Source organism: Rana temporaria, chromosome 9, assembly GCF_905171775.1.
Source record: "Rana temporaria chromosome 9, aRanTem1.1, whole genome shotgun sequence".
Classification (NCBI taxonomy): Eukaryota; Metazoa; Chordata; class Amphibia; order Anura; family Ranidae; genus Rana; species Rana temporaria.
In genome coordinates, this window is record NC_053497.1 from 61,679,291 (window position 1) to 61,751,379 (window position 72,089).

At 41.7% G+C, this 72,089-nt stretch overlaps 2 protein-coding genes across 2 annotated transcripts; one reads left to right on the forward strand and one right to left on the reverse strand.

Annotated features, from left to right (window-relative positions):
* Positions 1-16,584: 16,584 nt before the first annotated feature.
* On the reverse strand, positions 16,585-30,845 carry LOC120914447 (growth hormone secretagogue receptor type 1-like). The gene is made up of 2 exons (XM_040325139.1): positions 29,979-30,845; positions 16,585-17,198 (listed from the first exon to the last, which is right to left on the reverse strand). Exons 1-2 carry the CDS (start codon positions 30,820-30,822, stop codon positions 16,885-16,887), a joined length of 1,158 nt encoding a protein of 385 aa, XP_040181073.1. The 5' UTR covers positions 30,823-30,845; the 3' UTR covers positions 16,585-16,884.
* A 6,059-nt stretch (positions 30,846-36,904) lies between these two features.
* LOC120913596 (transcription initiation factor TFIID subunit 9-like) lies at positions 36,905-53,616 on the forward strand. Its single transcript, XM_040323662.1, has 7 exons — positions 36,905-37,067; positions 42,582-42,663; positions 43,719-43,855; positions 45,932-46,066; positions 46,309-46,390; positions 50,496-50,606; positions 53,443-53,616. The coding sequence occupies exons 1-7, from the start codon at positions 37,017-37,019 to the stop codon at positions 53,604-53,606; spliced, it is 762 nt and encodes a 253-aa protein (XP_040179596.1). The 5' UTR covers positions 36,905-37,016; the 3' UTR covers positions 53,607-53,616.
* Positions 53,617-72,089: the final 18,473 nt, after the last annotated feature.

Sequence of the window (72,089 nt, forward strand, 5' to 3'; positions counted from 1 at the left end):
GTTCTGGATGTGAGACGAGACCTTCTTGTCTCACACCCAGAACAAAATAGCATTGGGTTGAGCGGCACAGTCATTCTAAGGCAAGTTTTGTATTATATCAATGAGCTTCCTCTGTTTGGCTTGGAGGGCTGGCCAAGTCAGTGAGTCACAATCTCCGACTTGACCAGTCAAAAGAAACTTTGTATTGCTAGAATACAAAGCTGCCCATGAATGGCTGAGTACCACTCAGACCAAAGCTACTTTGTTCCCGGTGTGAGACTGGAAGGTCTCATCTCACACCCGGAAAGCAGTGCTTAGGCTTATATACAGTTTATACTTTGTGCCCAGTGGGCAAACAAGTCGGTGAAGGAAATTCTTTGTTTGGGCCAGCTTGGCCCAATCAAACTGAAGTGAAAGTAAACCTGGACATCAGTTTTAAATATATTTGCTGTTCGTATCTAAAGCAAGGTTGAGCAGCAAATGTTTTAAGAGATGGACAAGTGCCAGGAGTCTTCTAATTAAAAAACAAAAAATTGATACTGCTCCATCCTAAAATGTTGTAGTCTTCTACTGTTTTTGTGAAAGTACATATTCTATAGAATCTTAAAGCGGGGCTCCACCCTAAAGTGGAACTTCCGCTCATCAAAACCCTCCCCTCCCCCTCCGGTGTCACATTTGGCACCTTTCAGGGGGAGGGGGGTGCAGATACCTGTCTAAGACAGGTATTTGCACCCACTTCCGGGAGTCCTCTCTGCGGGTTTTTAACTGTGGGCAGCTGAAGCTGCTGTCTGTTCACTTCCTGGATTTACACAGACACACAGAGGCACACCTCCAGCTCTGCAGCTCTCATTGGCCCTCTTATAACCCCCCCCCCCTCCTGGCAAACTCTTGACAGTGAGAAGGGAAGCTGTGCATGATGTCATGAGCTTAGGCTTTTTTACCAGACAAGAAACAGAAAGTGGGCTTTATAAGGTATTTACTGGCAGAAAAAAAATGTTTTACTATCCAAAGTTAAAACAACAAGGGCAGAAGATTTAATGAATGGAAAGATGAAAAAAATACTGAAGTTCCACTTTAAAGTGCTTTTAGATTAGGTCGTATAACACCCCCATTAACGTATTAAATAGCTGTTACACTTGCCTATATGTGTCTCTTCAGAGCCTGTTGGAAGTCTGGTGCATTCTGGGGTTTGCCAGTAGAATATTATAAGTGATAAGCATGTTAACCAGGATCTGAATTGTTTACATCCTTATGGATAGAAATGCTCACAGGGTATTGCAGACATTTTAAAAGGAGCTTATTGAAGAATCTATACATGCGACAAACTGAAAGTGCAAGGTAGTATTACATGTGTATAAAGGCTTTAGGCTTTAATATGTTTTGTGTAGGTAATAGGTCTGTTTAGTACCTTCTGTTGTCGTTGCATCACTGCTAATTGAAGAGTCGAAACTGTGTTAGAATAATAGCATACAACAGACCTTTGATTACAAGGGCCATTCACAGCTGCAAGAAACTGAGCACCAGACATACTCTGTAACCTTCTGTGCTCTAGACTTTTATGTATTGAGATTTAAAAACCCTTTTGTGACCTTTCTAAATGCAACTTTTCTAGTTACTACAGGACTCTTCTTTACCCCAGGTTCACACTGGGCTGCCGGAACGAAGCTGTTGCAAGTTTAGCTGGATTCGCACAATTTCGTTCCCGCTTGTCCGTCCCATTTTTGGCCACAATTCCAGGGACATCTGTGCAGGTTTCTATGTAAATCGCAGCTCGAAATCTCAAAAAGTAGTACAGAAACTATTTTTTTAAATCTGTGCAGCGGCGCACCGATTAGGACGGTGCAAGTGCCGCCGATTTGACATGTCAAAACGCACGAGAGTGAACCAGGGCTAAAGGTAAGGAAACCGGCACATTGGCTCAGAGAATTGGATAATAACATGGGGGAAAAAAACCTAGCCATTCACCCTAACCACAAAGAACTACAACTACCTTTGTTTAAGGTAAAACAAGCCGTTTACATGGTTTACCAACAAGAAAATAGTATATCCCTTTAACAAAGTTCTTTAACTGAACATGGGGATCGCCACTTTTTGAAATGGCTTGTTTTTTTACTAAAGCTTTGGACCTTTAGAATGGTTTGATACAGTCCTAAACATAGTTAATCCTGAGATCTGTGTAAAGCAACCCCAAGCAAAGTTGTTTCTATCAACTAAAGGTGACCTGAACTGAAATTAAAGGCCGATCTTGCAGAGAATTTTCACTGTTGCTAACCTGGAACCGGCTAATCAGGGCAGTGAGAACCGCAGTTCCAAAAATGTTGAAACACTTGGATTGGAAAGGTTGGCATTGGCAAGCGTAAGTGTTTCCTTCAATGAATACAGTAGGTTCCAGTAAACAAGGCTGTTATGGTTTGATGTCACTTATATTTGGTCTTGATGACTTCTATATTCTTGTCACATTTTTTAAGAATAAGTGCACTTTCAGACACACCGCACTTAATCTGTTGGTCTCCTAACAGATTCCACCTCCCTCTCCAGAGATGCACACATACCTCGATCAGAAATCTGTGGCCTCAGGGAAATGTTTACATCCCACGTTGCAAGTCCTCTCTTCTGACCTGTGAGGTCTCATAGACTGACCTGTGAGTCCAATAGACTTCTATAGGGCTTTACTGTACAAGTGTAAAATCCAAAGTCCTCTGAAAATACAAATCAAGGGTCTGTCGTATGCACCTGTCAAAAGTGCTTACTATACCTTCCCTTGCTGCCCTCTTCCCCCATTTATATACGCTGTACTAAAGCTTCCATGAATGGAGGACAGGCAGGTGAAAAAAAAGTCTGCCTCCTCATTCATAGGTTTTTTATTAGTGGAAGCTATAGTACAGCTTCTCTGAATGGAGGACATGGCCAAAAAGCACAGGCGTTATTGGTACTATTGGTAACAAGTATATCTGTTAGGTCCCTCGGTTCATATAACCACCCCAGAAATATTACTGCGGTAGAGAGTAGGGGGGGGGGGGGGGCAGTGGATAGCAACTAAACCCACAGTTGGCAGCACAAGGAACACTTTGCATTGATTGTAAGATGATTGCATTGATTTTTTATTTATTTGTATTAAACTAGGCTTTGACAAGTTTTTGGCGATTTCACGTATCAAATAACTTAACAAGCCTCATATGCATTCAGGTACATTTTCTGCAGTTGTGAGAGTAAGGCCGTCCATAGAACCATGGATTGCAGAAAAAAAAATGTGCATGATTCCCCCATCAACACAGTGTTGATATGGCTATCCCCCCCTGCTAAGCAATTGTCTTCTCCCGGCGGGGGAGGAGGGGGTGGGCGGCGTAAACCGCCCCCCACCGGGAGAAGACTGATTAACGCTAGCGGCAATAGCAGCAAAACTGCAGGCTGGTTGTACCCAAGTTGATTGACTGATCAACTAGGTACATTCAGCCTGCCTAGTAATGGTTCAAATCTTGGCTGGTTCCTGCTGAACTGGTTGAGAGCGGAACCATCTATGACCAGCCTAACTACAAATTCCTTGTTTTAATATACTCTGACATTATTTGATTTTTGCATTTATTTGTTTAGGACAGGGTTGGACAACAGGCAAGGAACCAGGGAATATATCCTGTTTGATAAAAAAATGTGCATCTGCTACAAAACTTTTAAACTTTATTTAGATTTGTACTTGGTAGAACTTATTTTTTTCTTATGTTTTGATGAGCGTATAAAAGAATTGGAACACCTGTTCGGTTTTTTTTTGCTCTCGATTTCCCTTTGGAAAATGCGTCCTTTCTTTTTGTGCTGACACCATTGTCTCTGTAATTGAAAAGGATGGGAAATCCAAAACTTTACAGTTGCCTGCAGAGCAAAAGTAGAAAAGAAATCTTACAATGGGCACACCTGTTTTGGTGACAACTGTCCAAGCAGAAAAGAATTCCCCCTCACTTTCCGAATCTGGGACAGGAAGTGAAGGGAAAGCTTCCCTAGGGGACATAGAGCAACCCTTCTCTATTGAAAACAAAGTGTTGGCTATACACAAACTTTAATCTGAAGAATGGTTATCTATACATTAACCTTGTGGCCCAGAGTTTAATTGCAGTCTGTCGTATCCTGTGAAAATTGCAGATTATCTGAAATAAGTCAAAACGGTGCTACCTGTACCTTTTTAATATGAGCCAAGAATGCTCTGCAAGGCAGACTTTAATGGCGCAAATTTCTAGTGGAATTATGTTAGTAGAGCCTGCAGACCAACACTGCTTTAGATGGTTGGTATGCCAAAGATTCTAGAGCATATCTAAACCCAAAAAAAGAAAATGTAATATTGCTGTTTGCCAGTCCTTAGATTTAGTGGCTGTTTTTTTTGTTGTATTTATATTTTATTTTTTCCACCTGGTAATCTTGCAGTTAAAACACCTAGGCCCTTTTTACACTGGGGCAGTATGTGCGGTGGCGGTATAGCAGCGCTATTTTCTAGCGCCGCTAAACCGTTGGAATGGCGGCGGTATTCGGCCGCTAGCTGTGCGGTCTTAACCCCCGCTAGCGGCCGAAAAAGGGTTAATATTGCCGGCGGTATTACCGCGGTGTCCCATTGTTTTCAATGGGAAGGTGCGGTAAACACACCACTCCTCTCACCGCTCCAAAGATGCTGCTTGCAGGAGGTTTTTCCTCCTGCCAGCGTATCTCCTCAGTGTGAAAGCCCTCGGGCTTTCACATTGAGAATGCTGGGGCAGGAGTATTTCAGGCGTTATTTATGCGCTATTTTTAGTGCTAAAACGCCTGAAATATGCCTCAGTGTGAAAGGGACCTTCCTGTTGTCTTCAAATATGTCTGCCTTTGTTCATCTCCACTGCATACGTGATTGGGAGATTAGTAATTTACAGAAGAGATGCATTCATTTTTTTTATGTGTCAGTTCAACTCGCAGGAAATGACAAGGATACTGCATTTTTGGCAAGATTAACAGGTACTTGCTGAAAAAGTTCTCTTAAAAACTATTGCAGCCACCATATCTAGGGACTAGTAAACTGCAATATGTGTTTTTGTTCGTGGGTTTAGTTATCCTTTTTTATCTTCATGTTTGCTCCATTGTTATCTTAAATGTTGTCCCAGTTATGTACTGCATTGGCTGCACCGATTAAAACTACCTGCCAGTTTATGTACTTTTCATTTAAGCATTAGGCCGGGTTCACACCTATGCGCATTTCCCCGCATTCAATTCGCATAGCAGGAGAATGTGACTGGCTCTCTATGGAGCCGGTTCACATCTCTCTGCAGCAGGTCCGGTGTGTCGCAAAAACGCGTGCCTTTTTTGGTGCGTTTCAGGTTCTATTTTAGCCCAAAATTAGGGCTGAAATCAGACCTGAACCGGTGAACCAGAACGCACTGAACCCCTGTTGTGAGTCGAATGTAGGTCGGTGTGAACCTGGCCTCAATTGTTTCATTTTTATAGCCGAGTGTCCTTTTCCTACAGAATAATGCTTGTACCACTGCAGTATAATTTGACTTTTAAGATCCTTCTCTATACCTGGACTTTGTATCTGTTTTTATTGTTTTGACCTGCTTTGCATTTCATTCATGTGCTAGAAAATGTCTGTCTGTGCTTCTCAAGAATATATTGCAGCACTTTCTGAAAAAGCACAGATGTATCTTCTTGGAGGAAAAAAAAAAGTGCATTTATTATAAATGTTACACTATTTGGCTCAAACTGAGCAAATGTTTTTATACTGTCTGTAATCTAAAAAAAAAAAAAAAAATTAAACCGCACGTTTTTTTTTAAGAGTTGCCCATATTATGTATTATCTACTAACCTAAATATTTTTACATATAAGATGTTTTTGTAAGAAATTATCATGCTGAAAATATATAAATATATATATAAATATACATTCCATCACTTTATATTTGAGATTTTTTTAATCTCTCACAGTGTATTTTTTTTTATTTAGAATACTTTATATTGGTTTTAAAACACAGAATATGACTGTGTTAGCATAAGTTGCATAATGTTAAAATTATGTTTCAAGAAATTATAACTGAGGTCAGACGCCTCACTTTTATAACATATTAAAAATAATTGCAGTTCTACAATGAAATTAATTGTAGATAAATATTGTGTAGTGTTAAGAACTGAATGCTAGTTATATTTGTCTGGGACAGTCTTGTTGACCGATCAACGATTTTGCAGTTGTGCAAAAACACGCTAAAGAAAAATCGGTATTTATGTGCATTGGTTGAAACATATTAAATGGTTTATGTGTTTGTTTCATGTCAATCTATGAATATTCCTGCATATCATTTCATGGATGAAAATTTTATAGAGACGTGTATCGCCACTTTCTTTTACAGTAGATATATGGTGCAATCTAAAAAAAAAAAAAGAAAAAACGTTTTCTCCACAAATATGCTCTTTGTATGGTATGTTTTATTTATTTTTGATTTTTAACATCATAAAGTGTAACATTTGAATGTACTGTCACCTGTAGCATAAACAAATACTGTCTCAAAGTGAAAACCATTTTCAATCTTATATAAGCATTTACTAACTCTACTGTGATGTTCCATCTTGTAAGGAACGGGTTCAATGCATTTTGTATGTGTCTGTGTGTGTGTGTCAGTCTATGCATACGTTTTTGTACACACATCAATCTCTTTAGTCTACAGGCATGTTTACAACTATTCCATTTTTGTTTTTACATTTTATATTTAAATTTGCTATATTTCCATTGCCAAAGGTGTGTTTTTTTTTTTCTTCAGAAAACCCACATTTTGACAACCCACCTGAAGCATTATTTTTTTTTTTTGTTTGTTTTATATATGTTCATAAATTACATTTCAGTTTTTAGTATGCATTTTTAAACAAATCAATATTATTCAAAAAAAAAAAAAGCTGTTACTGATTACATTAGCACACTGCCATTCATTTATACTGGATATCAGTGGCCACATTTGTTAAGTGATGGACTGGGATACATCGTTTCTGTATTTTACAAAGAGAATTCTGCAAAAGAAATAAAATCTTTTAGTAAATAAACAGTCCCGTTTTGATCTTAATAAATCTGGTTTAGTTTTTTTCATTTACCGGTTATTATACATTCCAAATTTATGTACTTTAGTGGTGTTCTTGTTAGATATATGTTGCTTTGTATTTTTCATTGTAATATTGGGTATCTTCGACAATATAAAGATACCTTGCATATGTATTACTAAATTGTTACTATAAAATAGATAATATATTTAATGTCTAATAAAAAGTATAAAATCTGTTATACAAAATGTCTGCCTATTTTAATTGTGTAATTTGTATTGAGGTTTTTGTTTGTTTTTTTTATCCTTAAAATACAATATTTTTATTATTTTTTTAACAAAAGCCTATTTAAGCCCAAGAATATAGATGCGGTGGCTGCATTAGGCTGGCTTCACATCACTCTGGGACATTGGATTAGGGCAGCCCATTCATTTTTTTTTTTTTAGGCTGCCAATGTAACCGAGCAGATGAAAAATTTACCTGCAGTTTTTTTTTTTTTTTTTTTTTTTTGTAGACCACCAAACCCCAATGGTGCATTTGTGTTGCTGGCTGCTAAAATGTGTGCAGTGAGAAGCCATTTGAAATGAATAAGAACTTGTTGCTGCACTGCATAGGTGTGAAGGCTGTCCTTTTTTTTTTTTTTTCTTTTTTTTTTTTTCATCATGCTTTTTTTTCTACCTGGAGTTTGTGCCAGTGACACATTTGTGTTCCTAAAGCTCAGTCACTGTACTGTTTGGAATAGCATCTTTGACCTAAAACAATGGGTTAGGAATACAAAGCACCTCTCTACATAATGTATTGTTTTTATTATTAAATAGAAGTTTATTGATATAACAGATGAACATAAACAGTACAATACATACATTGTTTGCACAAAGTAAAAGTACACCTTCAAGGCAAGGAAATCTAGCCACGCACATTGTCTGCACCACATGGTAATGTACTTCACTAGGTACCAGTGGCATAACAACCGGGGGGGCCACCGGTGTGTCTGCCTCGGGCGCTGAGCTGTGAAGGCTGCATGTTAGCAGCTCCTATCTGTCCCAGCCGGCTGCATTTTAGCAGTGTCAGAGCGCTGGGAGATCTCCTTCCCAGGTTCCTCCTCTGCTTTGGCGTGTCTTCTCATGGGACAGGAGGAGGAGCCTGGGAAGGAGATTACCCGGCGCTCTGACACGGCTAACATGCAGCCGGCTGGGACAGATAGGAGCTGCTAAAGTGTCAGCAATCAATCACTGAGGACCCGGTAACAGATAACCGGTAAGTCAGTGCTGGGGGAAGGAATCTGAGGATTTGTGCAATAAGAGGAAGGATTTATGCTGAGAGGGATTAAGATTTTTTTTTTTTTTTTTTTAATGGGAAAATCTGGAGGCGAGTGCCTTTGTATTGGGGTGGGGGTTGTGCTTGTACGGGGAAATTGACAGGGAGGGATTAAATAAGAGGTTTGTGCTGAGGGTGGCTTGGTTGGGGGAATAAGAGAATTTGGGCAAGAAGAGGGGTTTAATACTGAAAGGGGGAGGCGGAAAAAAAAATCCTGCCCCAGGCGCCAATAACTCTGGTTACGCCACTGCTAGGTACCCCGAAAAGGGTACCACATAGACACTTAGGAGAAAATAAAAGTAAAAAGGATTTGCAACCTGAGCAAATAAAAAATGGTAACGGTGAACCCTCCACTAAACAAAAGACCTCTATAGGGGGTGATCACCCCCGGGCGCCATACTCCCTCAAATCTCTACTTCTTCCCCCTACAAAAGCAGACGGTCCATAATCGGATCAACCAGAGCCAGACCAGGAACATTCAGCCATCGTGCCCAAATTTTTTCACACTCCCTGTGTTGATATATGTATTTCTCTAATCTGATAGTGTCACCCATGTGATTCCGCCATTCCGTAGCCTGGAAGAGAGCCCTTGCTATCCCCAGTCTAGAGGGATCCTCCTCTGGGACATTGTCAACAATTCCCAGCAGGCATAGTTTAGGGTGGGCAGTAAGCTGTACCTGAAGGTGTTCTGTAGTTTAGTAGGAACTGTTAACAATTTAACTGATTACTAGCAGAAGCAGAAAGCACATGAAGTTATTGCTTCACAAGATTTGTGGTAGTTTAAAAAAATGTATAAAAAAATTGCAGCACTGAACGGATATGAGAAAATTGCAATTGTTTATTTGTATACTGTATCAGAATAAGATGAGACCGGACTACATTAAACCTACATATTTGTTCTCCATAACAAAGAGGGATGGGCTTCTGTGGTCCTTGGAGATACTGTAACTAGAAATAATGTAATAAGACAGGGCTCGACAAATACAGGTCGCCATGGCGACTAGAAATGGGGTCCTGGCGACTTGGCTTGGAAGGGGGGCCAAAAAAAAAGTTTTTTTTTTTTTTTTGTGAGCTGGTGTCATCTGGTGGTGAGCCGTTGGGTATTACAAGTTATTACCACCAGATGTGTAAGCTGGCGCCATCTGGTGGTGGCCGTTGGTATTACAAGTTAAGCATTACAAATTAAACAGCAATTCTAATGTAATTTTTCACTATTTTCACTGCCATCTTCTTCCCTCTAATTATAACCCCCAAACATTATATATATTTTTTATGCTAACACCCTAGAGAATAAAATGGCAATCATTACAATACTTTCTGTCACACCGTATTTGCGCAGCGGTCTTACAAGCGCACATTTTTGGGGAAAAATTACACTTTTTTTTAATTAAAAAATAAGACGACAGTAAAGTTATCCCCATTTTTTTTAATATTATGAAAGATAATGTTACGCCGAGTAAATTGATACCTAACATGTCATGCTTCAAAATTGCGTCCGCTCGTGTAATGCTAACAAACTTTTACCCTTTAAAATCTCCATAGGCGACATTTAAAAAATTCTATAGGTTGCATGTTTTGAGTTACAGAGGAGGTCTAGAGGGCTAGAATTATTGCTCTCGCTCTACCAATTGCGGCGATACCTCACATGTGTGGTTTGAACACCGTTTACATATGCGGGCACTGCTCACGTATGTGTTCGCTTCTGCGCGCAAGCTCGTCGGGACGGGGCGCGTTTTCTGGCTCCTAACTTTTTTAGCTGGCTCCTAGATTCCAAGCAAATTTGTCAACCCCTGTAATAAGAATGCAGCACAGGATGGTATGAACTGGCAAAATTTCTGGTAATGTTAACAGGTATTTTTTTGAATAATCAATGCAATTAATAGACTAATATATATTTTAGAACTCAGTTTTTCTGCCTGTGGAGATGTTTTTCTCTAAATACAAATTTTAAATGTAGAGATTTTTTTTTTTGTACTGAATACAAATGACGTAATTTTTGTACTCTCATTGTGATAATTGCACAGTCACAGTTGACCTCAGTAACTTTGCTATGCTTTCTACCTTAACCCTTGACTTAGTGAAAGTTGTAAATTTCCTTGCATTGCCTTATGATTTAATAATGCTGAGGTTTTTTTTCACTCATATCAAGTTTTTCCGAATTGTGGTGGTACCTCTTCCAACAGGAATAGGAAACGCATGGCAAAAACTAAAGCCTAGTACACACTGCTAGTTTTTTTTTTTTTTTTTTTTGTGTCCATGGAATGGCAAGAAACTACGGTACCTAAAAATCTCCATTGGCGATGCTTTTAAAAATAAAATACGGTTACCAGGTTAGTTAAAGAGGAGGTCTAGTGCTAGAATTCTTGCTCTCGCTCTGACGATCGCAGCGATGCCTCATGTGTGATTTGAACACATTGACATACGCGGGCACAATTTATGTGTGCGTTTTCTTTGCTGGTCACTTTAATTCCGGTCACAAGGAATGTAAACATCCCTTGTGACAGTAAAAAGTGGTGACAGGTACTCTTTATGGAGGGTGTAACGGGAGTCACTTTTGGGCACAGATTGAGCCAGGAAATAATGGACATATGTTAGATTGCTTTAACATGGGTCTGTAATCCACAATATATTCAAAAATGTCTAAGAACTATGTACAGGTTGTTGATTCTGAACCCAACAGGTCAATTGAAAGAGTGACTCTTGGGAACATAGACTGTTAGGGGGTTAATGTCTGCTACTGTGATGTAAATGAACCTTAGTATGGCTCCTAAGAACCTTTCATTGGTTTATGCTAATTGACACTGTATTGTGTGAAAGTTCTATTGATGATAGATGTGTGTTGTGAGTTAGCACGGTCTAAAGGTCAGATGTCTGACTTGTCGGCTGTAGTTGGCTCATGTAGATTATGTCTACTAAAGGAATGTGTATTGAGGGGGGCTCGTTAGGAACCATTGTATGATGCTGTGGGTGGAGTGTGTCATTGTCCATTTGATTACTGCAGTATTCTTTTTGTGTGTATATAAGAGCCTGCCTTCTTAATAAAGATTGTCTATTCGTTTGAACGAGAGAACAGAGCTGTGTGTCTCGTTTCTGGGGGGAAATCCGTATGGGTTATGGTCGCCGGATTGTGGAGTGTCGATAAGCTGTCTTGGGTTCGGAAGGGAATATCTTAAACTGCGTTAACCCCTGTCCCATTTGGGGTTCGGTTACAGAGGGGATTGAATGTTTAACCACTTCCAAACCGCCGTACGTCTTTATACGGCCTAACTTTAAAGATTGATATCTCGGTAACGGCAGCAGCTGCTGCCACAACCGAGGTATCCATCTTTAGTGTCAGCGGTTCTGTTAACGATAACGGCAGTCTCCGTGGCGGATTCGCTGCGAGATCGCCGTTATCGGCGGCGGGAGAGGGCCCCCCCTCCCGCCGCTCTCCCGCGCCCTCCGCCACTTACCGGAGCCGTCGGTAGCGGCGGAGGAGATCGGGACCGTTCGGCTGCTGACTGGGGACGAGACTGAAGGAAAAATCTCCTTCGTCCGTCCCCATAGCTCTGCTGGGCGGAAGTGACGTCAAAACGTCAGTCCCGCCCAGCCTCTTAAAGAAACATTTTTTTGAAAAAATTACAGTTCCAAATTTTTTTTTTTTTTTTTTTTTGCATTTTAGTCTAAATATGAGATGTGACGTCTTTTTGACCCCAGATCTCATATTTAAGAGGACCTGTCATGCTTTGTTCTATTACAAGGTATGTTTACATTCCTTGTAATAGGAATAAAAGTGATGATTTTTTTTTTTTTATCCAGTGTAAAAAATAATAAAATAAATAAAAATAAATAAGAAAAAAAAAAATGTTAAAGCGCCCTGTCCCGACAAGCTCGTGCGCAGAAGCGAACGCATACGCGAGTTGCGCCCGCATATGAAAATGGTGTTCAAGCGACACAAGTGAGGTATCGCCGCGATCGTTAGAGCGAGAGCAATAATTATAGCCCTAGACCTACTCTAACTCAAAAAATGCAACCTATAGAATTTTTTAAACGTCGCCTATCGAGATTTTTAAGGGTAAAAGTTTGACGCCATGCCACGAGCGGGCGCAATTTGTAAGCGTGACATGTTGGGTACCATTTTACTCGGCGTAACTATATCTTTCACAATATATAAAAAAATTGGGCCAAATTTATTGCTGTCTTATTTTTTAATTAAAAAAAAGTGATTTTTTTCCAAAAAAAGTGCGCTTGTAGGACCGCTGCGCAAATATGGTGTGACAAAAAGTATTGCAATGATCGCCATTTTATTCTCTAGGGTGTTAGAAAAAAAAATATATATATATAATGTTTGTGGGTTTTAAGTAATTTTCTAGCAAAAAAAACTGTTTTAGTCTTGTAAACACCAAATCTGAAAAACACCCAAAGTAGAGAAGTGGTTAAAAGACCCCAAATCCCTCCTTTGCACTTCAAAGTATTCACATCACCAAAAACTGCAATTTTGAACACATTTTTTTTTTAAATCGCCGTCATTTGCAGCCAAGTAAACCGGAAGTGATGTTGTGATGTCGCTACCATGTTTTTACATAGGAGACTGGAACAAAGGCATTTCCTGATTTGTTTCAGTCTCTCTAGCCGGTGGACAAGCCGGATCATGGCTCGGGTCTCCTTCAGGATAACAGCCGCTCTAAAAAATTGTAGCGGTGTGATGTCTGTAGCATCTGGCATCATCCTAGTATAACTCCTTAAAGCCAAAGCCGGAAATGTGCATACAGTCAGTGCTAAGGGGTTAAATAAAATGCTTTGTTTTAGAAGGTAAGGGTTCACATATACTTTAAAAACACAATTTCTGTCCTTATTAATTTATTATCCTGTTGACCCTAAAAAGTGGGGCATCTCTGCAGTGGATTCAGTCATTTCATGTCTTAACAAGACTTTGGCTGTCCCTGTAGAGTACATCCCAGTGTTTAAAGGCTTTATGAATATTAGGCTTAGCCACTTCCCGTCCATGGTATGTCATATGACCTCCTGGACTTTGAGTGGAGATATCTGAATGAATTTGCAGCTACAGGCATCATTCAGATATTAAGTCTGCTGCACGTCTCAACAATAAATAACTAAATAAACAGTTATTAAAAAACTAGTTAAACAGTCCTTCAAGTGGCCAGCACAAAAAATGGATGAACACCAATATAAAGAAAATAGGAAAAAAGGTGCAGCGCTTAGATATAATTCACAGGGCAATGAACTCAAGATGTATCGCATATCTTTGGTGAGAAAAACTTGATCAGGGAAGAGGAAGAGCCACCACCATCACCCAAACACACTGCCTCTTATCCTCCGCTGTGGACCCTTATTACAGGGGTCAGATCAGCCAGAAAAATAAACGGTATCCTTGATTACAGCACACCAGGTAACATCAAGGCAGGTATAACAGATACAGGTAACCAGATCTCTGGTTCCCAATGCTCATAAGTGTTGCAACATCAGCGTACATCCTCAGATAACATAAAAGAACAGGCCTCATGGTGCAGTAATCTTAACATCAATTTATTGTAGATAATAACAAGAATTGCACTCACATGATAGGTTAAAAAACACTTGCGTTATTGTCTCATTACATGAGAACCTCCAACAAGATGGAGCTCGTGTAGGCCAGGACTCGGAGGTGTGAATATATCTCTCCCTGACTACTCTCCTCTGACATGTTTCGCCCCACCCATATGGGAAGGTAACTGAGATAACAGGCTTTTTATACATCATCTGCCACATAAATGGAGAATGGGAATAATGAATAATGTGGCTAGTCCTTATTTCAGTTTTGATTGCAGTGCATTTTTTGTTTAAGGGCTGAGTTTCTTCTTGAACTGGTTCTTTAAAGCAGAGGTTCACACAAAAAGTGAACCTCCGCTTTTTGGACTCCTCCCCCACTCCGGTGACACATTTGGCACCTTTCAGGGGGGAGGGGGTGCAGATACCTGTCTGAGACAGGTATTTGCACCACTTCGGGTCTGATCCGTGGGGGTTATCCAGCCTGTGACGTCACTCCCCCCGCTGTCTTCTGGCAAACACTGTTCCCAGGAGAGAGCGGGGACCAGTGACAGTGCGCCGCAATCCTCGCGCATGTGCAGTAGGGAATCGGGCAGTGAAGCCGCAAGGCTTCACTTCCTGATTCCCTCACTGAGGATGGCGGCGGAAGCAGCCGAGGACAGAGCGATTGCCTCGGCTGCTAACATCGCGGGCGCGCTGGACAGGTAAGTGTCCATTTTTTAAAAGTCAGCAGCTGCCGTATTTGTAGCTGCTGACTTTAAAAAAAAAAAATAGATATAATGCGGCAATAGATATAATGTCTCTCCTGGGCAAAACCCCATATGGGTTCGGCTTTCCCTTAAGAAGCCCCCATAGGGCGTGCGCAGGCGCCTGCTGCGTGGCGGGGACCCGATGAGCATGGCGGGTGTGGTCACGTGCACGAGAGCCAGCACGGGGATTAGTGTGTGTAAACGCACAAATCCCTGTTCTGTCAGGGGAGAAGAAACATATTGTTTGTTCCTACTAAGTAGAAACAACGATATGTCTCCTCCCCCAGTCAGTCCTATCCCCATACAGTTATAACACAGGGAACACACATTTAACCCCTTGATCGCCCCTAGTGTTAACCCCTCCCCTACCCGTGACATTACACAGTATTCCAAAAATGTGTCAAACGTGTCGGTTCTGTCCGTTGCAATGTCGCAGTCCCGATAAAAGTCGCAGATCACTGCCATAAAAATGCCATCAATCTTTCCCATAGTTTTTAGACGCCATAACATTTGCGCAAACCAATCAATATACGCTTATTGCTTTTTTTACCAAGAATATGTAGAAGAATATATATTGGCCTAAACTGATAAAGAACTTTTCTTTTTTTTTTTGGGGGGGGGGGGGGGGGTATTTATTATAGCAAAAGGGGAAGGAAAGAAAAATGCTTGATTCTCCTATCAACACAGTCAGTGTTGGAGGGTGAATGCTTCCCGCTGCGCTATTGTATTCTGCCAGCGGGAGGCGCAAGGAACATTCCCCGCCAGTAGAATACAATGGTTACTGCTAGTGACTATAGCCACTGGCATTAACCATATGTAGAATGTTCCCAAAGGCTGGTTGTACCCAAGTTGATCAACTTGGCTAAAATCAACCTGTCCATACATGGTTCAAATATCAGCCGGTCCCTGCTGAACCAGTTGAGATTCGAACTGTCTTGTCGGCTACAGGACAGCTGGATTCCCACCCTTGTATTGTGGTGTTCTGTTTCTGTTGTAAAGGTTTTGCTTCAGGTTATGTCCTACGGTTCTCGTTTAGTACTGACATATTTAGGAGGTACTTCCTCTTAAAGTATTTTTTAGTGATGCATTTTCTGTTCCTTTTGAAGAAGGTACATGTCTCTCATGTGCCTTTCTGGATAACTCCTGCAAATCACTGGTAAGTTTAACTCTGGATTTTTTTTCACCATCCCAAGTCTGTATACTTAAAGGGGTTGTAAAGACAAAAATATTTTCCTCCTAAATTAAAGTCTGACAGTAGCTGATAAAGTAAAAAGTAATGTTTTGCATTATAACTAGTTTGATACCTGTTGAAATCGAGCTGTTTTATTCACCTCAGTCACTCCTGAATCATTATTCTCACTGACTTCCTGGTTTGCGGTGCGCATTCATTCTTGCTACATCACGGCCTAATGGGAACTACAGTTACCATTAGGCTTGGCCTCCATACCTGTGAGGGATAAGAGAGCATCTTCAGGCAGGGCTGTAGTCATAGGGAGGGGGTGAGCACATTCTGCTTTCCACCATGCAAAACGGCTCAGATGCTGGTGGAAAGCAAGAAGAGGAGAGATCGGAAATGTATTTTTCAAACCTGGATTACTGTATTTTGGAGGTCAAAAGGAAAAACGAGGTAAGTGATATTTAAATGCTCTAGCTTACAGCAATCAATTGATCTAATAAAAAAAGAACCTTTAGTGTTCCTTTAATAGGGATATTTTCCCTTACTTCCCCTGTCCATGAGACAGGAAGATAGAGGAAATCTCCCTAGCAGTAAAACCAGACAAACTTGTATCCTTTGTTCACACCCACCAAAAATTCTAAATATATTTTGATTAAAATTTCACTTTAGAAAGAAGGGTTTTACATTTATGCCATAAAAAAAGCAGAAAAAAGTTTAGGTTATTCATTTAATCAAAAATACCAAAAGTTTTAATCAACCTTCTTGAAGTAGAAGCTTTTTTTTCTAATATATTCAGCCGCTTTATGGCACTATTGCACATGATTACACTAGACTGGATTCCTGATGTTGGCACATCACATCATCAGAGGACTATGTATGGCACAATATGTGTCAGCAAGGCTGCTTCTAATCTCAATAAGGAGGCACAGTTGGGAGAAGTGACCCTTTAATTGGATATGCCCGAAAAAGAACCTTTATGCAGGATCACCAGGTATTTTTTTTTAATGAAAACTGCAGCTTTCAAAAGATTGAAAATAACTCTTATTACAGATTACTGTATATGAGTTCTTTGTGACGAGCAGTAATATATTTATGTATATGTTTTTATTAGACATTGAGGAAATTACTTGAAAGAAGTGATCTCTGTCCCATAGATGCCTGTTCACTCCTTGTGCTGTTCCTAAGCTGTGAATGTTGTCTTGGTTTCAAGATCTTGCTCATGGCAGCCCTGTATTTCTGTGACATAATGTTGTACAACATTGGATTAATGGAGGCGCTCAGGTAGAAAAGAACCATAGATATGAGGTTAAAGTACTGTGTAAAATGATAAAATACAAACTCTCCCATTCCTGTCCAAGCAAACAAGAGACGACCAATGTGGTAAGGAAGCCAGCACAGCACAAAGGAGACAACGACGAAAGCTGTAAGAAACCAAAATAAAACTTTATTGGTTGGTTCTCTGGTCCCCAAAAATCAAGAATGCCCAAATAGCGGACATTACTCTTTGTTTTGGGGGGATTTTTTGCATAACATTACAAAACACTAAATTAATGAAATGTCTCTAGTTGGTTCAAATTTAGGTAAAATAACCAAAGATGTTCTTGAGAACGGAAGAGACCTGAAAAAAATTGGTATGACTAAAATGGGTCTTTTTCGAGTTTCTAAGACAATTTTAATATGCTGTTAATTTAGATCAGCCTTTCTCAACCTTTTTATCCCAGAGGAACCCCTAAAATAATTTTCAGGTCTTGTGGAACCCTTACCAAAACCAGTTCAGCGGAGTCAATAGGAAAAATATATCTTAACTGGTGGTCAGTTGGAAAAAAATCCACCCTTACAGGCAGTTAAAAAGATCATTGGTGTTGTGCCACTGATTTTACCAAGTGACATTGGCCCTGGGAGTATGCATGCACTACCAAAAGGTAGGTCAATTGGCCACAACTCAAAGAACCCCTAGCAATCTCTGGAGGAACCCTGGTTGAGAATGGCTGGTTTAAAGTATATCTAAAAACACATATTTTAGTAGTAACAGTGTAGAATAGGGTTGTCCCGATACCACTTTTTTAGGACCGAGTACAAGTAACGATACTTTTTTTTCATGTACTCGCCGATTACGAATACTTTTTTTAAATGCAACCATGTGTCCCCAAATGCAGCCTTGTGTCCCCAAATGCAGCCTTGTCCCCAAAGAGAAAGCCAAATTTAGACAAATAACCCAAACCACAAGCAATTTTGGGGCATCTTGAACAATGCCTCCCACTTCTTACCTGCCTTAGGGGTGAGCAGTGTCTAGGCCTATGTGACAGCAAGAGGGGGTCCCAGCTCTCACCTGGCCTAGTATATACTGGTGCGCTGCATTATGGCTGCAGTACCAAGATATTGCTGCTTTTGAAAATTACTCCTTAATGCTTGTTTTATTATTTGGGATACCCTGAAGCAAAAAATGTAAACCTGTACTCCAGGAAATTCCTGAGGCTTTACATTTTTCTCACAGCTCTAAAATTAGCAAGCTCAAAGCTGAAATGGGGGCTAAATATTGCTTGAATACAAGAAGCATGTATATTCTTACTTATAAATAACACATGGTCACTGCTGCTCACTCCCTTTACTCAGGGAGAATGGTCTTGTATCCCCCTAGGTCCCCCACTCACAGCTTTGCTCAGGGTATGTACAACATATCCTTGATGCCACTTCTACACAAAGTGGACACAAAGTGGATTTTATGTCCTTTGATATCACCTATTGATATAAATATCTCCTTATTAAAGCCTTTTGCATATTAATAGACAGGTTTTAACAAAAAGCAATCGGAGCACATTCTGCTATGAAAGCCTTTTGATTATCTGGCTACGGTGTGTTCTCTAAATTTATGGTTTTGTCCAACAGTAACTTCCCTAGAAATTGTTAGGGTTAACTTCCCAATTAATTGCTATCACACTGTAGAGCAGGGTTTTTCAACCAGGGTGCTGCGGGCACATCCTGGTCCGAGCACTACTCTGTGTTAACGACTGTGCAGTGCATCTGTGCAAGGAAAAAGAGCACAGCCCGCGCGGCTCTCTCCTCCTCCCTGCAGCTAAGTGTACTATTGCAAAGCAGAAAGCTGTGTGGGAGCTGCCCGCGTCCTACATCCCTCATCAGTTGTTTAGGACATGTCAGGCGGCAATACAGCTTTCTGCTTTGCCAGCATAAGTACACATGGCTGCAGAGAGGAGGAGAGAGCTGTGCTCTCTCTCTCTCCTTGCAGAGCGGCACTGCACAGGTGTTAACACACAAAGTCAAAAAGTTGGGGGATGCAGAATGGGAGGAAAAAAAGCAGCAGCTGATCATATTTTACTCGGAGCAGAGCAGTAGGTAGTCATCCATTGGGAAATAAAGGAATAGGAAACAGAGAGAACTGATTGTGAAACAGGGAGGGGGGGACATTGCACAGGAGTTAAAGGGGTTGTGAGGCTCCATGCACACTGGACTAAAAAAACGTTGATTCTACAGGCGTTTGAAGTTTTTTTCTCCTGCCTCTAGAAGCACTTCTATTGTGCTCTATGTGTCTTTGCACATTATTGACTGCTACAGGAGTTTTCTGTCAGGGACGTTCGAAGGCAGGAAAAAAAAACCTTCTCTATCGCGTTTCCTGGAGGAGTTTAGGAGCTGTAAAAACGTCAGTCTCTCCTAAACTCCTCTTATCTCTTCTGAACTTCAAGTGCCAACATTTTTTTAGGTGTGTTGTGGGAGTAAAAACTTTTGCAGAGGGGAGTGTAGTGCAAAAAACGCCTATAAACTAAACTCTCATAGACTCGCCTAAACTTTGTACAATATGCTTTCATTTTGCGTCTTTTATGCCACGTTTTTCAAGCTAAAAACGTTGACGTTTTTTGTGCTCCTAGTGTGCATGGAGCCTAAAGGTTTGTTTTTTATTTTCTAAATAGGGTCTTTTAAGCTAGAGCATTGTTGGTTCACTTACCTTTTCCTTTGATTTCCCTTCTAAAAAAAAATGTTTCTTTGTCTGAATTCCTCACTTCCGGTTTCTCCTCAGTAAGCTTGCCCCCCTGTTCTGGCTGGGGGTTAGTCAGCCAGAACAGCTTACTGAGGAGGAACAGGAAGTGAGAAATTCAGACAAAGAAAAAAACATTTAGAAGGGAAATCGAAGGAAAAGGTTAGTGAACCAACAATGCACTAGCTTAAAGGAACCCATATAGAAAATACAAAATTAACCTTTACAACCCCTTTAAGGACAGCCCACATTTGTGCTGGGAGAGGCTTTTAGTGGAGTTTTTCTAGAAGGTGGGGGGGGGTGTTGTGCTAGGAGGATGAATTTGGGGGGGAGGGGTGATTTGGAGACGTTAGAACCTAAGATCACTGAACAGACTGCATTTTAGGGCTTGTTCACACCAGGTGCAGTGAGAATATTGCAGGTTTTCCTGTACCACACAAACATGTGCTACCTTTTGCAGTTGCGTGTGAGTGCAATTATTTCTTAATTACACCCCACATTTAGCAAATGCATGTACGTTCGCGCTCATTAAAAATGTGACTTGCACAAACACGCAAAAAAAACGCACCTTCTGGTGTGAATGAGCCTTCAGATTGATGGGATTGTGCACAGTTCTAAAAGCTGCCCTGTCTGAAATAAGGTTGAAAAACACTGCTGTACAATACATTGCTTTGATGGACATATGGGAAGTGCTTGTTTTTTTTTTTATTCTGGCCTTCAGCATGAAATTAAGAAAATTTCGTGGACATATGGAACTTGGGTGGATTTTTTTGTCCCTTTTATCATAAAATGAAGGCTTGTCAACGGACAATGTTTTTTGTCTGTTGTTTCTAGACAACACAGCTCCCATTAAACATTTCCATCCATTCAGCCATTGAGTCTTCCACCTACTTCTTTTAGACAGGTGTTTTCAACATTCATGGCAGGTATTGCTGTAGCTCACAAAAAGAACAACCTGAGATTATGAAGTCAACTGTTGACATGTCAATTGTTGGTATAGCCACACAAGGCATGCAGAGGCTGGGAAAAAAATTCTAAAAGAGGCAATTTGCCTAGGTACATCGGTACTCATAGAACCAACTACTGAAAGAAAAGGACAAAGTGTCATCCTATTCTGCTAACAGTTTGATTCTAGGTGTGTGGACTCAGCTCACAACAGCACCTCTTCTCATTCAAAGAGTTTTCTTTATTTTCATGACTGAATATTGTAGATTCACACTGAAGGCATCAAAACTATGAATTAACACATGTGGAATTATACATAACAAAAAAGTGTGAAACAACTGAAAATATTTTTCATATTCTAGGTTCTTCAAAGTAGCCACCTTTTGCTTTGATTACTGCTTGGCACACTCTTGGCATTCTCTTGATGAGCTTCAAGAGGTAGTCACCTGGCTCAGCACCCCATCACTCTTTTTCTTGGTCAAATAGCCCTTACACAGCCTGGAGGTGTGTTTGGGGTCATTGTCCTGTTGAAAAATAAATGATGGTCCAACTAAACGCAAACCGGATGGAATAGCATGCCGCTGCAAGATGCTGTGGTAGCCATGCTGGTTCAGTATGCCTTCTAGTGTTGCTCACGAATATTCGCATTGCGAATATTCGTTACGAATATGGCATATTCGAATATTCGCGAATAACTCGAATTTTGCGGCCAAAATTCGCTATTCCGAATATTCGTATTTCTTCAAATTTATTTTTAAAACAGATCACATCCTATCGACGTCTAAAAGCATTGCTGGTATGATTAGAGACCCTGGGCCGAGTAGCTAAGCTGAGGCGATCCTTTTATGTTGCCGAATATTCGCAATCGCGAATATTTGATTTCCGAATATTCGCAAATACTTTCTCCGCCCTTCTTTTGCATCAGAGCCAATCAGAGTTCTCCTACCACAGCTGTCAAAATTTCGCAATCAATTTCGCATTCGCATTAGCGAAATTTCGATAAAATATCACGAATATTCGCGAATACTTTCTCCGCCCTTCTTTTGCATCAGAGCCAATCAGAGTTCTCCTACCACAGCTGTCAAAATTTCGCAATCAATTTCGCATTAGCGAAATTTCGATAAAATATCATGAATATTCGCGAATACTTTCTCCGCCCTTCTTTTGCATCAGAGCCAATCAGAGTTCTCCTACCACAGTTGTCAAAATTTCGCAATCAATTTCGCATTCGCATCAGCGAAATTTCGCAAAAAATGTTTTTTGATAAAATATCACAAATATTCGATTTTAGCGAATATTTCACGAATATTCGTCTATATATTCGTGATATATCACAAAATCGAATATGGCGTATTCCGCTCAACACTAATGCCTTCAATTTTGAATAAATCCCCAACAGTGTCACCAGCAAAGCACCCCCACACCATCCCACCTCCTCCATGCTTCACGGTGGGAACCAGGCATGTAGAGTCCATCCGTTCACCTTTTCTGCGTCGCACAAAGACACGGGGGTTGGAACCAAAGATCTCAAGTTTGGACTCATCAGACCAAAGCACAGATTTCCACTGGTCTAATGTCCATTCCTTGTGTTCTTTAGCCCAAACAAGTCTCTTCTGCTTGTTGCCTTTCTTTAGCAGTGGTTTCCTAGCAGATATTCTACCATGAAGGCCTGATTTACACAGTATCCTCTTAACAGTTCTAGAGATGTGTCTGCTGCAAAAGGTGGCTACTTTGAAGAACCTAGAATATGAAATATATTTTCAGTTGTTTCACACATTTTTGTTATGTATAATTCCACATGTGTTAATTCATAGTTTTGATGCCTTCAGTGTGAATCTACAATTTTCATAGTCATGAAAATAAAGAAAACTCTTTGAATGAGAAGGTGTGTCCAAACTTTTGGTCTGTACTGTATATGGACTTTTTAATTGTCTAATCCTCATTTATTGCACGTTTGTCATTGCACCTTATTGAACACTTACAGGATTTTTTTGCACGTAGTGTTCTCAATCTTATTCATTCATATTTATTATTATTTATTTTTGCTAATTTGCACGTTATCCTTTCCAGGACTGCAGATTTACACAGACACTATTGCACTTTGTACAGGCACTAACATTGTGTTGCATGTCTAGTTGGTATTTATTAGTATTTATTTACGTTCACTATTGCACTTTATGATAGAGCTATTTAAAGTTAATGAATTATAACTAGCGCCACTCCTACACCTTTAATCAATTCCCTCTACCCATGACTAATTTGTGTTTACATTTTATACTGTATGGTCAAAGGTTTGTGAACATCTGACCATAACACCTAATACCTTGTTGATACCTCAAAACCACAGGCATTAATATGAAGTTGCTCCTCACCTTTTGCAGCTATATCACACACTGTTCTCTTAGACCCCATGCACACTATTAGATTTTCTGCAGATTTTTGTCTTCAGATTTACCAAAACCATATAATATGAGGTAAAACCTTAGGAGTTTCAATTTGTATGCAATCAGGCAGGCCCTTGCAGTACATGGTTTTGGTAAATCTGAAGAAAATCTAATAGTGTGTATGGGGCTTAAGAAATACTTTTCACAAGATTTTTTAGTTTGTTGGAATTATTGCCCTATCAACCAGAACAGCATTTGTCGGGTCAGGTGCTGATGTTGATGAAGAAGACTGGTTCCCAAATCGGCATTCAATAAGATTGAGATTAACGCTCTGTGCAGTCCACTTGAGTTCTTTCATTAAACTTTTTGAACCATGTCTTTATTGAACTAGTTTTGTGAACCGGAGCAGAGTCATGACTGAACAGGAAAGGGGTTTCCTCAAATTGCTGCTTTAAACTTTTAAGTGCTCATGTCTTAATATCTTAGTATGCTGTAGCAATACCAGTACCTTTCACTGGAAACATCCGAATGCAATAATTTGGACGGGTGTTCCTATACTTCTGGTCATAAGGGTGAGTGTGATGGTTAGGTATTCGCAGCATTTTGATCCTATATTGCTCACTCAAATCACCACGATCCACTTACAACTAAAATACAATTTTCCGGTGGACTAGCCCTTTAGTAAAGTTGACAAATACTTTTAGGGTCTATGCACACTGGGCTTAAAAAATGCTGTTTCTGCAGGAGTTTTGCGTTTTACCTGTAGAAACAGCTCAATTATATCCTATGTGTCCATGCACATTAGGACGTTTAGAGACATATTTAAGCTCAGCTTTTAGAGGCATGCATGTTTAAGAGGACAAAAAAACCCTTCTGTACAAAAAAAAATGCTGTTTTTTTTAGCCCAGTGTGCATGGACCCTTAATGCATTTATTACCCCAACACTCCATGGGCCAGATCCTCAGCCAGCGGTGCAAATTTAGTTTGTCCTAACTTATGTGATTTAAGTTACGTTGCCCTAAGTTGGTGTCGTAAGTGCCGTATCCACAGCGCATTTGCGTCTAAATGTGCGCCAGCGTAACTTAAATTCAGAGGCGTAAGGCGGGGTTTTTGCAAGTGGGAAGGAAGTGGGCGTGCTTCATTGTAATGAGCCGTGACCCCATGCAAATGAGGCGCCGGCCCTACTGCGCATGCGCGCACGAATCGGGACCTCACTGGGCATGTGCAGAACTTATCTCGGCGCAATCAGTGAGATAGGTAAAAGGCCAAGTGTACTTAGTTTGAGGATCGCCCTGTGTCTAAAAAGCACCACACACACACACTTCCCTTGCTAAAGTATATCCCATTGTTCCCCTTCCATGAGCAATTTGCTTCTGCTCTGTTTGTTTGTGTGTTGGTAAGTTGTGTTTGTGAGAAAAGTGTTTGAGGAGTTGGAGAGTCTAGTTGTTGTTTGTGTTTGAGAAGTGTATTTATTTAATTTGTTTGTTATTGTTTTTGCTGATTGTTTTTTGGTGTTTGTTTTTTGGTGTTTGTTTTTTGTTTGTTTGTTGGTGCGTGTTTCTTTTTGAATTACTATTAGCTGTGTCCTTGTGTGTTTAGATTTTCTTGATTTTTTTGTGGTATAGATTTTTGTCAGGTTTTTGGGTGTGTATTGTCGATTGTTTGTCGGGTGTGTTTGTTGTTGCTGGGTGGTGTATGAGATGCCCCCTAAACGCAGGAAGCTTAATTTCACCCTGGGAGAGAAGCAAATTCTTGCTCGGGGCATTGTGAAATATGGGCGATTTCTGCATGGCCCTGAGAGCCAGAACACCACCCCGGCCAGGAGGAGGCAGCTTCTTAAAAAGATAACGGACCAGATCAATGCGGCGGGGGGGGGGAGACTAGGACCCCCGCTGGCATACAGAAAAAAATAAACGATCTGAGAAGCGTCGTCCGGACTAAGATGGCAAGGATCGACGCCCATACCAGGGGCACTGGAGGAGGGGGACCCTGCCCAGTCAGACTGACGGAGGAGGAATGGGCAGTGGCCCAGTGTTTCCACCCACAGCAGGTGGTGGGCCTGCCTGGCTATACGTCAGATGTTCCTAGGAGGACAGGTATGTTTTTTGGTTTATTCTCTGTTGATTAGCATGTGTGGGTGGGGGAAGGGAAGATGTGCCAAGTGTGTGGTTCCTCAAACATGTGATTGTTTTGTGTCCTCCACAGATGGCCAGGAGGTTACACGCCAGGAGGTTCCACGCCAGGAGGTTGGAGGCCAGGAGGTTCCACGCCAGGAGGTTGGAGGCCAGGAGGTTGCAGGCCCATCGGGCCAGGCTGCAGCACCACCCCCAAGACAGGCAGATGATGAGTCCCAAGAAGGGCAGGATTCCCCAGGGGAGGGGATTGGCCAAACCTACACTCATGAGGAGGTTGAGGGGGAGGAGGTTGAGGTTGAGTGGGAGGAGGATGATGAGGGGGAGGAGGAGGAAAATATGCAGATTGGCCGGGAAGTCCTCCTGGCCACTGATATGATGACCTTTGAGTCTTCCCCTGAGACTACCCCTGAGGCTGGCACCAGTCAGGCCACCATCAGGGGTAGCCCCTCCCACTTCTCCCCCAACAGGCCTCCAGTCACCAGGGTCACTCTCTCCCCTCCTCCAGGCCCGCAAGACTCAGCGGCAGCCAGGGGGACAACCCAGGAGACCGTGGCTGTGGGCGAGCGTCTGTCGGCCAGTGTGGTGAAGGACAATGCCCGGCAGACCCGCATTCTTGGAAAAATTCTGGAAAAACTGACGCAGATGGAGCACAGCCATGGTGAAATGATGGAGGCACTCGGTGATGTGGCCACCAACTCAACGGCGGTCATAACATGTTTGAATGACATACAGACCGCCACAACGCGCGTGGCCCATGAGCTGAGTGCCCTGACCCAGGCTGTGCAGGACAATACAAGGTCTGGCCAGGCCAATGCGGCTGCCCTCACTGCCTGTCTCACTCGCATTGCAGGGGCCATGGAGGGCAGGCCAGCAGGGGCGGCTCCTCCTTCCCCAGCTCTACCCCCCCAGGAGGCTCCTCCTTCCCCAGCTCAACTCCCCCAGGAGGCTCCTCCTTCCCCAGCTCAACCCCCCCAGGAGGCTCCTCCTTCCCCAGCTCAACCCCCCCAGGAGGCTCCTCCTTCCCCAGCTCCACACCCCCCCAATGGACATCCTCCGCGACGGCGTGGCCGTGGCCGTGGCCGTGCCCCTGCTCGTGCCCGTGCCCCTGCCCGTGCCCCTGCCCAGCCAAGGCGTAGTAATCGCCGCCGCTAAAACATTTGCTGGGATACTTGTTTTTTTTTTTTTATGCATTTTTTTTTTTTTTTAATTTTGTCTTCTGTACTTATGATTTGGTTTATGTGTGTGAATGATGTGTGAATGTGGGGGGGTGGCATTCCTAAGAAATTAAGGTTGTCACCCTCAGTTTTGGTGGAGTAGGGATCCCCAGGACCAGGGAGAAGGGCAATCCCAGGTTCCTGAATGGTGTATGAATGCACAGTGACATAATTGGAGCCGTGGCGTGGCGTTACTGCTCCCAAGTCCCAAGGGGGGGGGGGGGACTTGGATCTAATCCAATTCGATGTGCATGTGATGTGTCTGTGCAAGGAACCACAGTGGTGTGCATTCATGCATTATCATTGTGACTTTATTGATGTGCATTTACAGTGAAAAAATACATACTTATTGTGACATTAATCATGTGCATTTACAGTGAAAAAAAACATACTTATTGTGACATTAATCATGTACATTTACTGGGAAAAAATGCCTTCTGCAAGGCGTCTCCTAGCTGTTGTGCCCTCAGCAGACCGGGTAGAGTTGGTTGGGATAGTATTGCCTGGGTCAGGGGTCAGGTCATTACATAAGTCAATATGCAGTCCCCTTCTGAGGGCAAAGTTATGGAGTATGCAACATGCCCCAATTATTTGACACACAAAGTCAGGGGAATACAGCAGGGTACCCCCAGACTTATCCAGGCATCTGAAGCGGGACTTCAGAAGCCCAAAGGTCCGTTCAACCACTCCCCGGGTTCGTATGTGCGCCTGGTTGTAGCGTTGCTCTCCTGGGGTTTGGGGGTTCCTGAATGGGGTCATTAGATGAGGTCCCAAGGCATATCCAGAGTCACCTGTAAGGGAAAAGACAGGAGGATATTAGTCATGCATGTGCCCCTTGTGATGTCAGCATCATGGGGGGGACATACCTGACACACATGTCACTCACCAATCAGCCAGCTGTCTCCATACATGTTCTGGTCAAAATCTCTTGAGATCTGTGTCTGCCGGTAAATGTAACTATCATGGCAGGATCCAGGAAATTTAGCACAGACATGCCAGATGAGGCCATGGGCATCAACGATGACTTGCACATTAATGGAATGCCAGCCTTTACGATTCCGGAACATGTGCTCAGTATCATGGGGTGGTTGTAGTGCCACATGGGTACAATCAATGGCCCCGATGGTGCGTGGAAATCTGGCAAGGTTGTAAAAGTCGGTCATTGACTTTAAACGCTGATCCTCCTGGGTGGGTTTCTGAAACTGATTTCCCATGCGCAGCAGGATTGCAGGGACCACTTGGTGCACACACCTGCTGATGGAGGATTGTGCCATCCCAGCCACGCCTCCACTTGTGCGTTGGAATGAGCCAGTGGCCAGAAAATGCAAAGTGGCCAGTACTTTGGTGAGTGGCTGCAGGGCATGGGAGCGTTGGGTTGGGCTGGTAATATCATCCTGAAGTATTGATGTTAATTCCAGGATGGCCTCACGGGTAAATCTGTAGGTGCGGTAAACTTCACAAGCAGGCATGCCAAACAAATCTTGCCGTGGGCGGTAGACCCTCTCCTGTGCCCTCATCCTCCTCCTCTGTGCCCTCCTCCTTCTTTGTGTCTCTATATCAACTAATGCAGCTAGTATCATTGCTGGTCCTGGCATTTTGGCAGAGAGATTTCAGTCCTGAACGTTTGTGTGCTGAGCTCTTCCTGAATGGTGTTGCTTCAGCAGACATTCAGACGGCATGTGTAAAATTAGGGCTGCTTTTATAATGTGTAAAATCCCACCAAAAAACTAACAGGTGCGCACAGGGCGTAATCTACGGCGCACACACTTAATTCTGTGGATCGCCCTATCTCCCTCATTTGCATCTTTGCCTATCAAATAAAGTGGCGTGCCTAGCGTAATTTGCGCACGAGAATGCGCCGGCGTAATATTTTTAGGTAGGACGGAAAAGCCCGAATTTCAGGCGCTTCTCGTTTTGAGGATCGGGCGCAAAGATACACGCCGTGTAAATTTAGAAAAATCGAGTTAAGTCGGCGTATCTCTTTTGTGGATCTGGCCCCTTATTCCTAAAATGTTCTTGCTGTAGCAAGTGCCATTTCAGTGTTTGCAGATTACACCAAGCTATATGCAGTGGAATAACATCCTTACAAGATGTCACCAACTTTTAAGCTGACCTCAATGCACTGTTTAATTGGGTAACTATGTGGCAAATGAGGTTTAATGTTGATAAATGTAAAGTTATGCATTTGGGGGCTAAGAATATGCATACATACTAGGGGGAGGTCAACTGGGGGAACCAATGGAGCAGAAGGATCTGGGCGTTTTGGTAGATCATAAGCTTAATAATAGCATGCTATGCCAAGCTGCGGTTTCTAAAGCAAGCAAAGTCCTTTCTTGTTATAAGAGAGGTATGGATTACAGAGAGAGAGAGATATTATTGTGCCCCTGTACACATCATTAGTAAGACCTCATCTGGAATATGCAGTTCAGTTTTTGGCACCAGTTCACAAAAAGGATATCGGGGAACTGGAGAAAGTGCAGAGAAGGGCAACCAAACTGATAAGAGGCATGGAGGAGCTCAGCTGTGAGGAAAGATTAGAGGAACTGAATTTATTTTCTCTTGAGAAGAGGAGATATGATCAACATTTATAATTACATAAGTGGTCAATATAGTGAACTTGATGTTGGGGTATTCATTTTAAGGTCATCACAGAGGACAAGAGGGCACTCTTTACATCTGAAGGAAAGGAGATTTAATTTCCAAATACGGAAAAGGTTTCTTCACAGTAAGATGTGGAATAGACTCCCTCAAGCGCCGATTCTGGCCAGTTTAGTAGATTGCTTTAAAAAAGGCCTGGATTATTTCTTAAACATAATATTACTGGCTACTAACATTTATAGGTAAAGTTTATCCAGGGAATATCTGATTGCCTCTCGGGAGATCAGGAAGCAATGTATTCTCCTGCTGGACTAAATTGGATCATGCTTTAAAATTCAATTAAATGTGTGGACCATAGCAACTGATCAAAAAATTAAAGCTTGAATGTACTTGCTAATGATTACCTGGCCAATTTTTTCTTCAAAACACTTGAAACATATTGTAGAATTTTTCACATGCAACTCCAGGTGAGACCAGGCTCCACTCTTCACAATCATATCTAAGGTGCTGGCTTGGCTCGTCTCTACTGGAGACCAGCTACTGGAATGCTGCACTCGGATATATGAAATAGTATTCTTCCCTTAATAAAAAAGCCAGCAGGAACAGGGTCTCTTCTGACATGTTTCACGCTAGGAACAGTGTAGTTTCATTGAAAATATTTTCGTTTGCGGTATTTCTGTTGCTGGTACAACAATGTTTATGGACGGACATAATGGGATGTATTTACTAAAGCTGGAAAATGCAAAATCAGGCTCACTTCTGCAAAGAAACAAACCAGCTTCCAGATTTTATTGCCAAAGTTTAATTGAACAAGCTGTGGTTGGAAGCTGATTCGTTTATTTGCAGAAGTGAGCCTGATTTTGCACTCTCCAGCTTTAGTAAATAAATCCCAATGCTTCTTTATTGTGCAAAATCTTACAGATGTGGAACAACTTACCCAGCATTTTAACTGTTTGTTTATGGTGTTTCCCTCGGTTTATGGCACTTGGCTCCTGAATACCATGTGTGTTCCTCCAAAGCTTCTTACAGATAAGTCCATAAAGTAGAATGAGAAAGAGAGTGGGTATGAAAAAGTATATGGTGGATACCCAAGTGGCAATCCGCAGAAGACCACTTTTAGTGGAGCTTTCCAAGTGCCTGCATTCCATAGTTTCGGCAGGCTGAGTTCCAAGAGGGTGTTCTACACCAAACAGAAAAAAAACTGGTCCTGAAGTTACCAAGGCAATGAACCACAAAATACCAATAATAATTTTTACCCTCTTTTTAGTGATCATAATCTTGGCCTTCAATGGATAACAAATTGCCAGATAGCGCTCCACACTCATGGTGGTGATGTGAAGAATAGTACAATGCGTACAGGTCTCGCTAAGGTACATCAGAAACTTGCAGATAAAGTCCCCAAATATATATGGCTTGTACTTCCAAATCCTGTACAGGTCTGAGGGCAGACCAAGGAAAATAAGAATGTCGGAGACAGCCATACTGGAAAGGTACATGTTAACTGTAGATCGCATGTCTCTGTACCTCTTGAATAATAAAATTGTTATCAGGTTCCCTGTCACACCCAAAACAAACAACGCAGTGAAAATGATAGTAACTGGAATGAGGATTTCATCTTTAAACAATGAAGATGTATGGTCCACAGTATCATTTGTAGAACTTCCAGATCTGTTATTTGTATTATTAACACTCATGTCTTCCTCTTGATCTTGCCAAAGATTGCTGTTTGATGAACAGTCCTTAGAAATACGCTTCTTAGCCAGCGTTTCCATTAAATGCATAAAATGTGTGTGGTGGTGGGTAAACTTGGCACAGTAGAGCAGCAAGCGGCATCCTTGAAAAATGCCATTAGTAATACGTATTGCCAGTTTCAGATTGTTCCTATGTGGTTTCTATGCATATGGGTTCATCCCTTAAGCTTGTTTTCTAATAGGAAAAGCGTGCAGCTAATGCTCCCATGCGTCTCCCCTTATTTGATAAAAAAGTATTTTAATGTTCAATTAGTAGATTAAAAACATGCCCTTTAGTACTTTAACAGTCCATTAACCTCTGCTAAATCACATTTGTCACAATTTTTGAGTGAGTGGTTTTATTGCGCTTTACATCAAGCATGAACGATAAATATGCTTTTTTTTAAAACAATCTATCATCACTTTCTGTCTGTTAGTGCTTTGCCACATCACAAAGGTTTAAAGAGTAATTAAAAAAATGGCATGCTCTTATAGCAAGCCCAAATTCTCAAATGTCTTTTTTTTTTGCTGCTGAGATCTCAGTTATGTAAGGGTCTGGCATTTGAACTGTGAGACTTTTTCTATGTACCGTAGGTGCTCAGTTTTAGGGCTCATTTTAGCGGTTGAAACTAAGTTTGGGGCTAATTTAGGGTCAAAAGCTGTGGAGGCCATTTCAAAGGTTAGAGTTAAAGTTTAGAGGAAAAATAGGGTTAGGTGTCAGGATTAGGTCATGTGTTAAGGGTTCATTTTGAGTAAAGTGTTAGTAAATGTTTGTGTTAGCAGTTAACAGATTATGTTGATCACTGAATTAATTGGGCTGTGTAGGACCCCCCCCCCAAAAAAAACAGCACACAACACCAGTCCAATTTCATCCTGCTCCTAATGCATCTAAAAGCTCATGGCAATTGACCAAACCAACAAAGGTAAAAATAGGTAAAAAGAAAATTTTAATGATAAAAGAAAACAATGACAGCCATATGCTACACACAATCCTGAGGTTAATTGTTTAAATGAGGATCTAGCACTAGCATGAAAGAAAGTAATGTGGGCAGCCCAAAAATACTAATATGCAGTGAGCTAACTATGAGGGAGGCTGTTCTTGGACCAGAGTGGGTGCTCTCTTTAATCACTGAAAAACAAAAGGAAAGACAAGAGCGCAAACCCCATAGTGTAGTACAGGGGCGGCCCGTCCATTAAGGGCGCACAGGCGCCGCCCCCTCTCTCCAGCCACCCTCTATGGATAATGGATAGATTCATGCATTGCATGAATCTATCCCTGGCCGCCACCGCCACTGCCACCCCCTATTCTGGCGTCCGGACCCTTTTCGGACGCCGGGCACCTGAATTACAGAGGCGGGGGTATATTTTTGAAGTACCTGATTATTGAAGCACCTGAATTCAGAGTCCACCCAGGTGTGTTAGAAAATCGAAGGAATTTTCACTTTTCTAACACTGAACCGCCTCTCCGACAATCATTAAGCATGGGCTTGTTACCCGTCACCTGATTGGCTGAAGGCACAGGCGCTGCTATTGGAGGCCTACAGCTGCTTCTACAGGCATGAGAAAAGTGCAAAACACCTCTAAAAGCAGTGTTTTTTAGGGCGTTAAAAGGCCCTAAAACCCAACATACAGTTCAATCTTTACTAGGTCTTTTCTGTTAATATATTTTGGGTGTTTTTCCATTATTTTGTCTACCCCTGTAAATGCATTTTCATTATTAATTAGATTTAATCTCAATTACTCTACTAAGTAATAATAAATAACTAAATAAATTATAATAAAAATATAAAATAAAAAATATTGAAATAAATAATAATAAATAAGTGTTAGCATGTAAATTTTATTTTAGGGCCCTTTCACGCTGGGTTTTTTTTCAGGCGCTTTAGCGTTAAAAAAAAAGTGCCTGTAAGACCCCTTTCACACTGGGGCATTTTTCAGGCGCTTTAGCGTTAAAAAAAGCGCCTGTAAAGCGCCTGAAAGAAGCTGCATCTGCAATCCCAATGTGAAAGCCTTCTGCTTTCACACTAAAGTGCCTGAAAAACGCCCCAATGTGAAAGGGGTCTTAGCGTTAAAAAAATGCCTGTAAATCGCCTGAAAGAAGCCTCATCTGCAATCCCAATGTGAAAACCCAAGTGCTTTCACACTGAGGCGCTGCAAGCAGCTTCTTTGCAGTGCTTTAGGAGCGTTGAATACACCGCTCCTAAAGCGCCCCTTCCCATTGAGGCTCTTTTTTTTAATGCCAAAGCGCCTGAAAAACGCCCCAGTGTGAAAGGGGTCTTAGCGGCACTTTACCAGCGGTTTTCGGGCGCTGGCAGTGTGAAAGGGCTCTGTAAGCACTCGGGCTTTCACATTGGGATTGCAGATGAGGCATTCCTTGACTTCAGGCCCAGATTGGAAATCCACCATGCCTGGGAGATTCCAGCCTTGCAGACACGGCGGGAGGCCCAAGGACAGAATCTGTTTGTCCTACGCTGCAGGCACAAACTGAAGGTTGGCCTTGGGACTAAATGGCCTGCACACAGCAGTGGAGGGATAGAACTTCCTGCGCAGGAAGATCCTGGACATATGGCTCATATCAAACAGAAGCTTCAATGTTTGCTGGACATTGGCTTACAGGATAGGGAGGACTGATACATGCACAGAAGATCATCAAGGTAGCCTATATGTATCTTCTGGGAACAGAGCACAGCTGAGGCTAGGAAAAAAACCATGGAGAAAACTCAGGGGGCCATAGACAGGCCAAAGCAAAAGGTGACAAATTGGTAGTGCTGATTTATATGTGAATAAGGGGGCTAAGGTTTAACATGTCAACGACTAATAAACACAAGGGGGTGTACTGGTGAATGCAATTCACCTGGAGGGGTGAAACGATTGGATATATGTGAGATATACCACTATTAAATTACAAATTATATGCAAAATATGTGATGATGTGAGTCTCAACACAAAAAAAGGATCAGAATACAGCAATCAATTCTAATTACAATAACACACAGGTGATGTAATCATATGGAAAAAAGTTCATGAAGATAAAGTTCATATAAACAAATTCTTCTTAGAGGTAGGCATGCAGTCTCATTCGCAGATGTAAGAAACGCCTTCACCCTCTAAACAATTTCACCCGAAGTGCTCTGGATAATTTATGCACTTACCCCAACGCATGGACCCCTTTACTGAAAAAGTGGGTCATGCACGCTGAGCAGGATTAGTGCCTGCACACTCAAAGGCAAGGACTGGAACCAGGACTCCAATTAACAATGCGATATATTCAAACCAATGGAAAAACAAAAAGGGGATCTCATAGCATGATATTGTTTATTTAAAAGACATTAAAATACAACAGCTGATTGGCCTCTTACTTGCTAAGTGCCTGCCCGGCACTGGGACTGCATACGTGTAAGTGTATCTCAGTAGAGGACCTCGCTCGGCTAGGTGAAAGCTGGCGGCTGTGCGTCCGATACTGTAGCAGGCTGGTGGGTTGCCGGGATCAGCTGAGGTGCGGGGTAACCAGTACTAGAGCCGCCGACATATGTTTCGTGCGTTGCACGTCATCAGGGGCCCCAAGTATGGCACAATCTTGACCTTGGAGCTGGAGGCTTGGGGGGATAAAAATTAACTTTTTCTAGGTAGAAGGTCTAACTGCTGAAGCGTGAGGTATCTTTTTTGTGGGTGGAGAGTACTTTTCCCTTCTTTGATCCCTTTTTATTGTGTTAATCCAAGGAGGGACCAAATAGGTGTTCTCCTTCAAGGGGCAGACATTCTAGACATTTCGTGCATAGGGGTTCAGCTGACCAGCATTTGAGCTTAAGATTCCACATATGGACAGAGAAAAAGCTCATCCTGGAAATTTGGCAGAGCATGTCCACCAAGGCATTCATGCAGTAGTAAAAAGCCATGGATGGTGCTAGGGTCTTAACCCATGTACTTAATCCAGGTAGTCAAAGCCTGACAAACCAACCAGCCAAAGGAGCAACTGGGGGTTGCATAGCAGGGCCTGCCAAGACCCAAAAAGCTTTAAAGAGCGCCTCCAACTTTTTATATATTGAGTCTTTAACACAGATTATTCTCTACAGGAATGGTCAGGGTCTTGTTAAAACAAAAGATGGCAGGCTCCACAAAGGGGACTTTCTATTTGTGTGGAAAAGCTTGCTTTGAATAGGATATTGCAAACAAAATGAGGAGCAAATCGTTTCTCAGGGTGAGGCCAGTCACCATTTAAGACAGGTTCCAATACTGATTGGACGGGAAAGGTTTTAGCATGCTTGGGAGCGATTGAAAGGGCACCCCACATGAGGGGGCGTCTGGCAAGTTTTTTTTTAGTGTAACGTGCACGCATTAAAAATTTGTCAAAAACACAGTTAGCGCGTCTTAATGCAATAGGTATGTTACTAGAGGTTCACATTTCTTTGCACGTCTGAATGAGCCCCACACAGGCTCTGTACGCTGTGCGGCTGGGGGCATGGAGTCTTATAGAAAACACTGAAAATGGAAATCCACACCTCCCAACTTTCTGAGATGGTAATGAGGGACACCAATTAGCAAATGTATGTAGGCATAGGACACACACCCTGCCACGCCCCCTTAAAGGAGAATTGTACAAAAAAAATGTTAAACCCACAAGTGCTTTTTTTACTTCGACTATTTCTTTATATTGGCTTTTGAGATGTAAAAGTTCAGCAATTAAAAAATTGGATGAAAGGTTTAGCTCCGGGAAACACATTTTCAAAGATAAATATGTGCATTTTGTATAGAAAAATATAGATCAGCCCAAAATGAGGGACAAATGAGGAGGAAAGAGGGACATTGTTCCAAATCAGGGAAAGCTAGGCGCTATGAGCAGGGCTTTTTTTCAGGGGGAACTTGGGGGAACTCAGTTCCACCACCTCTGGCTCAGACCCTTTGATGCCTGCTCACCACAATCACTTGTAAACACAGAAGTCTGGTTTCTGTGTTTACAAGTGACAGTTCTGCACTCTGTATGTAATGAAATCCTGGCATTTAAAGCGGAGCTCCGCCGTTTAAAAAATATTAAAAGCCAGCAGCTACAAATAATGCAGCTGCTGACTTTTAATATATGGACACTTACTTGTTCTGGAGCCGGCGACGTCTGCAGCAGAAGACGAGCAATCGCTTGTCTATCTGCTGCCCCCACCACCATCCTCGGTGAGGGAATCAGGAAGTGAAGCGTTTCGGCTTCACTGCCCGATTCCCTACGTCGCATGCACGTGTCGCACAGCGCCATCCCCGCTGTGTTCTGGAAGCCGAGTGTTTCCCAGAACACAACGGGCGGGGGCGGGAAGTGACGAACTACCCGCAGAATCCCAGCAGAGAGGACTCCCGGAAGTGGGTGCAGATACCTGTCTTAGACAGGTATCTGCACCCCCCCCCCCCTGAAAGGTGTCAAATGTGACACTGGAGGGGGAGGGGGGTTCCGATGAGCGGACGTTCCACTTTAGGGTGGAGCTCCGCTTTAATGCCCCTTTAAGACTCTTCTACTGTTTGTGAAATCTGACCACACCCACTATTTGATGTGATTTTGAGGGTCGTAGTTGAGTTCCAGGGCCTATTGTTTGAGAAAAAAATCCCTGGCTATGAGAATGGCAATAAGACATCAAGCATTGCCAGTGGTTGGTCAGATTAGGCGACCTGTCAGAATAAGTAACGGAAGTGACGCTCTGTTGCCGGAAAGCAGACATCTTTTTACACCCAACAAAGTTTTGCGTTTTACACTTATTTTTAACAGTACAGTGAGTTTATATAGTCAAATACAGTACTTAGAACTCTGTCTGACTGGTTAGATGTTGAATTTTAAAAGCAGCCTGCTTTTAAAATACAGTCAGACAGAGTTCCAAGTACTGTATTTCACTATATAAACTCACTTTACTGTTAAAAATAAGTGTAAAAGGCAAAACTCCATTGGGTGTAAAAAGATGTCCGCTTCCACCTTCTCAGTGTTTCCTTACTATGGAGGACTGCGGGGTGTAGCAAGATGGAGGCGATGAAACGTCACTTCCGTTACACATTCTGACGAGTCGCCTAATCTGATGAAACTTCGCTTCTCGCAGATATCACGCTCGATCCAGCAGGTGGCGCTATGCGCAGGAACAAGGCAGGGGGAGCGGAATCTGATACTACACTGGCACTCTGCCTCAACAAAGATGGCTGCTCTAACCTACCAGAGCTCGGGCGCTTCCGCCTGCTCTCAGTTTCAACCGGAAATGGTTCGGCGTGGGCTGTAAGAGACTATGGAGCAAGCGAAGATGGCTTCTCCTAAAAGTGCGCCGAAGGATGCTCAGGTAATGGTTGTGTGTGGAGCGGGAGGGTGTGTACGGGGAAGCTGTGCTGAGTGAAAGTGAAACTAATCATGTGTCCTCTATCATGACTGTCCGCCGTGGTGCATTGAGTGAGGATGGTCATAGTGGTTTCATTTACAGTACAAGGTTGCTAGTACATAATGGGAAGCCTGCAAGTCTCCATTCACTGGAATTGGCTGCCCTATTAGCAACAAAGTATCTCATGGAGCGCTGTGCTGTGCCCTGCTTTGTGTGTTTTGTCGCACAACAAAATGAATGATTCCAAACCATGTCAACAAATAGGACTCGTGCACACTTGGCGTAAAAAATTGCACTTTTACGTTTTATTTTAATTTTGTTTTGCCTCTAAATGCCTCTCTATGTTAGTCTATGTGTACACACAGGCATTTCCAGGCAGGAAAAAATAAAATAAATCACATGTGCGTTCAGGAGAGGAGCGTTCCGCCAAAAAAACGAAGCCGGGCGCACCTAAGTAGTAAGTGCGTTGAGTGTTCGTTCATTTCAAGGGCCAGAATAAATTTTCTGCCCAATAAAATGAATGACTGTCCAAACATGCGATGCACCCAAATGCATTTTGAAAAATACATCTTTTCTCCTGCCAGTAGAAAAGGAGGTTAGAAAAAGCGGGCAAACCCGGTGTGCTTGAGGCCTTCCTGGCACTGAGTGCGACGGATGTTTTTTGTTGCGTTTTCCAGGAACGCCCAGATGTGAATGCAGCGTCACTAGTGGCCGAATAGCGCAGCAAAATTAGTGTTAAAGCGCCTATAACAATGGCGGCGCTTTACCGGCATCGCACCTTCCGCCGCAGTGTAAACGGGGCCTAACTGGCTTTCTATTACATTAACGGCTTCAATACCGGCACTTAAAGTGGAGGTTCACCCAAAAACTTAATTTTTAACATTAGATTGAGACTCATTTTGTCAAGGGGAATCTGGTGTTTTTTTTTAAATCAAAGCAGTACTTACCGTTTTAGAGAGCGATCTTCTCCGCCGCTTCCGGGTATGGGCTGGGGGACTGGGCGTTCCTATTTGATTGACAGGCTTCAGACGGTCGCATACATTGCGTCACGATTTTCCAAAAGTAGCCGAACGCCGGCGCCCTATAGAGCCGCACCGACGTTCGGCTTTTTTCGGCTACTCGTGACGCGATGTATGCGACCGTGGGAAGCTTGTCGGAAGCCTGTCAATCAAATAGGAACGCCCAGTCCCGAAGACCATACCCGGAAGCGGCGGAGAAGATCTATCTCTAAAACGGTAAGTACTGCTTTGATTTAAAAAAAAACACCCGATTCCCCTTGATAAAATAACCCTCAATCTAATGTTAAAAATTGTTTTTCGGGTGAACTCCCGCTTTAACCCCCCCTTCCTGCACAGGACAATTTCCAGCTCTGTCACTCTTTGACAATTACACGACCGGTCATGCAAAACTGTACCCAAATAAAAATGTTGTCGTTTTTTTCCCCCCAAAAATAGAGCTTTTTTGTTAAAGGGGTTGTAATGGTTGGTTTTTTTATTTTCTAAATAGGTTTCTTTAACCACCTAACCCCCAGACCATATTGCTGGTCAAAGACCAGAGCACTTTTCGCAATTCGGCACTAGGTCGCTTTAACTGACAATTGCGCGGTCATGCGCTGTGGCCCCCCAAACAAAATTGGCGTCCTTTTTTCCCCACAATTAGCTTTCTTTTGGTGGTATTTGATCACCTCTGCGGTTTTTAGTTTTTGCGCTATAAACAAAAATAGAGCGACAATTTTGAAAAAAATAATATTTTTTGCTATAAAAAATATCCCCCAAAAATATATAAAAAATACTTTTTTCCTCAGTTTATACGTATTCTTCTACATATTTTTCGTAAAAAAAAAAATCGCAATAAGCGTTTGGTTTGCACAAAAGTTATAGCGTTTACAAAATAGGTGGCATTTTTATGTCATTTTTATTAATATTTTTTTTTTTTTACTAGTAATGGCGGCGATCAGTGATTTTCTTTTTTTTTTCGGTACTGCGACGATATGGCGGACACTTTTGACACATTTTTGGGACCATTGGCATTTTTATAGCGATCAGTGCTATAAAAATGCATTGGATTACTATAAAAATGCCACTGGCAGTGAAGGGGTTAACACTAGGGGGCGGGGGAAGGGGTTAAGTATGTTCCCTGGGTGTGTTCTAACTGTAGGGGGGGGTGGACTGACATGGGGAAAATGACTGCTCTTCTGTTCATACATTGTATGAACAGAAGATCAGCATTTCTCTCCCTGACAGGACCGGGAGCTGTGTGTTTACACACACAGCTCCCGGGCCTTGCTCTGTAACGAGCGATCGCGTGTGCCCGGCGGCGAGCGTGCCCGCCCCTAGTGGCCTGCGCGAGAGCCGACATATAGCTACGGGCTCTCGCGCAGGGGAGCCGACCCGTAAAACGACGGCGGCTGGTCGGCAACTAGTTAAGCAAGTGCATTGTTTCACTTACCTTTTCCTCCCATTTCCCTTCAAAACATTTTATTTTTTCCTTTTTCTCTTTGTCTGAATTTCTCACTTCCTGGTCCTCCTCAGTAAGGTGTTCAGTAAGCTGTTCTCAATGACTTTCCACCGCTCAGATGATGGAAAGCTTACTGAGGAGAAACAGGAAGTGAGAAATTCAAACAAAGAAAAAAAACATTTAGAAGGGAAATCGAAGGAAAAGGTAAGTGCACCAACAATGCACAAGCTTAAAAGCAACCTATTTAGAAAATAAATGACAAACCTTTACAACCAAATTAAATGAAAAAAGACCAAAAATTAAAAAACAAAACTGTTTTATATTTTGTTATACATTTTAACAAACGTGTAATTCTTCTCCATTGATGTACGGTGATGAGTCTGCACTGATGGGTGGGCACTGCTAGGTGGCAGCACTGGTGGACATTGATTGGTGGCACTGATATGCACTGGTGAACACTGGCAGGCACAGTTGTGGTGGCTTTGGCTCCTCTTCTTCGGGACCGTTGGCCCTTTTACAGAAGCCGGTGATCAGTGTTTTTTTCTTTTTTCCTCCTCGCTCTGTCAGCACGGGAAAAAAAAAAGATTACCGATCTTCTGTTTACACCACGTGATCAGCTGATCATATGCTAAGGAGCCAGGATCCCTATAGTCATTCGGCTATAGCAAGGAGATTAAACTAAAACACTTCACTCCTGAAAACCGGTAGTACAAATCTGCCACAGAAGTGCTGCAAATCCACTTGAGGACCAGTTCACACCATAGAAATGCAGTCTGGATGCGTTTCTGCATGTGTGTTAACACATTTTTGGTGCATTTTTTTCACCTTATGGACGTGTGTTTTGGTGCGCGTTTGTTCCATTTAGGTGCATTCTTGGTGTGTTTTTGATGTGTTTTACTGCATTCCAGTACAGGAAAAATGCAGCATGTTCTACTTCTGGAACTGGAATGCACTTGAACTGACTGCACTGGTGTGAACTATGCCATTGGAAGTCATATAACCTATAACGCGGCAAAACGCAGCTAAACACGGCATGAAAATGTGGCAAAGTTTAATCATTTAGGAGCAGTTGTAAAAATGTCCCGTGTACATGGAGCCTAACGCCACTGCTTTGATTCTCCCCGACTGCAGCAAGTATTTTATTCGCCTATGGAGATTTTAAAGGGTAAAAGTTTGTCGGCATTCCACGAGCGGACGCAATTTTGAAACGTGACATGTTGGGTATGAATTTACCCGGCGTAACATTATCTTTAACAATATTAAAAAAAAATGGGGATAACTTTACTGTTGTCTTATTTTTTAATTAAAGTGAAATTTTTTCCCAAAAAAGTGCGCTTGTAAGACCGCTGCGCAAATACGGCATGACAAAGTATTGCAACGAACGCCATTTTATTCTCTAGGGTGTTAGGATAAAAAATATATATAATGTTTGGGGGTTCTAATTAGAAGGAAGAAGATGGCAGTGAAAATAGTGAAAAATTACATTAGAATTGCTGTTTAACTTGTAATGCTTAAAGCGGGAGTTCACCCATTTAAAAAAAAAAAAAAAAATCTCCCCTTAGCTTCCTGCTCGTTCGGTCTAGGGGAATCGGCTATTTATATTAAAATATGTGCAGTACTTACCCGTTTTCGAGCTGCATCTTCTTCCGTCGCTTCCGGGTATGGGCTTCGGGAATGGGCGTTCCTTCTTGATTGACATTCTTCCGAGAGGCTTCCGACGGTCGCATCCATCGCGTCACTCGTAGCCGAAAGAAGCCGAACGTCGGTGCGGCTCTATACTGCGCCTGCGCACCGACGTTCGGCTTCTTTCGGAAAATCGTGACGCGATGGATGCGACCGTCGGAAGCCTCTCGGAAACCTGTCAATCAAGAAGGAACGCCCATTCCCGAAGCCCATACCCGGAAGCGACGGAGAGGATGCGTCTCGTAAACGGGTAAGTACTGCACATATTTTAAAATAAATAGCCGATTCCCCTAGTAATAACGAGCAGGAATCTAAGGGGGAAAAGTGCCCTCTAAGGGTGAACCCCCGCTTTAACTTGTAATACCAACGGCTACCACCAGATGGCGCCAGCTCACAGAAGGAAGAGCTGGGGACTTCACAAGGCCGCAAAGCTGTGGCCTCAATTACCGGACATCACGGGCCCCCCGCGATCGAGCGGCGGGGGAGGTGGGGGCCTAGTCCGCCGCGATCCTGGGGAAAAGGCGCTCTGCGGACTAGGCCGTAGCCGCGGCCTCGCCTAAAATATCCTGCCCACAGCGATCCTGGGGAAAGGCCGCGAGCGCCGGTCCTATGAAACAAAATGTTTTATTTATTTTTTGCCCGCCTTCCAAGCCAAGACCCCACTCGCCAGGACGCTATTTCTAGTCGCCATGGCGACCGGGATTTGTAGAGCCCTGGCTTATGGTGTGTTTTTCATAGGTCATGTGACTTTGTTAATGATGCGTTCTTGCTGCGTTTTCAATGCATTTGAACGGGGAGGTGTTTTTTTTTTTTTTTAACCAAAAATGCACAAAGCTGGATTATTGACACTACAGTGGCCCCTTCGCAGCCATTGTGAAGACATACATAGAATTTTTAAAGGGATACATTTTTCTTAAACTTTTCTTGCGCTAAAGGGTATCAATGGCCGACAAATTCACATTCATTTAAATTGATGATAATAAATAAAAAGTTGAATATAATACAGTTCTATATAAATATTCTGTCGTTTATGGCCAAGTGCATCCTGCATTTTCGGGACAACAGTCCCAGAAATGTCTCGGCAGTCATTGTCGGCAGATTTTTGTTGAATGGTGCAGTGTTCTGGCAGGATGGACAACCAGACAGTAAGGTACTCACTAAGGGGGCCCACATTTTGTTATGGCTGTTTTCATTTATTTTGATTGCCACTTGTGTGATTAGACTTTGTGGCATGTTGCTTGGATAAGGAGATACATTTCTTATTGTGTGATCAAACTGTGTGATGTGGTTTCATGTATAGATCGGATTGTAATGTTTATGAAATCATTCTGTTTACAGGTCATGGCCCAGATATTAAAGGATATGGGGATTACGGAGTATGAACCCAGAGTTATCAACCAGATGTTGGAATTCACATACAGTAAGTAAAAATGGCTGAATGAATGTAAATTCCAGAACTCATTGGAAGTTTTAGTGTGTATTAGTGTGTGATGCAGAGATAAGTAATCAGAGATCCTTTTGCACAGGTGTTCAGCCTCACTGCAAATCCCATTGGCAAGATTTTAATGATTTCTGTGGTTGCGATTAACAGCTGTGTGTGGTTAGCAGAAGCCGCCGAGTCAGTGGGCATAGGTATGATCAGGTTCATGATCGTTCGCAGCAGACAGCAATTACCTGCAGTGATCGCAGCAGGAAGCTCTCAGTCCCAGCCACAGGAATCGATAGATTCTTGCCCCGTGGTTCTGCATCGTGGCTAAATGCACTTGGAACCTAAAGGCCCATGAACTCAATCCAAAAATCGTACAAAAAATAACACTTTCGAAGCGATTGTACCATAATCGGAATGTTGGTACAGAGCTTTCGAGAGCCGATCACGACAGTTCGTCTGATATTATCCGATTAAACATGCACAACAATTATTCTCGTACGATACCAGATCGCGAGATTTCCATTTTAATCAGTACAGTTGTTATCCAAAAATACACTACAACACAACATCACTTCCGAATTCTTTTATTCTGTCAGATTAGAATTTTCGTAACTTTAGTAAACGCTTCATGTTCGATATGCAACTAGCATGCAAAAATAAAAAACAAACGATTTGTCATCAGATTTTCAGATCGTGTGTACGGGGCTTTGAGTAGAGGGTTTTTTTGTAATGGGATTGTATTATTAAGGATAGAGGAGTGATAGGTTTAGGATGGAGTGAGCAGAATAGCCATTGACTTGCCATACACAAGGTGTTGGGTTCCATCCCATAAGAGGTTGGTGATTTAAAACTAGGATTCCCAATTTCGATGTAGCCTCTCTCTGTATGTGCCTTGAAAGTTACAGAATAATAATATAGGGATCTGTTTAGCCCTTATGCTCTGTTGCTGCTGAGAGCTCCATATTAACACCTGTGGTTCTTGGCAATCCCATAGAAAATGCCTCCTTTGTTTTAATGTAATTGGGAAATCTCACTTTTCCTTCTAGGATATGTAACTACAATACTGGAAGATGCAAAAATTTACTCAAGTCATGCTAAGAAGAACAGCATTGATGCCGATGATGTCAGACTTGCCATACAGTGTCGGACAGACCAATCTTTTACCGCTCCACCTCCAAGAGATGTAAGTAAAACATATAAAAGCTTCTCTCTGTACAGTCAAGTATGTGTCCTACAATCACTCTCATACAGTTTACAGTGCACTCTATGGAGCATGAGGCCATCCTTTCTCTTTTTTTCAGGAGTGCATCACACAGCCCTTCTTCTCACATACTACATTACATGTTTATAGCTTTCCTCATCACACTATACAATGCATATAGCCCCCCCCCCTGCACTATACAGTACATGTAATCTTTTCCTCACACATTTCATAGCCCTTTCTCTTCCCTATACTCTGTAGTGCATGGGGTAGGCAACCTGGAGATCTACCTAAATGATCAAAGATCACTGAGGTTCAGCTTTTTTTCACCCTATTTTTCTTCCTTCTGGCGGAACGGATCGGATGAATACGGACACACGGTCCGTATTCATCGGATTCCCCATAGGGGAGAGCGGAGGAAAGACAGGGCGGTCTCTGCACTGTGTGCGGGGACCGCCCTGTCCGCCGACAGCTCAGCGGGGATTTACGGATGATCCCCGCTGAGCCGACGGGCACACACACGGGGCGGATCAATACGGATCCGCTCCGTGTGAAAGGGCCCATAGGGTTTTCTTCCATCCGAAAAAGCGGACGCGGATGTTTGCGGACGTTAGCGGATGATGCATGCGCTAACGTCTGCAATCCCATAGGAAAGCATTACAAGTCTTGTAAAAAAACAGACCGTTTGTCCGCCCGTGTGAAAGGGCCCTAAGGGTGGTAACAAAGGTGAATGCAGAGCGTTGTCACCTTTATAATAGAAAGTGCCTGTGCAAGGATCTTCGTGGCAGAATTGGCAGCTTTTGGACCTGCAAGGTAGGGCTGGGGAAAAAAATCGATTTGAATCTAGAATCGAGTTGAGAGGTCAAATCATTCAGATTTTCAGCAAATCGATTTTTATTTTTTTATTTTTATTTTTCACTGCCCTGGCCCTGAGGAGCTGTGGGAAGAAGTTTTTAGGCGAGGCCGCTGCTTCGGCCTAGTCCGCGAGTCCGGACGCCGCGGATTAGGCGGAAGCCGCAGCCTCACCTAAAAACTCCTGCCCGCAGCTCCTCAGGACCGGTGCGGTGTCCGTACAAAAAAATAATAATTTGAATCAAGGTTTTTTTTTTTTTTTTTTGGAGAAAATCTCCAAATTCTACTGCAAGGTAAAGGCATAATGGAAATGTGGGTGAGAATACTGCGCTTACCGAAATAGTATACAATGTAGAGCAACTAACAAAAAGAATTGACGAAACTTGAAGCAAAACATTAAAACAAAGTATAGCGTTAAAACGACAACATAATGAATATTAAAGTGCTGAGTGAAATGGGTACAAATTCCACTGGATGGAACCAGATGAAATGGGACCATAGGGAAGTGAAAAGAGTTCAAATAAAAGGTGAATTGATGACAAAGTATGGGGCAACAGTCCACACTGGAAGATAGACTCAGTGATGCAATCCAATACGGAAACAAGTGGGATAACTTCAACTTCAGTAAAATCACCAGGGATGGTGCGTCCTCCACCCGGGGTAGGGGGTAAACACTCTTACTAGAGGTTGTGGACTACCTGAAAACTAAGCCCTCCAGCGAAGTGATATAATCGCTGGAGGCAGCGTCAATCTTTACCCGGTCTTCCTTCTGGGTTTGTGGACTCCAGCTGTGTGACAGGCCAGAGCGGCAATGGCGTCACTCCTGTGCATGCGCAGGGGAGCAGTCGTTCACGGCACAGGTATCTGAAGGAACGACACAGGTTGTTGCTCCTTCAGAGCGCTGCATGTAATGTAAATATTGTGTAAACGATACAAATTTAGGAGATATTTACAGTACCTAAAGGTATGCCTTTATTATAGGCTTACCTGTAGGTGCAAATTATGCCTTTGAGTTTACTTCCTCTTTAACATGTTCACTTATGAGATTTGAATGGCTGGGTTTGCATATACGTTGTCTCTTTGATGCAAATATTTGTTTAAATATTGCAATCAATATACTGCCAATTTAAATGTTCTATTTGTTTATATACGCTTATTTTATTATACTTTTATGTACATTTTATATACATTTTTTTTTTTTCATAGTTTTTATTAGATATTGCAAGACAGAAGAACCAGACACCACTTCCCTTAATAAAACCTTACGCAGGACCCAGACTGCCTCCGGACAGATACTGTCTGACAGCACCAAACTATCGGCTTAAAACAATACAAAAAAAGGTATGTAACTTGTGCTGGTTTTTGCAAAGCTGTGTAAAAGCAGCTGGCTGATGGTGGTGGCGTTTGTTTGTTTTTATTTTTTGTTTGATTTTGTGAGTGCAAATGTTTTCCAACACCTTGTACATAAGTGTTTCCTGGTGCCCTCTGGCTAAACGTTGGCAAAGGAATTGAGTAGTCAGTTGACATGTCGTATTTTAAGGATGTTGCAAGTTTTAAATTGTCATGTTTTTTTTTTCTCCTAGTACTCAACTTCGACAAGTAGAATAACAGTGCCAAGACTTAGTGTAGGAGCTATGTCGAGCAGACCAAGCACTCCTACGTTAGGTAAGCCTGTCATGGCTAATTAAAGAACTTTCTACTTTACGTTATTTGCATTGAAACTGGTGAGAGCTCAAATGCTTTTTCAGAAAAAAATAAAAAATGTATGGCAAAAAACACAAAGTAATTTAACTCTGCTTTCGCCTGATGATTGTTTCATTGAACTCACTTAAAAGTGCATGTCAATGCCCTACATCTTGACACACAAGGTAATTATTTGCGTTCTTTTGGTGCTTTTTGCAGAAACGCACACAGTTCATTTAACATAGTTTCCTATGGAATATGTTCACATCTGTGCCTTTTTCAGCCGCTGCGTATTTGGAAAGGGTTTAATGACTTTTTCTTTCAATGCGAAACGGTGCTTTTTTGGTTCAATGAAGAAGGTGCAAAAAAGCATGTAGTACGTTGTTACCGCGATTTGCATTTTTTTAACCTGCCCAACAACAAAATCGTGTGTGCAAAAACGCACAGAAAAAAACACAGCAGAAACAGATGAAAAGCAAACTGCATAGGTGTCAACTGTAATTTATAAACAAAAACCATATACACAGTCTACAAATTCCTTTGACCAAGAAATTTTCTATTCTGCTCCTTCGAATTTTCTCGTCACCGTGGTCGAAAACGACCGTGGATTTGACCCCACTAACGATTAAAAAGTTGAACAAACTTTCTTAAAATTTCTTTTAAAAAAAGACCTTTTTTGTATGGCCAGCATAAGTGACAGCAGGCTCGGGTAGCTTTTACCAAGCCACCTTTCTATGACAAGGGAGTCTCCTACATAATACATTACACTGTCTGAAAATCGCCAAAACTGTCTTTTAAAAAAAAAAAAAAAATTAAATTAAAAAAATTGCTATGAGTCTGATATTTACCATATTCACCCTCTAAGAGTATATACAGTATATCTCTTTTGTCTGTTATTCTCTGGATTAGAGATTTTGCTCCCTAACCATATAGTTGGTTATTTATGTTTACCACTGCATATAGATATTTAGGAAGAAATTGCCTTTTATTTGAAACTTTACATATTAACTAAATTATACACCAAACTTCTTTTTATTTTTAACGTTATCTGCTTAATCGAAACAATCGGCCAACTAATTGATTATGGAAATGATCGTTAGTTGTAGCCCTAATCGCAGGTATTTAAGCTGGAATTTAGCAGATCTCCGTCGAGTCATGTGGACTAAGGTGTCATTGCCCTAGTTCCTGTCGCAGAACAGTTTTGGGGCCCAAATCCAAAGTGGACCTCTGCGCCCCATGTTTGATGTCCCAAATATTACCCCTGTTGCACTCTTAGGCCAGAGTTTCTCTTTTACATGAGAACTAAGGATGAGCTCTGGCGTGTTTGCATAGAACACGTGCAGAGCCCGCCAGGAAGTGTGCACGGCGATGTTCTAATCACAGCCAGGGAGACCTTGTCCCGATGCTCGGCTACAGGGATTGTGAAATGTCTCCCTGGCTGTTATTAGCGCAGCGCCGTGCACACTTCCTGGCGGGCTCTGCACGTGTTCTATGCGAACACGCCAGAGCTCATCCTTAATGAGAACATTTACCCTTCAATCTCAGATTTAGGCTGGGTTTACACTTGAGAATGCAACAGTCCGGCGCGTCTGCATTCACCGTTTTCAGGTCCGATTTCAGCCCGAATTTTGTGCTTAATTCGGACCTGAAACTTACCAAAAGACGAACAGGGCCCCTGTGCAATTCGCATCAGAGCCGCTGCTAAGATGTGTGAACCGTCTCCATAGAGAGCCGGTCACAATCTCCTGCTATGGGAATTGGATGCAGGGAAACCCGCATTCAATTCTCATAGGTGTTAAACCTAGTCCATTAACTTTTCAGTCAAAGAGTTGCTGACTATCTGCTTTTGCATGAGAGTCCTAGGCTTGCCCACTTTCACTCCAGAACTCTACAGCACAACTCAACTTTAGATTTTAACTTTGCCTTTTTTCCATTTATTTCTTTTTTCAACCAGTCAACCTTATTGCTATCATACAATAGACCAATAGCCTCCTATTGGATGGCATGTTTATAGCGATAAATACTCTTCTAGAACTTGGGTAAAAGCCTCCACTGCTGCCAGCATATGATAAACAGAGGCAGCAAAAGGGTTAATGGCATGGCTGTTGAAGCTCAAATTTTGAGAGACCGTGATATCTCTAAATCTGTGATTTCTACAATGCTAAAAGCTTGGAGGGCTGCTTCTAGTAAAGGTCTAGTATTGAATGAACATGGAGGGCACGCATCAATTGGTAGGAGTTTTGGGGCTTCCATCCCAGGAGTTTTCCCAAGAGAAGATTCCCTCCTTACAGCGGAGTTTGTGACTCAACAGCATGGCCCAGATTTCTACCCCTTGCATTCTTTTTCCAAAGACCATTGCCCTCTCACTCAATTCAAGTCCTCTGTACATTGACTCTTCCACATAGCTCTCTCCTGATAGTTGCCCTGGTATTCCATGGGATCTGTATCTGGTTCTCTTTGTAGTTCAGCAACCTCTGTTCAAGACATTTCTTTCTCTTCTCACCCACTTAGTGGTTTTCTCTGTAGCCATCACTTCTGTGAGGCCGGGGTCTGAACTGGCAGCCTTATCTTCTAAAAAAAAGTTCACTAAAAAGTTTGTCAAAGGTTAAAGGATCACTAAAGGAAGTTTTTTTTTTTTAGCTAAATAGCTTCCTTTACCTTACTGCAGTACTGGTTTCATGTCCTTATTATTTGTTTTTGCTTTGAAGTTGCTGTAATTATTCTGTGATCTCCACACTTCCTGGTTGTCTGTTTCCTTATAACCATCGTACTGGGAGCTTTTCATGGTGGTCTAAGCTGTCATTACTGTGTGTCTAAAACTTAACAGAACCAGATTCATTTTAAAAACAAAACACTGCCCTGGATTTGTTTGTTTTTGTTCTGTGTGTCTCTCTAGTTCACAGGAACATGAAACCAGTTTAAAAGTGAAACTACAGGCACATTATATGATTGATTTTTATCTATTTGTAATCATTTTTAAAAGGAATCGGTTAACTATTATGTCTCTATATCCTGTAAACAGTCATTTCAGCAAAACATATTTTAAAGCGCACTCATCCCAGTGTTCGCACCACACGTGTGGTATCACTACGAAGCGCTAGACCTCCACTGTAACTCTAAATGGGTAACCTGTAAAGGCCGTTAAACAAGCGTGACATGTTGGGTATCTATTTACTTGGCACAACATTATCTTTCATATTATACAAGACAATTGGTAACCACGTCCCGCAAAATCATGTACCTGTACGTCATTTTTCTGAAGTGGTTGTACTGGGGTGATGCTTGAGCTAAGCAGCGGGAGGGGACGTGGGACCCGAGTTTGGGGTCTTTTAGACCCTTGATCCCTTAGAGTATCTGTTCCTGTCACAAGGGGTGTTTATTTCTTGTGATGGCAATAAAAATGATCAGAAATGTATTTTTATTTTTTTAAAGGGACAGTGTTAAAAAATTTTTTTAAATCGCCCCCTCCGTATATGTTTGGGGGTTATAAGTAATTTTCTAGCAAAAAATACTGATTTAAATGTGTAAACAAAGTGCCAGAAAAGGCCTGGTCTTCAAGTGGTTAACCCTTTATTAAAACAAATACACAGTCGCTCCATGCCACTTAATTTGCAGAGCATCCTTTACTTTCTAAAGAAAAGGCTCAAATTCCTGCTTACTCTTACAATTCCACCAGTAATGATAGTCAATACAAAATGTCTCTGTATATAGCTGAGGAAGATGGGGCTATGGCTATGTTTTTGTCTTCAGGGGTGAGTGTGATTTGCTTTTAGTTTTTTTGATAATGCTTTAAGAAGCTTGCACTGTTAATAGACTAACAGTAAAATAGGCCTGGCAAAAAGCTGTAGTCTCGAGCTCCACCTGCTGCCTGAACAATAAATACTTATGCTTAAAAGTGTGTTTTACTTACAATTTAAACAAAAAATATATATGTATTTTTTTTCCATAAATATGAGTAAAGGAAAAATATATAAAAATACTATACATTCCCTTTTGTGCAGTCTAGCATTGCTAGTTTTAACTCGCAAACTATGATTTTTGCACTGAGCATTTTTTGTTTAAAATTTTGATTTTGATCTTGTTTCAGGGACCCCTTCAGGCCAAACAATGTCTGTTTCCAAGGTTGGGACACCAGTGTCTTTGGCAGGTCAGAGGTTTACAGTTCAGATCCCCACCTCACAGACAGCAGTGAAAACAGGTTAGTAAATTTCTTCCACTTTTCCTAGTGATTGTTAATATATTAATGCGAAAGTGAAGCTCCTGCTTTGGTAATAAAAAGGCTTTTTTTTTTATTTTTTTTTTTTTTTAATAACTATGAAGCTATTTTTATTTGCTTTAAGAAATAATGCATGACTGTAGCCACTGTTAGACAGTGGCTTATTAATAAAGTACATAGAAAACAGATCAAAAGCAAATAAAAAGTAAATTAAATTCAGACAGAGCTTGCTGTGAAGATAGGGTAGAAAAGAACTACATTACAAGATTATCCTGAGGATTTAATAGACTCTCAAGCCAGAGCCTGACCGCTTAGACTTCCAAGCTTCCAGATTTAACAATGACTCTGAGAGAAATTACTGAATGCTGAATTAACTTGACATAGACACCAAATAGGATTAGGTATGTTCTACCTGTAGGGGTCTACCTGTATTTTATAAATGTTTTCACTAGGGTTGTCCAGATACCGATACCAGTATCGGGACCGATACCGAGTATTTGCGGGAGTACTCGTACTCGCGCAAATACCCCCGATACCTAAATAGAATACTTCCCCCCCCCCTTTCCCCCCCCGCCGCATCGCGCCGCCGCATCGAGGGACATGGCTAGAGGGACATTGCTGCATATGTGAGGGACATGGCTAGAGGGACATTGCTGCATATGTGAGGGACATGGCTGCATATGTGAGGGACATGGCTAGAGGGACATGGCTGCATATGTGAGGGACATGGCTAGAGGGACATTGCTGCATATGTGAGGGACATGGCTAGAGGGACATTGCTGCATATGTGAGGGACAGGGCTAGAGGGACATTGCTGCATATGTGAGGGACATGGCTAGAGGGACATGGCTGCATATGTGAGGGACATGGCTAGAGGGACATGGCTGCATATGTGAGGGACATGGCTAGAGGGACATGGCTGCATATGTGGGGGACATGGCTGCATATGTGAGGGACATGGCTAGAGGGACATGGCTGCATATGTGGGGGACATGGCTGCATATGTGAGGGACATGGCTAGAGGGACATGGCTGCATATGTGAGGGACATGGCTGCATATGTGGGGGGCATGGCTGCATATGGGGGGGACATGGCTGCATTTGGGGACACATTTTAAAAAAGTATCGGTATTCGGTATCGGCGACTACTTGAAAAAAAGTATCGGTACTTGTACTCGGTCCTAAAAAAGTGGTATCGGGACAACCCTAGTTTTCACACAACTTTCATCCAAGATTGCACATCATTCTTACTGGATTTAATTAGAAAAATTTGTGAATTCTGAGTAAGTTATATGAACCTTGTGTGAAAATGCGCACACACACACTAACCCCGATCAGCCATAACATTATGACCACTGACCGATAAAGTGAAAAACTTTGACATGATTATATCATGACAGTGGCATCTGACAGTGGGGTGGGATATATAAGAAAGCAAGTGAACATGTTGTCCCTGAAGTTGATGTGTTGAAAGCAGAAACAAATGGGCAAGTGCAAGGATTTTAGCGACTTTGACGACTCCAAACTGCAGCTCTTCTGGGATGTCCTCAGTCTCCGGTAGCCAGGACCTGGAAGACCGGTGAACCGGCAACAGGGGTCATTAACGGCCAAAGCTTATTGATTCATGTGGGGAGCGAAAGCTGGCCTGTGTAGTCTGATCCAATAGGAGGGCTACTGTAGCTGAAATTGCCGAAAAAAATTAAAGCTGGTTCCAAGAGAAAGGTATCGAATGCACAATGCATTGCCGTTTGTTGAATAACTAATGCCCTATAACTAATGCCCTATAACTAATGCCCTATAACTGGGCTATGTAGCTGCAGACAGGTCAGGTGGCCAATGCAGACCAATGTCTACGCCCAAAAGTGCCTGCAAAATAGGCACATGAGCTTCAGAGCTTGACCACAGAGCAGTAATTGTTGCTGGCAGAAATTGGCATCTATTCCATTTTAAGTGTGCTTTTAGTTACTAATAAAGTTACCGTATATACTTGAGTATAAGCCGAGTTTTTCAGCCCATTTTTTTTTTTTTAAGCTGAAAAACTACCCCCTCTGCTTATACTCGAGTCAGCAGTAAAACAGCGGGTCTGCCACTGTGTAATCCATATGCAGTCGTACCTTTTTCATTAGTAAAACAGCGCGTGTCTGCCGCTGTATAATCCAGTCTGTTTGGTCGTCCATTGTAAGAAAGCCCCGCCTCCTCGCCTGCGATAGGCGGAACACTGATAGTTTCCCAGCATTGTATCAGTGTTTCTCTATCACGGATGAGGAGGCGGAGGCGGGGCTATCTTACAATGGACGGGAACAGACTGGATTATACAGCGGCAGACACACGCTGTTTTACGAATGAAAAGGTACGGCTGCACATGGATTACACAGCGCTGTTTTACTGCTGACTGTGAGAGACTTCATATGTGGGCACAGTGAGGCTGCAGATGGGCATTGTTTACCCAGTAGCTTCTGCATTTTCCCACCCTAGGCTTATACTCGAGTCAATGTTTTCCCATTTTTTTTTTGTGTGGTAAAATTGGGTGCCTTGGCTAATATTCGGGACGGCTTATACTCAAGTATATCTGGTAGTAGACACCCAGAAATTTCATTATGGTGAGGTATCTATTGGCACAAACTGCAAATTGCTGATGTAATTTTTGAAAAGGCACTTGGATGTTTATGGTGAAAATATAGAAAATTCTATATAGTAATGCATACTACAGAAGGCATTGCAGCTTGTTAAAACTATATAGTCTTCCCTGTCAAACTTTTGGGGTTCCTGGGGTATTTTTAAAGCAGTATTCATTGTTTTGTTTTTTCTTTATTTTGTAGCCACTCCTACAACAACCGTTCAGAATGTCTTGATCAACCCTTCCCTGATTGGATCAAAAAACATTCTCATAACTACAAATATGGTGCCATCACAGAACGCAACAAGTGAATCTAATTCGTTAAAGCGGAAACATGAAGATGACGAGGACTATGATGTAATATAAACTCTATTTACAACAATGAGAATGTACATAACAAGGAGGATTAGTAATTGTTGACATATTTGTGGACTGAGATTATAAAGCATAAGCATTGAAAGAAAGACAAATACTTTTTTAAAAAAAAATTTGGTTTGTTTTTTGTGTTTTTTTTTTTTTTTTTTTTTATGTTTTTTTTTGGAAAAAAACAAATAAACAGAATATGATTCTCATTCAAGACTTCATTCCTTTGCTTAATGTATTTAAGTTTGCTTTTAGATAAGGTACTGTTTCAGCTGTGTGGGTTTTTTTTTATTTATTTTATCCTGGCTCTGTCATCTATATCAGGGGTCTCTAAAATGCAGTCCATGGGCCAAATCTAGCGTGCTGTAATATTTTATCCAGCCCTCCATGGAGAGGGGACTTTGACGGGGGCTCTGATGGGGTTACATCAAAGTCAAGTTTATTTTTAATTTCTTTGCTTTGTTTTACTGCACTCCTCCTTCTTCTTTTTTTTTTTTTTTGTTTTTTTTTTGTTTTAAATCTTCTCAAACTCTAAAATGATCAATTAAACTCCAGGTAAAATGTATTGGTGGTTGTAAAGCCTTAAGGCATTTTCACCTTAACTACTTGCCTACCTGTCGCCGTCATTCTACGGCGGCAGGTTGGCTCTCCTGGGCGAGAGCCCATAGCTCTACGTCGGCTCTCTCGCAGGCAACTAGGGGCGCGCGTGCCCCCCCGACTCCCGTGCGCATGCCTGGCGGGTGCGATCGCCGCCGGGCACACGCGATCGCTCGTTAGAGCGGGGACCGGGAGCTGTGTGTGTAAACACACAGCTTCCGGTCCTGTCAGGGGGGGAAATGCTAATCCTCTGTTCATACAATGTATGAACATAAGATCAGTGATTTCCCCTAGTGAGGCCACCCCCCCCTACAGTTTGAACACACCCAGGGACATACTTAACCCCTTCCCCTTTCCCTAGTAAAAAAAAAAAAAAAAAAAAAAAAAAAAAAAAAAAAAAAAAAAAAAAAAAAAAAAAAAAAAAAAAAAAAAAAAAAAAAAAAAAAAAAAAAAAAAAAAAAAAAAAAAAAAAAAAAAAAAAAAAAAAAAAAAAAAAAAAAAAAAAAAAAAAAAAAAAAAAAAAAAAAAAAAAAAAAAAAAAAAAAAAAAAAAAAAAAAAAAAAAAAAAAAAAAAAAAAAAAAAAAAAAAAAAAAAAAAAAAAAAAAAAAAAAAAAAAAAAAAAAAAAAAAAAAAAAAAAAAAAAAAAAAAAAAAAAAAAAAAAAAAAAAAAAAAAAAAAAAAAAAAAAAAAAAAAAAAAAAAAAAAAAAAAAAAAAAAAAAAAAAAAAAAAAAAAAAAAAAAAAAAAAAAAAAAAAAAAAAAAAAAAAAAAAAAAAAAAAAAAAAAAAAAAAAAAAAAAAAAAAAAAAAAAAAAAAAAAAAAAAAAAAAAAAAAAAAAAAAAAAAAAAAAAAAAACTTAAACCCCTTCACTGCCAGTGGCATTTTTATAGTAATCCAATGCATTTTTTATAGCACTGATCGCCATAAAAATGCCAATGGTCCCAAAAATGTGTCAAAAGTGTCCGAAGTGTCCACCATAATGTCGCAGAAAAAAAAAACGCTGATCGCCGCCATTACTAGTAAAAAAAAAAAATATTAATAAAAATACCCCCTATTTTGTAAACGCTATAACCTTTGCGCAAACCAATCAATAAACGCTTATTGCGATATTTTTCGTAAAAAAAAAAAAAAAAAAATGTAGAAGAATATGTATCGGCCTAAACTGAGGAAAAAAATAGTTTTTTAGATATTTTTGGGGGATATTTATTACAGCAAAAAGTAAAAAATATTAATTTTTTAAAAAAAAATTGTCGCTCTATTTTTGTTTATAGCGCAAAAACTAAAAACCGCAGAGGTGATCAAATACCACCAAAAGAAAGTTCTATTTGTGGGAAAAAAAAGGATGCCAATTTTGTTTGGGAGCCACGTCGCACGACCTCGCAATTGTCAGATAAAGCGACGCAGTGCCGAATCGCAAAAAGTACTCTGGTCTTTGACCAGCAATATGGTCCGGGGGTTAAGTGGTAATGCATTTTATACATTAAGGTGAAAAACCTGCTGTGCTGCCCTCCTTTTTCTTACCTGAGCCCAAACTGATCCAGCGATGTGCACAAGCTTAGCGGCTTGTGGAAATTGGCATTCCGTGGGGGCACCCAATGGAGAGGGGACTGGAGCATCAGTGGAAGACCCTAGAATAGGAGGGTCAGGGCCTCTGTGCAAAAGCACTGCATAGAGCAGGTAAGTATAGGCATGTTTGCTATTTAAAAAAAAAAAGCTTTACAACGACCAATTTTAACCTCCTGAGACCCGCGCTATAGTCAAATGACGGCTACAGCGCGGATCTCAAAATCCAACTAGACGTCAATTGACGTCCGCCACTTTGGGCGTTCCCCGCGCACGCTCCAGAGCGCGCAGCGGGGAACTTCTGTGTTGGCCGTGTCCCTTGGACACAGCCAATTACAGATCGCTGCGACCGGCCAATCAGAGTGGCCGTTTGCAATGCGATCTGTGCGGCCAATGAGAGATGATCTCATATGTAAACATATGAGATCATCTGTCATTGCCGGCTCACACAGAGACAGCGTCCTGTCTCTGGAGAGGAGACCGATCTGCGTCTCTTGTACATAGAGACACAGATCGGTCACCCCCCCCCACCCACAGTTAGAACACTATATAGGGAACATATTTAACCCCTTCCTCACCCCCTAGTGTTAACCCCTTCAATGCCAGTTACATTTATACAGTAATTAGTGAATATTTATAGCACTGATCGCAGTATAAGTGTGAATGGCGCCAAAAATGTGTCAAAAGTGTCCGATGTGTCCGCCATAACGTCGCAGTCCCAATAAAAATCGCAGATCGCCTCCATTTCTAGTAAAAAAAAAAAAAAAAAAAAAAAAAAAAAATAATTCTGTCCCCTATTTTGTAGGCGCTATAACTGTTGCCCTCCGCATGGACATTCTGCCATAAACAATAATTTATAAAAATCTTTGCGGTTCCATCTTGCTTGTGGGCACTCTGAAGCCCACAAGCAAATACTTCTGGCATACGGTGAATGCTGATGTCCCAGCATTCACCGCTCTATCCCGCGCATGTGCAGTGTTGACGGCGAGCGGCGCCGTCAAGACTACACGGTTGCCATCACAACGGCCGGCGTACTGAAAAGGTCATGCCCCGTTGTGACGACATGCACAACATCTTTTCTATGGCACGATCTACCTATTTGCCAACAAATAAAATGGCAAAATTCGAACCGCCCTCATCACGTGACCTGCTTCATGGGTCATGTGATGAGTGAAATCCCACGATATCCACCGAATCTGCCTAATGACTCGTCTCCTGGGAAGCATGACGCTGTGCTCCCAGGAGACTTTGCGATTGAGTCCCAGAAAACACTGGGGCGCTTGCTAACTTAATGACACACCCACTCCCGCGGGAGGGATACCCGGGAAGTGCCTGGTATTCCGAGGAGAATAAAGGTACTGTAATCGTTTCAAAAAAAATTAACAGCGGACTTTAAGGCTTCATTTCCATGGACGTTTTTACAGCCACTTTTTTTAGCCTTTTTTACAGCTTAAAAACGCCTGTCCATCCGCCTGGATACCGTTTTTGTGCGTTTTTGAACGTCTGGCGTTTTTACAGCTCTAACACTGGAGCTTCAGAACGCACTGGTCCTGTTTTTTTTTTTTTTGCAGCTTAAAAACGGCTCAGCCATCTACAGCTCAAAAACGTCATGGTGGGCATGAGGCCATAGACTAACATGGAGAGCCATTTTTAAGCTGCAAAAAGCGCTCAGAAAAGTGGCTGTAAAAACGTTCAAAAATGTCCATGGAAATAAAGCCTAAATGTAGTTAGTGTGGTGGTCTTAATTAGATACATTCTCTATTGAGGGTGAACCTCTGCTTTAAGCTAGTGCATTGTTGGTTCACTTGCCTTTTCCTTCGATTATTTTTTTTTTTTTTGCCTTCTAAATTTATTTATTCTCTGAATTTCTCACTTCCTGTTTCTCCTCAGTAGTCAGCCAGAACAGCTTACTTAGGAGGAACAGTAAGTGAGAAATTTAAACTGAGAAAACAAAGAAAAAAAAAACTTTTAGAAGGGAAATAAAAGGAAAAGTTTAGTGAACCAACAATGCACTAGCTTAAAGCGGTTCTCCACCCTAAAGTGGAGTCCCGCTGATCGGAACCCTCCCCCCTCCGGTGTCACATTTGACACCTTTCAGGGGGAGGGGGGTGCAGATACCTGTCTAAAGACAGGTATTTGCACCCACTTCCGGCCACACGATACGGGCAAAAGACGGGCATTCCGTCACATCCCGTCTGTCGCCCGTTGTGTGCTGGGAACACTCGGCTCCCAGCACACAGCGGGAGCCAATCGGCTGGCGCGGCGTGACTCGCGCATGCGCCGTAGGGAACCGGGCAGTGAAGCCGCAGCGCTTCACTTCCTGGTTCCCTGAGCGTGGATGGCGGGGGGAGCAGCAGAGAGACGAGCGATCGCTCGTGCTCTGCTGCGATCGGCGCTGGACTCCAGGACAGGTAAGTGTCCTAATATTAAAAGTCAGCAGCTGCAGTATTTGTAGCTGCTGGCTTTTAATATTATTTTCCCGTGGCACATCCGCTTTAAAGGAACCTATTTTAGAAGAAAAAAAATGAACCTTTACAACCCCTTTAGATATGTTCATTTTTATAAACAGATATTTTTATTTTTTTCACCCCTCAAAAATTTGTAAAACATACAATTTGGCCCTCATACTGAACATTTGGTGACCCCTGCTCTATATCATTTCATACATATTTGCAACCACTAGATGCCACGCTTGTCTATGTGCTAAGCAGTACAACTTTTACAACTGCGAAGCATTTTTGTGCATGAAATCGGACCCCAGTAATAAAGTGAAGTAAGTGTGTGTGTGTGTGAGAGAGAGAGAGAGAGGCGCACAGAAAGTTTGGTTAGGGGTAATGGGCGTATTTTGGATGCTTACTTATATATCGGCACTGAAGATGTGGAATGTACCAGTATCATAACTGTGGGCATGTAAAGGATTTCATGTGAGAAAGGTAACTGTAGCTAATTTAATACGTTTTGGTGGGGCACATTCCAGAGAATGGTTGGTTGTGTTTCACTGAAACGTCAATCTGTTACTTTCCTACCTCTCGTGTGAAGTCAGGTGAGTGCTCATAGCTATGACATTGAGATAGATATGTGTATATAAAATGTATATAGACTACAGTGTAAACATTTGCACAAACACCATGGTGTGATATCCAAATACATTTTTATATGAAGATGATATTCAGTAGCAGCATCTTAGAACTGCTTTGTTTTGGCACAGGTTGATTGCGCAATTGCAGAGGCGTTCTATACTTTTGTTGAGCAGAAGGTCAGTAAGGAGGAGTATGTGTAAGGGTTAAAATGATTGTAAAGACTTAAGGTTTTTTACCTACATATGCACAAAGGTAAAAAAAAACTTGTGTGCAGCCCCAGCCCTCCTAATATATTAACTTGAGCTTCCTCTCGATCCAGCGATGTGCACATTCAAAAAAGAACCCAAACCTTTTTTGAATCACTTTACGGTAAAAGGTAATTATGGTGGGGTTAAATGTTTGGAGGAAATGGTTGCATTTAAGGATTGGGTGAGAGGGGTTAAATAATGACACTCAACACTTTTTTTTTATGTTTTTTAAGCAACTTAGTACTAGGTAGTTCTTGGAGTTTTGTAGGGGGAAACCCCCCCCCCCCCCTAGAAAAGTCGGTAATGAACATGCAGAATGTGTATGGTCGTAGCTTCAATTTATCATTGATACCTGTAGGTGTGTTTTGGAATGAACCTAGATTATGCAAACATGTTGATGTGTGTCTTGCTCATTATTCATTTGTGTCTAAACTTGCTATCATGCTTATGTATTCTCAAAATTGTGTACTAGCCTTGTTTCCTAGACTCAACTTTAAGTGTCTGGCTGCTTTGTAATCTAATTTATGCTTTGTTTTTCATAGATCTCATTGAGTAAGTTTATTTTCCTCTAAGCAAATGATCAGATTAACACTTGTTGACAATTTGGGAATGTGAGCAAGTGGGTTGACTTCTATGTGAGACCATTTGTGAAGAGTCTACCTTCATACATCAAGAATACCATTTTTTTATTTAAATTTTTTTTTTTTTTACAAAGGATCGAAAGCCTTTTTAGTGACTAAAGTTGTGAGGCTCTCTTCAGCTCCATCTCTCACCGCAAGTGTCTCCAGCTTATCTGTGTTGTGTGTGTGTTTTTATTTTTATTTTTTTTCACCAAAGTAATCAGTATACACAGGAACAGTCTGATTTTTGTGCTAAACATTTTGGAATTTATTTTGTATCAAAATGTTTTTGGTAACTCGCACTACCTCCAGGTACAGGGTGTAGCAATGGGAACATGTTTTTCCCCATCCTACACCAATCTGTACTTGGGTGGGAGAGATCTTTTTTTCTCTCTGAGACCTCTAAATACCTTGATCATATTTTGACTTGGTTTTGTTACATTGGTGACCTCTTTCTAATTTTGCACGGTCCAGTCAAACTATTGCATGAATGTCTGACTTGTCTTTTTATTGTAAATGCCTTCCATTTTAAATTCACAATGGCCTATGATAAGTCCAAGACTACTCTTGGAACGTACCCCCAATGATATATTGGTAAGCAATTTGCTTGGAAAACTTACAGCCGGTAACACAATTCTCAGGTCAAACAATTTACACCCAAAATAACTGAAGTAGTCCATCCCTTTATAGTCAGTATCTGCACTGAAGACTCAATTGTCACACTGAGGACAAATGTTGCTCTTAAAGGTTCCATGCACACGGGCTTAAACCAAGGTTCGATGAAATCTGGGTGCCAGGTCACAATTGCGACTAGAATTGGCGACCTGGGGAAGGAAGCATAGGCCTGCAGAAGCCACGGCCTCAATTACCGCCCGACGCGATCGTGCGGTGGGGGACACATCCTGTGTCTCTGTGCGCCCCCACCTCCCCCCGTCGCGCAATCGCGTGGGGCCTTTGCTTCCTTCTGTGATCTGGCGCCATTTTGTGGTGGCCGTTGGCATAACAAAGACAACCAGCAATCTAATGGAGCTTTCCCTGTATTTTCACTGCCATCTCCTTCCCTCTAATTATAACCCCCAAACATTATATATATTTTTTATTCTAACACCCTAGTGAATAAAATGGCGGTCGTTGCAATACTTTCTGTCACCATATTTGCGCAGCGGTCTTACAAGCGCCATTTTTTGGTAAAAAATACACTTTTTTTCATTTAAAAAAATAAGACAACAGTAAAGTTAGCCCAATTTTTTTATATTGTGAAAGATAAAGTTACGCTGAGTAAATTGATACCCAACATGTTACGCTTCAAAATTAAGTCCACTAGTGGAATGGCAACAAATTTTTACCCTTTAAAATCTCCATAGGCGACGTTTAAAAAAATTCTACAGGTTGCATGTTTGAGTTACAGAGGAGGTCTAGGGCTAGAATTATTTCTCTCGCTCTACCAATATCTGCTATACCTCACATGTGTGGTTTGAACACTGCTTTCATATGCGGGCGCTACCTAAACACTGCTACTTCTTCAGGAGTTTTGTGTTCTGCCTGTAGAAGCAGTTCAGTGTATCCTATGTCCATGAACATTAGGACGGTCACAGCCATATCTTAAAGCGGGGGTTCACCCTTAGAGGGCACTTTTTCCCCTTAGCTTCCTGCTCGTTTTCTCTAGGGGAATCGGCTATTTGTATTAAAATATGTGCAGTACTTACCCGTTTTCGAGCTGCATCTTCTTCCGTCGCTTCCGGGTATGGGCTTCGGGAATGGGCGTTCCTTCTTGATTGACAGTCTTCCGAGAGGCTTCCGACGGTCGCATCCATCGCGTCACGATTTTCCGAAAGAAGCCGAACGTCGGTGCGCAGGCGCAGTATAGATCCGCACCGACGTTCGGCTTCTTTCGGCTACGAGTGACGCGATGGAAGCGACCGTCGGAAGAATGTCAATCAAGAAGGAACGCCCGCTCCCGAAGACCCATACCCGGAAGCGACGGAAGAAGATGCAGCTCGAAAACGGGTAAGTACGGCTCATATTTTAATACAAATAGCCGATTCCCCTAGACCGAACGAGCAGGAATCTAGGGGAAGAAAACATTTTTTTTTAGAAATGGGTGAACTCCCGCTTTAAGCTCAACGTTTAGGGGCCGGAAAAAATTAATGCTCTATATGAGTTTTTTTTTTTTTTCTGCCAAGGGAACAGACGAGCATGTGTAGGATTTTTGTGCGTCGAATTGCATACAGATGATCGGAAATTTCCGACAAGAACTTTTTCTGTTGAAAAAATTGAGAACCAGCTCTCAATTTTTTCTTCTTGGAAATTCCGACAGCAAATGTCCGATGGAGCCTACATACGATCGGAATTTCCGACAAAAAGCTCACATGGAACATTTTGTTGTCGGAATTTCCGATCGTGTGTACGTGGCATAAGAGTGAATAATAAATGGGGGTATATAGAAAATCCTGCCTGCATAAGGCATACAATAAGGAGAAAGGTCAATCATGTTCTGAGTTACTTTTTAAGACAAAAGAGAAAAATACTGAGGATACCTCAGTAAGAATTATTAGGGGTTTTACTGCCCGACATGAACTGGTGAGACAGTCTGTAAAAAAAATTGTGGCACCTTTTGAACATCAGATCTAGAAGGTGACAAGTTTATGTTCAACAAACCACAAAAAAAAGTTAGCCTGGATTCACTCTATTGCGAATTGGATGCCAGTTTCCACACATCCAATTCGCATAGCAGGAGATTGTGACCGGCTCTCCGCAGTGGCTCCGGTACAAATTGCATGTGCGTCTTTTGGTCTATTTCAGGTCCAAATTCAGTCTTAAATCTGACCTGAAACAGTTAATGGAGATGCTGGACTCCTGCTGTGAGCCGCCGTGTGCTCTAGTGTGAACCCAGCCTTAGAGGAGCTCCATCTCTTCGTAATGAGCAGTACTTTTAAACCGGAAGGGGGGTAGGGACCTGTGTACCATCCTGGGCACCTTTTAGGTGTGGTGACTGACCTTGCTGACCATTTATGTGGGTTGAGGGAAGCCCTATGTTGCTTAATGGTATGACTCGTAGGTATAAACATTTTGTTAACTGTAAAGGGGTTATTTACCTCATGGTGGGCCTCTGTGGGTTATTTACCTCATGGTGTCCCCCCTACTACAACCAAATGCAAATTATGGTGACGCATATATGATCATGTCCATGCGGCCAAATTGGGTGACATATATTCTCCCATAGGCAAACACATAGCTGATCACCACGAATATGCATTTCCAAAGTTACAATTTCTTGCACTGGAAAGGGTGCATTCTAGGGGTGGTTACTGGAATAAGGTCCTTTTACAAAAATAATTGAGATGGATTTATATACGTAAAGCTGCAGAGATTCCTGGTCTCAATGTCAGCTATAGGCCCTTCCTTGAGGGGTTTACAGCTGGCCATCTGGAGATATTTCTTAAAATTTCTGATCAATAAACCATTAACTGGATTCGGATTGTATTTTTTTTTATGTTTTATTTGTGGCAGTTCTATTTTAGTTATATTTATATATTCTTGTTTAATGTATATTTTGTGTCTTGCATAGGTTGTATATTTTCTTTTGTTGATGCTTCCTCTTTTAAACTTAAAGTTTGAACTTGGCAGTTGGCTGTTTTACTGGATACTTCTACAGCTTCCTAGAGGCGGGGGATTAGTTCTGTGTTTCCTGCCTCAGTTTGTTTTCTCCCACTTTGCGGTCTCTCTTGGTGGGTTTTGCCGAAGGGTGCGGGAGAACCTAGGTGCTGGCGTCATTCCCTGCACAATGACGTCTTCACAGTGTCGTGATGCCAGAAATTACATCACACCTGTAGATGACGAGGAGCACCGCTATACAATGGGAAGTGCACTCACTTTCTCCCCTTATGTCATTTGGCATGTGCCGTCAGGCTATCCAGGATTATTCCCTTTATATGGTGGAAAGCATGTTTTTCTAGCTACATTGGCATAGTTATAGCCTTGTTGCTTTCTTCTGGGGGTATTTTTGCTTACTTGTTTCTGATGCCTTATGCTTCATAAAACTCTTACCTGCCTATATAGTTGTAACAACATGAAACTTATAGGCAAGATGCCCCCCTGATGACGTGGATTCCACGAAACATATGTCGGCGGCTTAGTCTGACATTTCCGTTCCCCAGCTGATCCACAGCTGATCCCGCTCACAGTCTCTGCAGCTACGACTTGGACATCTGACCACACGGTGACCTGTGCGATTCAGACCCAGTCCCTAACGCTACGCATGCAGTCCTAGTGCCGGGCAGGCACCCACACAAGTAAGGGGCCATTCAGCTTATTTTTAATGATGTTTTATTAAAGCGGTAATGCACTATAGATCTCTTTTGTTTTTTGTGGATGGAATTCTGGGATACCATGGGTACAAATATCGTGGCAGTTGCAGTATGTGGTGAATAGTGTACAGGCACTGTAACCTGTTCAGCCTGGCAGACCTACTTTTTCAATAAAGTGGTCCACAAAATCTGGTAAGCGCATCCCCTGTAAAGAGCACATCGGGTGAAGTTTCTATTAGATGGTGGTGGCTGCAGTATCACGAGGATTGATTGCATGAACACTAATTGAAGTATCCTGTGAAGGCGATCTCTTATGAACTGTGTTTATCTATTGTGTCAATCAAGAGACACACACCCGACATGAACGGCACAGCAATTGTTTTCACTTTTTATATTTATAATTTTGTATATTAGCTTGTTGCATATCATTATCTCACGGATTTATATTTATTGTTATTGTGCACCCACCGGACATCTCTTGGTAGAGATTTGGTGAATGTTGGTTTCTTATATATTTGAGTGTTCAATTTATTAGTATCATCCTGCCATTTGGGATCCTCCTAGTGAGGGTGTCTCAATTGCTAGGAAGCATTTACATTAGGTGATTTATCTCACTAGCGCCCTCTTCCACATTTCTATTCAATTGCACATTCAATTGCACAGTATATATTCATATATATTTTGTATTCATATATATTTTGTTTTCAGAGGAGCTGCTTGGTATTATAAGTAATTTTGTTATACACAATAATTTTGCTTATCACAGTTGGTGTGGAAATACACCCTACTTTCAAGACCCCCACATATCTGCTTTTTAGCAGTGATGATAGTGTGCGGCATTTATATTTATATTTTATTATTTATTTTTTTCAAATTTAAGACCTCTGTTGGGTTAATATTGCAGAAATCCCAACAATGGACCGCTGTGGAAGATCTACAACTGAAACTAGTTGAATTCAATATGTACTTTATCAAAATGTGATTGTGATGGTGACCATATGACATTTGTGTGGTGTTTGGGCTTAACAAGAGATATAAATGTGTCGGCTAATAATTTAATGTCTGGTGTTTTATTGAAATTTACAATAAAGGTCACATTTAAATATTTTTGTACAAATGTTTTTAAAGCCTTTTAAGAATCCTGCATGGGTTGTCTTTCAAATATGTGTTTGCTTTATTGAAAAGCCAGCTCTGCTTAAAGCACGTTTCCATTTTTGTTGCTCTTTGGCAATTTAATCCTCTACTGTTTTTTGTTGGTCATGGTGATCTAAGAAGGAATGCTTTCCCTGCAGTAGTTTGTGCAACCCACCCACAAACATATGGGGAAAATGCCCCTTCCTTGCAGGTGAATTACTTAGTAATATTTATGCTGCTCTGCCAAATTAACCCCAAAATGCTCAACCAGTTTATGTTCCTTGTGAAAATGTGATCATATATGGTACAAGACAAGTAATGACTTACAGTGCCTTGCGAAAGTATTCGGCCCTCTTGAACTTTGGGACATTTTGCCACATTTCAGGCTTCAAACATAAAGATATAAAACTATTTTTTTTGAAGAATCAACAAGTGGGACACAATCATGAAGTGGAACGAAATTTATTGGATATTTTAAACTTTTTTAACAAATCGACTGAAAAATTGGGCGTGCAAAATTATTCAGCCCCAAACTCTCTCCAGAAGTTCAGTGAGGATCTCTGAATGATGCAATGTTGACCTAAATGACTAAGGATGATAAATAGAATCCACCTGTGCTTAATCAAGTCTCTGTATAAATGCACCTGCACTGTGATAGTCTCAGAGGTCCGTTTAAAGCGCAGAGAGCATCATGAAGAACAAGGAACACACCAGGCAGGTCCGAGATACTGTTGTGGAGAAGTTTAAAGCTGAATTTGGATACAAAAAGATTTCCCAAGCTTTAAACATCCCAAGGAGCACTGTGCAAGCAATAATATTGAAATGGAAGGAGTATCAGACCACTGCAAATCTACGAAAACCTGGCCGTCCCTCTAAACTTTCAGCTCATACAAGGAGAAGACTGATCAGAGATGCAGCCAAGAGACCCATGATCACTCTGGATGAACTGCAGAGATCTACAGCTGAGGTGGGAGACTCTGTCCATAGGACAACAATCAGTCCCTGTATACTGCACAAATCTGGCTTTTATGGAAGAGTGGCAAGAAGAAAGCCATTTTTTAAAGATATCCATAAAAAGGTGTCGTTTAAAGTTTGCCACAAGCCACCTGGGAGACACACCAAACATGTGGAAGAAGGTGCTCTGGTCAGATGAAACCAAAATCGAACTTTTTGGCAACAATGCAAAACGTTATGTTTGGCGTAAAAGCAACACAGCTCATCACCCTGAACACACCATCCCCACTGTCAAACATGGTGGTGGTAGCATCATGGTTTGGGCCTGCTTTTCTTCAGCAGGGACAGGAAAGATGGTTAAAATTGATGGGAAGATGGATGGAGCCAAATACAGGACCATTCTGGAAGAAAACCTGATGGAGTCTGCAAAAGACCTGAGACTGGGACAGAGATTTGTCTTCCAACAAGACAATGATCCAAAACATAAAGCAAAATCTACAATGGAATGGTTCACAAATACACATATCCAGGTATTAGAATGGCCAAGTCAAAGTCCAGACCTGAATCCAATCGAGAATCTGTGGAAAGAACTGAAAACTGCTGTTCACAAACGCTCTCCATCCAACCTCACTGAGCTCGAGCGGTTTTGCAAGGAGGAATGGGCAAAAATCTCAGTCTCTTGATGTGCAAAACTGATAGAGACATACCCCAAGCGACTTACAGCTGTAATCGCAGCAAAAGGTGGCACTACAAAGTATTAACTTAAGGAAGAGTAATTTTGCACACCCAATTTTTCAGTTTTTTATTTGTTAAAAAAGTTTGAAATATCCAAGAAATTTCGTTCCACTTCATGATTGTGTCCCACTTGTTGATTCTTCAAAAAAAATACAGTTTTATATCTTTATGTTTGAAGCCTAAAATGTGGCAAAAGGTCGCAAAGTTCAAGGGGGCTGAATATTTTTGCAAGGCACTGTATAATGAAAAAGTTCAGGGCTACATTAAAAACAAAAAGCATGCATTGGGTTTCATTTATGTAGGCTATAAGCACGCTCTACAATTTTCAGCAGTAAGAATCTGCAAATTCCTAAGCCTGGAATGATTAGGTGTGTGTGAAGAAATGTTTGCTCAGCCCATACGACATGATAGGCTGACGGCAGCCACAGCTATTTGTGACTGCACAGTCGGCCATTACCTGCAGTGATTGTGGCTGGAATGACTCTTGATATAGCCTGTACAGAAAAAATGCATCCAAAAAATGCCAACCAATGTACAGAAAAGCAGCGGGTGTTGAAAAAATTCCTGTTCAGTGTTAATTCACCTCTACAGAAAATCTGTAAGGTGACCTTACATTGGACCCTCCCCCCCGTCCTGCTGAACCAGAGTCCTGCAATCCCCCACTGTCAGACCGGGACACTGCTTCACTAGTCTGGGGATTTGAAATCCCAGCGGCTTAATCTCTGATCTGTACCTATCAGCGTGTATGGACAAGAGGTGTTCTAATTGGTCAGCACAGTCTCATGGATGGCGCTGACCAATTAGAATCAGTCTATTACAGGGATCCTCAAACTACGGCTCTCCAGCTGTTGCGGAACTACACATCCCATGAGGCATTGTAAAACTCTGACATTCACAGACATGACTAGGCATTATGGGAATTGTAGTTCCTGAACAACTGAAGGGCCATAGTTTGAAGACCCATGGTCTAGTACATCCGCTCAGCACAGCAAAGAGGTGCAAACCGCTGGGATTTCAAATTCCCGGACCGGTGAAGCGGCTTGCCGGTGTCTGACAGCAGAGGATTGCGGGATTTGGGGAGGATGGGGAAAGGGTCCAGTGTAAGGTCACATTACAGATTTTCCATAAAGGTGAACTTACACTTTAAGGTACATAAGGTTCTTGGCCTGATTGGGAAACAGTTTATGCCTTTGGGTAGGAGTAGGAATTTTTAGAGACCCCTAGCTGACAGATTTGTTTTTCTCTTGATGAATGTTCCCCCACTTTTGAACATTTTATGCTCTGCTGATCTTAGTGTGCCCAAAAGACAGCTAGATGGTAGACAAGCCTCAAATGTTAAAGTGGAATTCCGGGATGCACCTAACTAATATTAAAAATGCTTCTCCCACTCCTAACAACTATGCTGACTACCCTGGGTATGAACGAAGTACAGTAAATACTTAATTTCAGGCCACTGCAGTCTGGCCCTGTGATCCAGCTCCCCTATGCCAGAAACGGTGGTTGCAGGTTAGAGGGGGTGTCAACAGCTGATGGGCTACAGGAACCTATTGGGTGAGGTCACCGCTGCCAGGCATTACCAGCTGTTGAGTGTTTTCTCCTCTTCCCTGCAGCTGTTGTTGGCTGACACAGGGGAGATCCTGTGACTGGACCAGAGTGGCCTGAAAATAGATAAGTATATACTTCTTTCCTACACAAATTAGTAGGGGGATTTTTAAGATTAGTTGGGTAGAACATTAAATTCCACTTTAAATCTTGCCTCCATAACCGGCCGCCCCAAAGTCTCTGGTCTTTCTCAGTGTTTATGATGTACAGATTAGGAAATGATGCATGTTTCTGAAATATCATGCCATAAAATAAAATAAAAATCAGCTATATAGATTGACAACGTTCCAGAGTTCTGGTTTTGTACACAGCATGTTCTCACTAGAAATGAGGGCAAAATGCCCTGTTCACCTTGTACCAGCACTTGGCAAGAGTCCATTCAATTACATTGTTAGCGGAAAAGCACAATTCAGTTTTTATTGTAAAGCTACAGTATAATGATAACGTTGGCTACACGATAAATCAAATTACCCAACAATTCTTTGTCCTAGAAGACTTTTCTTACATGATGAAATGGATGTAGCATAACAAGACCGCAACCTCCAGCTAACATTAACAATAAAAGCAATGTATTACATGGAGAAAGGATGCCATTTTTACTGCCAAGCAACTTGTTACGCAGAGAAAAAAAGCTTTCTGTGATTGGCCCAAAAAATATGTATTATGTAATGATACCTTGTATCCAATGCTGTCCATACAGTCAGATAATGTTTTATGCTATTTGTTAGATCAACCTTTATCTGTTTTAGTGTTCGTTAGGGATTGACCTGTTTGAACTGTAGTTTTATTTTAAATACAAACTTTTTTTAAATTTTTGTTAAAAAAAAATGGTTAAACACTTGTCAAGTTTTTTGTTTGCTGTATATGTCCCATTGGGGAGATTTTCCTCCATGTCTTGTCTGTTTCAGTGACAACTCAGATTTCCCCTCAATTTCAGGCCAGGTGATAGTTACTGTATCAAATGGACAAATAGTGGATATAGGGATAAAAACCTGACAGAGGTTCTAACCTATTTTTTTTAATACTCTTATCTGATGATTCAAGTAACATCCTCTGCTCATTAAAGGTTCATGAAAATACCCCAAAATACCTTTTACAAGGATCTGCTATCTGATTCAGGTAGCAGACCAAATGCTCACTCCAAATCCTGGCTGGACAACCTCCAGCTTCCCACCTTAGATCAAAACCAAAAAGACTCGCTAAACAGTCCCTGCACCACAGATGAAATCTCTCAAATTATAAAATCACTCAAAACATCCACGGCCCCTGGTCCGGACGGATTCACATCTTCCTATTACAAAAAATTCTCCCCTCTACTAGTCCCCAACCTACCAAACCTTTTCAATCACATCCTTGAGGGAAACAATTTCCCAGAGGAGATGCTCCTTGCGAACCTTTCCCTGATCCCTAAACCAGACAAGGACCATACTCTCCCTCAAAATTATCGTCCCATATCAGTACTGAACAATGATCTAAAGATCTTTGGCAGGATACTAGCTGACAGATTAGCTAAGGTCATATCCCCCCTAATTCACCCAGATCAAACTGGTTTTATACCAGGCAGACAAATAGTAGACAACATTAGATTAGTAACGAACATTGTCCAGGATGCCAATTTGAATTCCAGGCGGGCCTGTCTTCTAAGCCTTGACATCCACAAGGCTTTCGATAGCGTCAGCTGGTCCTACTTAAATGATCTACTCCCGAGATATGGAATCTCAGCCCAATTTCTACAAGGATTTAACGCTTTATATCACTCACCCCAGACTCGTGTTAAGATTCCGGGCAACAGCTCGAACTTCTTCCCACTAGGCAGGGGTACGAGACAGGGTTGCCCACTATCCCCACTCTTATTTGCACTTGCCATAGAGCCCCTAGCACATGCCATTAGATCCAACACAGATATCCGAGGATATATTAAAAATGACTCCGAATTTAAGATAAGTATGTATGCAGATGATGCTTTGGTCTTCATCTCAGAACCTTTGTTGTCCATACCGGTCCTCCTGGATACCCTAAAAATATTCCATGATATATCAGGCCTTAAAATTAATGCCAATAAATGTTCTGCCCTTTCACTTAATATTCCCTCTGATATACAAAAATTATTACAACAAAACTTCCCTTTTATATGGTGCCCTCTCTCTTTCAAATACTTGGGGGTTAATATTACAGCCTCACACTCGCTCCTCTATAAATCCAACTTTCCTCATATTATAGCTCGGATTGAAAACCTTCTTAAATCATGGTCCTCATATCATATCTCTTTCTTGGGAAGAGTATGTGCGGTTCGAATGACTATCATACCTAAAATACTCTACTACTTTCGCTCCCTCCCTATAACAGTTCCTAAATCTAAGATAGAGGGCCTCCAGAGAACAATAAATAAATTTTTATGGGCGGATAAAAAGCCTAGGTATGGCTATGCACTTTTACACCGCCCCCAGTCTATGGGTGGTCTGGGACTCCCAAATCTTTGGCACTACTATTTAGCCACTAAACTATCTCAGATCTCCCAATGGTTCCCCCCTCACATGATTTACCGTGGAAAAGATTCGAAGCTAGCTCGATCCTCCCTTTCCACCTCCAGGGTACTATTTGGTCCAACAACATTACATACAAGAAACTTTCAAAACTTAACCGAATAGTTGCACAATTAATCCAACTATGGCTGAAAATCAAAGATATTTACCTTCTCTCCTCACCCATCTCTCCCCTAACCTCCTTCTTAGGAGATCCTAGGCTTAGGCTTGCCTTTGACAACAGACAGAGGTTTTCTGCATGGATTGATAACAATCTCACCACACTATCCTCACTTCTAACCAAGTGGGTATTTAAACCCTTTACACTAATTCAGAGAGAAAATGGCCTCCCCTCCAGAGAACTAGAAAACTATGAAATAATCAAATCTTTCTATGCCCAATACTTCTCTCTCACCATTCCCTCCACGAACACAACATTTGAAAGAATATGCATCTCATCATCCAGGGATAAAGGGATGATTTCCCGCATATATTGCTACCTCAATAACCTTAACCTACAAGACAAATCCAATCAAATGCTTCATTGGGAGAGTGATCTGAATACTACCTTCACCCCTGATACATGGTACGTCATGGCAGAAAATCTAAGAAAATGTAACAAGGCCATATCCTTCAGAGAAACACCAACGAAACTCTTTACCAGATGGTATCTCACCCCCACAAAGCTACATACATTTTATCCCTCAGTCTCCCCGAACTGCTTTAGAGGTTGCACAGAACCGGGCACGCTACTACACACCTTCTGGAGCTGCCCCTCCTTAAGTCATATCTGGAATCTGGCGGCTGCCAGATTCAAAGACTCCTCGGGCCATACAGTTACCCCCACTCCTCAAATATGTATATTATATGCCAAAATCCCAGAGATCCCCACCCACTCTACTAGACTATTCCACTCATTATGTAGCTCAATTCAGTGGATGATTGCACTCAATTGGAGATCCTGTAGTGTCTCCTGGACACAGGTACTTGAAAGAATGGAAACCATCAAACTCTCCGAAAAAGTTTATCACACACTTAATGATAGCATTCAGATCTATAACACTAAATGGTCATGTTGGAATATCCCACCACATTATTAACCCCACCCTATCTGCCTTTCGGTG

Coding starts and splice junctions, on each gene's coding strand:
- LOC120913596 (XM_040323662.1), top strand. CDS start 37,017: ATGGAGCAAGCGAAGATGGCTTCTCCTAAAAGTGCGCCGAAGGATGCT. Junction 37,068..42,581: donor GTGCGCCGAAGGATGCTCAG/GTAATGGTTGTG, acceptor TTCTGTTTACAG/GTCATGGCCCAGATATTAAA. Junction 43,856..45,931: donor CCGCTCCACCTCCAAGAGAT/GTAAGTAAAACA, acceptor TTTTTTTCATAG/TTTTTATTAGATATTGCAAG.
- LOC120914447 (XM_040325139.1), bottom strand. CDS start 30,822: ATGCATTTAATGGAAACGCTGGCTAAGAAGCGTATTTCTAAGGACTGT. Junction 17,199..29,978: donor ACAAACAGTTAAAATGCTGG/GTAAGTTGTTCC, acceptor GGTTTCTTACAG/CTTTCGTCGTTGTCTCCTTT.